Raw genomic sequence first — 72,089 nt, 5'->3', positions numbered from 1 at the left:
AAAGTTTATTTGTAGAAGTTTACATTTTCCATGAATAATGAAAATTCGCATACTAACTTTAAATTTATAAGTAGGTATTCAATATTTTGGTTATGACAGGAAATAAAAATGTGATAATTATACCGAAAAATATAAGCAAAACCACGGGCCAAAACTAGTAGTATATTGATTATAATTTGACTACTTCCTTATAGAGGTAAATTAACACTTTAATAAAATCATAAGTGGAGCACAATGATAGTTATCCCATTCCGATAAAATGAAGTAAAAGAAACTGGATAGGAAATAACTTTTTATGGTGACCAAAGTCGTGACCGAAATAAAAGAATAAACTTCTAATTGGTTAACACATAAAGAATAAAGGTAATATTGATTCGCGAACAAATTGTGGATATTTTTTGTCTAATCACTATATTGGTTAATTGCTCGCGTTTAGATTCGACTTGATTAAATTTTATGATGTGTCTAAATAATATTTAGATAGATTATATTGCTTACTTATTTATGTTCTGTAATAGTTTAAGGTGTTTCAGATTTTTTATTGCAATTTGTAACCGCAAATAAATCACTACTTACATATCCATTAAGATGTTTTGTTTATTTATTTCTGGTTAATACAACAAACAATATAAAATAAGCTAGTTTTCTTGTAATGTAGGGCTTTACTTCGTCTTGTTTCCAGGCCACGCTCTGGGAGCAGGCCGCTACCAACCGGCCATTGTGGAAAACATTCGAGGAGGCCTATGTTCGGCAGTGGACGTCCTATGGCTGAAATGATGGATGATGATGGTGAACTTGTATTAGTGTTACAACGAGATAAGACGCTGTGTTTCGCTACATATTGCTGTCGTCCGTACATTTAGTAGGTAGGTACAGTGAGGTTTTTGGCCAGAGACAAAACAAAGTGCAATTAAAATTTAAAAACAAAATACTTGCAAACGAAACACACATATTTTTTACCGAACCAAATTACAGATCGTATTCAAAGTTCAAATGTTAAAAGCTGCACACAATGGCCGAAACCAGTCGATGGTCGTTCGAATTAATGGATTTGTCATCGCAATTAATTTTATAGGAATTAATACGCGAGCGGCGGACCAAAGACGAGGTTTTGGGGTTCCGTGTGTAGATGAGACAAACTTTAGAAATCAGATGCACATTGAACTGACTAAGGCTGAGTCGCACCATCTTACTTCAACTTTAACAAATGTCAAAAATCTGTCAAATAAATTCCATACAAAAAGCACTGGTTATTATTATAGTACATAGTTAGTAAGTTTTTGCAACTCGGCACTTTTACTGTGCTAAAATTCCAGGGTCTGTTTCCAGAAACCATCAGCGTTAAGACAATATGCAATAAGGTATAACGTTATGGTTTCGAAACCCTCGTGTATGTCCTTATATGAAACACCATGCAGTCTGAACTTTGGAGCGCTATGTTTGAATAACATTCCATCCACCATCAACTAAACAAGCCGTAACTATGTATTTTAATCACAAAATCGCCAAAAAACACATTTTTGTAAAGTTTAAACGCGTCTGAGTCGCACTTGACCAATTATTTTTTAGTCAAATTGACATCTAATGGAGCTCAGACGATCTATGGCGCGGTGACGGCAAATTGATTGACAAATTGCGTGACGAATCCGAAATAGGTGGATTTCTTTTGAGTGTATCTGTTGTAAAGTCGCAGTTACGTGTGGGGCCAGGAGGGCGAAGCATCCTCGGATTTAAATATTTTGAATTGGAGACAGCATCTTACGCAAGTATGACATCATCAAGAAGTAAAAAAGTATAGAAAAACACTTTTTTGCGTATCTACGGATAACCGAATGTATGGTTAAGTTTGAATTTCATTATGATTTAACTTTACACTATTTCAACTTACGGTTGTATTGTGCAGTCTATGTATGGAATCACAGTCATTTGTCTAGGTCCCTTGGTACATTAAGCTTTGCTTAGTTTGGGACTAGAGGCGCGGTGTATAATGTCCAAGGATATCTATTGATTTGTCATCATGAAGCTAAAATGCACAAATTGAACCGGACAAGTGAAGTTTGCAACTTTGCATCTAACTAATAGTAACGACCAAAACCAGATGTAAAACTCCAGACCTTGCAACAAGTGCAATTTTCGGGTCAAACCGCACCTCTTATGCGTTCGCTTATTCCCCGGCCACACCATAGAGTTGTAAAAGTCGCCGTTAACGGACCCGAGTTCTCACGACAGATCGTTCCGATTACCGAGTCGTGTTCATTATTAGTCAATCTGTTTTATAGAAATCCAAAAGCTCGCTTTGATCTCGCCGTGTCGTTTTCACTTCATCGATACATCGATAGTACGGCACTGTTTGACTAATTAACCGAGTTTCACTGATATTTTTAATTGCTGTGACTTTTGTAATTTAATTAAATGCGGCATTTTATGGTGATGATTGAAATGGAATGATTTTATTGCGTTGGAACTCTCCCGGTATGATTATAATTTTGGATTTGCTTATACAATGGTCGAGGTGTGTGATGGCATAAATCTTTTTTACAACTTATAACTACTGCCCTAAGGCATGTTTTATAGGCAGTAAGAAAAATTGAGAATTATTAATGTCCCTAACCCTTTTACGCCGAATGGCATGCATGTTCAATCTACCGGACTAATTGACAACAGGTATTATGGTCGTCATAATTTCAGCTCAGCTCTATGAATCCAAGTCCCAAACTCAACGGCTCTGAAGTCAGTACACAATACAGAATAATCATTGAAAAGTAGTCCTGAAATATCTATTTCAAAGTGGAGATACCTGCATTATAAAAAAAAGTTGAGAATTATTTGATAATGCATTTGAAAAGCCTTAAGTTTATATGTAGTTAAAACCCACATAGGTATGTAAGTACTTAATATTATGTACCACCTACATACGCTGTTGTGGAATCACTTCTTTTAATACTCTTTAATTTTCACATTCAGAATGACAAATTAGGGTTTTCTGAAAGGAAAATAAATCTTAATTCTTATAACATAAAATTCACAAGACATACATGTTATTTTCCTAAATGTCTTTATTTTTTGGTTGACCTGGCTCTACCAACCTACTTCGCATTGGCCTGTATAATAATAATAATGCGTCCCAACTAATAACAAGATCATTGTCCTCTACAGAGGGTAGCCAAAACTTTTATTTAGTGTAAGGAAGATCGTCCGTCCACTAAGCCCGCGTCAGCCCGGCTCTCTTTTAATTGCGGCCCAATGAAGCGCCACTAATTCCCCTCCGACTGCCAACTTTTGGTCCCGCCGATAACGCACTTACTGGCCAACTAAGTTAGCTGCCACAGAGATGCGAATTGTCGAAGCAAGAATACAGTGCGGAAAAATAATAAGTTTATTTTTACCTAATTAATAATTATATGATCACAAAACTAACGATTGGAGACCAGAAAATAGACATAAAATTGTAAAAACACCAAAGAATATTAATGATTCGTTATTAAACAAAAAGAGCAGTTAAAGGCTATTTCTTAAATGAACTTGAAATTAAACTAAATATCTTATTAGAGAGTAAACTTACGCACTAGAACGAAATTTTATATACAGACTACATTGAGTCAAAATCAACTACGAATAAGCTTCATCATCATCATTTCAGACAAGACGTCCACCGCTGAACATAAGCCCATCCCCAATGATTTCCCAATTAGCCGGTTGGCGGCCTGCATTCAGCGCCTTCCTGCTACCTTCATGACGTCGTCTGTCCACCTTGTAGGTTGACGTCCTACGTGACCTCAATTCCAGAAACTTGCTGCCCCATCGGCCGTCATTGACAATAAATCTCATATAATTGTCGTAACTCTGTGGCGCCTTATCTCCAGCGCAAAATAAAGAGGGCGCAATCAATAAAGGACAAAAGCTGGGCAAGTCCAAACGATGTTTGGTACGTGAGTTTGTTGTTCGCCATTGTCTTGCTAACTTTATTGTTGTTCATACATTCCATATCGATCAAATTAAGCAGTTAATACTGGTCAGAATCATTCAGAAACATAATCTTGAGAAAACTTTGATAGTTCATAAACAGTTGTGTTGCTGACCTAATTAGGTACCCTAATTAGTTAGGATTCCATTATGAACACTGGTGATGACGTAATCGTAGGTACTGATAAATGTAGGTCTATTTACATTTACCATTTATACAGTGGACATGTATATTCCCTTGGATGACGTAAAAGGCAACTAAAGACCAAATATGCGAACATTATGCCTCCCCAACACAGGTCAGAGACCGATCTCTATTACATCATCATCATTTCAGCCATAGGACGTCCACTGCTGAGCATAGGCCTCCCCCAATGCTTTCCATGTTGATCGATTGGTAGCGGCCTGCGTCCAGCGCTTCCCTGCTACCTTTACGATGTCGTCGGTCCACCTTGTAGGTGGACGTCCCACGCTGCGTTTTCCGGTACGCGGCCTCCATTCCAGAACCTTTCTGCCCCATCGGCCGTCAGTTCTGCGTACTATGTGCCCTGCCCATTGCCACTTCTTACCACAACTTCAGCTTGCTAATCCGTCGGGCTATGTCAGCGACTTTGGTTCGTTCTAGATCTCTATTTGGCTCTGATAAAGTAAAGAGGGTCATACTCGTGCAGTGTGGTCCTGATGATGATGATGATGATGATACAGTTGATAGTTTTGATAGTACAGAAAGTTTTGAGCTTTAATTAGTCAAAGCAATCGTCCAGCAAACGAGGGGTTATAAAGTCTCATCAGCAGCAATTGATTTTTCTTTATTATTTCAAGTGTATTACCTACTAGCAAATTATACAAACACTGTGATAAGTGATAGTTAAATTGAATTTTTTTCTTAAGTAATCCTAGTAAATACTAGGTAGACAAAATAGTAGTCAACGGAAAATATTTTAACAAAGTAAAGTAAGTGTACCTTACCATTCAGTATTCCTGTACAAACTAAAGCCACAATATCTGAGCCAGCAAGGTCCTAATAACGTATTCAAACAACATAATCCAGCCGCCGTAATGATAGCAATCTGCCTGCAATAAATTGTTAATGGACTATCGCTTGTCCACCGCGCTTGTGGGTGATGCTGAACGGGGGTGTATTCTGAGGTACGAGGTTGAAACGATGTAAGAGATCTTAGGAGGTTTTGACTTTTGCTCTTTACTATCTTGAGATTGTCCACCGCGCTTGTGGGTGATACTGAACGGGGGTGTATTCTGAGAAACAGGATTGAAACGATGAAAGAGATCTTACAAAGTTTTGGCATCAGCTCTTTACTATTTTAGAATATTCGACTGTGTATTTTTGTAAAGATCAGCGTGAAATTGGTAACCAGTGTTTATCCAAGACGTAAGAATTGGAATTCAAATTGTTTATTTCGAACTTCTTCCTCGTGCACGTCCATCTGAAGTCAATAAGTACTTAATAATTTATTGTTAAGCGTCACAGTTTTTTTAATGGCATTTTATGAAGATCAGTTACCAGCACATCTGAAGTAGGTACTGATTTGTACAAAATGACAACAACGTAAGATGGCATAGAGACTAGCTTGATTTTTCAACGTCCATAGTCCACTCCATAAATCAATTTAACAAAGTCAAGCTCTGCTATGCATAACTTCATGAAGTTTTAAGAAATTATACCGTCTCGTTGAAGTCAGATCTCGCTTTAATATCGTCATAATCTCGTCCGCTTCTATACACCCAGTGGCGTAGGACGTCGCCTCAAGGCGCAAGCGCCTATGCGAGTGAACTTTCACCGTGTGTCTGCGGCTTTAGATACACACAGATTTATTCTGCAACTCGCCTTACAGTTTAAAGGGCTCGCGATAAACACCTTGGTTTGGGATGCGAAGAAAGTGCTATCAATATTGGCAGTTTGTAGGGGTGTAGGCTTCGTCTGTTTTCGCGAGGACTGTTGTGTATGGGAGATGTACAATGTAACGTACAGTCGTTGGCACACCTGGCTATTATTTTTATGCAGTAAAGCCTATTACAACTATTAAGTAGATATCAATCAATCCAAGGGTGATTAAAGAATACTAAAGTGTCGCCTATGGGTACACAGGTGGTTTCGCCCAGGTGATCAATGGGAGAGTAGACCTTATTTAGTAGACTAATCACCAGTGTATTTTTTTTTAATCTGGCGTAATTTCTAGTTATAATATTTTCCAATGCTTTGCTGAGGGAAAATAAGATTTAGTAAAGCTTGATCATTAACGTTTACCTACCTCAAATAAAACTCCATGGTTAAGCCCCTGTTAAATAAACAGTAAATATCCTTAAACAGTTCCTAATCCCTCTCAAAATATACTAACAAATATGAATAATATGACTTATCATTCCGCATCTCAAGCAAATACTTCAATCTATGCCCAGAAACGTAAACCTGTGAACGTTGCATTCACCGATGCAATCCAGCAACGTTAGGTAGGTAATTGTGGGTTCATACACAATAAATAATAACAGCGAGTGCGCTAGAGGAGCTGGTATCAGTGATCAGCGCGCGAACAATCGCCTTTGTGCGCGCTGCCGGCGGCGGCTGTCACTGGCGCGCGCTGAGTTATGCCGCGGTCCCGCTGTGCGACCAAATTGATTCAGTGGGGCTTTTGGAATTTTCAGCAATCATTTACTACTTTTTGGGAAGTTCAAACTTTAGGTTATTGAAGAAATCTAGGCTCATTTTGATTAATTGCGTGCGATAAAAAATCCTTCAGTAGCTTTAAAAAGCTGACTGAGCTAGTTAGCAGTGAAGTAAATGAAATACGAGTATTATCGGGTTTTGATATGATTTCATCAATCAAAGAGGCCACTGAATAATTTATAGCTGAAAATTCCAAAAGCCCCACTGAATCAATTTGGTCGCACAGCGCGGGACCGCGACATAACTCAGCGCGCGCCAGTGACAGCCGCCGCCGGCAGCGCGCACAAAGGCGATTGTTCGCGCGCTGATCACTGATACCAGCTCCTCTAGCGCACTCGCTGTTATTATTTATTGTGTATGAACCCACAATTACCTACGTAACGTTGCTGGATTGCATCGGTAAATGCAACGTCCTCAGGTTTACGTTTGTGGGTATTAGAGATGGAGTTCTATTTAAGACACTTTTGTAGCAGAGTTTTGGGCTGATTTGAGGTTTGTTGTCGATACGACAAGAAGATTTGAGACATAAAGCAAAAAATGGTTTCTTCAAATTAAGATTGATACCTCTTAAAACCCGTTATTGAAACAAGTGCTTGATGATGACAAATACTTATGAGATTAAAGACCCTAACTCTAATAGGGGAATTTTTGTGACGAAATCTCCAAAAACTGAAAGAATTACGATACCAAATATTAAAATATTGAATTTTTTAATACGATATAATAGGTACTATCTTTTTCCTCAAAACAAACTTCAGCAACGACTTTTCTCACGCTACACCACAGTATCAAAGAGTATTTGTTTACAGTGGATTTGTTCTAAGAAAATCGCCTTACAAAACCAATATCTTGGAACTTAAGAAGATAATACTTTCAATAATATGAAGGCATTACAAACAACCACTTCAATCAAAACGGGAAAACCTGCAGACGAAACCAATTTTTTACCAGCATTTGTCCGTCTTATACGGGTAGCATAATTACATACAATTTGTTGTCAATCGAATGTACGATCTTTGACATTGAATCGGAAACTAAAAAACAAAATAATTTGACAAAAAAATCTCGTCACGATGAAAAACTATTCGTTGTTCAGTGATTACCTCTGATTACTGCTCTTCGATAATAGTGTCTGATAACCGGTGTATCTAGACCTTCCCCGCTCCCCTTAGTCCAAACTAACTTGGACATCTGAGGGGTATTGTGTGTTTGAGACGAAGTCAAGTTATTCAAATATGAAAAGGTTACGGCCAAACACATGTCTGACAAAATGACGACGGCACAAAAGGCTACCTTGTGTGTCAGAAGCGTCACGAAGCGCGTTGATTGTGTATAATTAGAGGCGCAAATTAAATAAATTAAATGATTTTTGGTAGCGTGCGCAGCGGAATGTCAATGCCGATGGTACTAGCAGTATCATGTCACGACTGTGCGTGAATGGACGGAGTTTGGTGGTCACTTGTTGAAGATGCTTTATGGGCGATGTTGTAACGCATGCTATTAGTTCTAACAATGGAGACGATGATGATGGCATGATGTTTGTAACATCTTATTGAATATTGCAATGTCGATATCAGATCGGCGTTGCCATTTTGTTTTACTATTGACCGGTCAACTAGAAAAGGTTTCATGATCATATGCTTTAGATAATAAGTTATTGTAGATTGTTAATTTTCTATCCTGAGTAAATTCTGCAATGGAAACCTATCACCGAATATATTGTTAGTTTTACCATATTATTATTCTGTGTTTTTACCCTGTTTTAAGAGAGATCCACATAACGTTAACTTAGGCAGTAAAGTACCTCAAACATTCAATTAATTATCATAAACCCTTAATATTCGCGAAATTTTACTTCCTTCTTACTAAAATATGGTCATTTAATCATCATGATGTAATCTAATTGGAAAACTAATTGGAAAAAAATGTTAATCGGTTTTAAGTTGAATTAAAAATTGCTACCTAGTAAGAAAATAGGAAGCATTCTTACTTTTAGAAGGCCATCTTATACTGATAAATTTTACTCCAACATCAATCAAGTCCGTCCTTGCAATATTGGAATGCTAGCATCATTCCCACCTCACGGGATCTGGAATGAATGAAACTCTTGGAATTTCATTCCAAGTTATCGGACGGGTGTCCCAACGTGTCTGGAATGCATTCCTGTCACATCCCGTCCCATATCCTGGAGACTATGGCCGAACGCGCAAAACCAATTTGTTAATTAATAATGTAAGAAGGTTAGGCTGAGTTGCACCAACTTATTTTAACCGTAACTATAACAATAACCGGTGTTTTTTTATGAAGTTTTACAGATTTTTGACGTTTGATAAAGTTAAAAATCTGTGAAAATCCCTCACTCACTCCTCCAACTTGGTCGGCCGTTTGGTGTAGTGGTTCCCAACGGACCACTATGCCGAGAGGTCCCGGGTTCGATTCCCGGCCGGGCAGAAATTAAAATGATGAATTTTAATTTGTGTGATGGGTCTGGGTGTTCCTGTGTTATGTATGTATTTACAAAAAAAAGAAAAGTATTTAAGTATGTTTATATCCGTTGTCTAGTACCCATAGTACAAGCTTTGCTTAGTTTTTTGGGACTAGAGGCGCAGTGTAATATGTCCAAGGATATTTATATTTATTTATTATAGTAAGATGGTGCAACTCGGCCTTAGTAGTGAAGAATTAATTTTCGGAGAGATTTAAATCAATGCTTTGTACCCTTCCCAGTTTGACTGCCGATAAAACAAACAATAGAAAACGTTCTCTTAAATATTTTTAAGATCACTAGTAGGCCTGTGGCATTTATCCCACCAAGAACTATTCAAATAAATAGATGGTTGAATTGAAATAATTGGGTATTTTTCAGCTTTACCTACCCTTTTAGTAGTCTCATGAGTGTTGCAGTAAGTATATCGTATTAGCAGGTAGGTACATGGACTAATAAATCTATAGCAACAAACCAGTTTACTACGAGTATCAAGATTGTTTTTAATTGTACACACTTTATGTCCGAAATCAGTGCAAAAGAACAGCCATCTTCATAAATTGCTAACATCATTCACGTACAAAATCTTTGCACCAATTCGCCAGAGACTTGAGATATTTCCAAGCAATTGCCTCCGACTTGTCCTCAAGACACCGCGTTTGTTGTCAAAGGGAGTGAATCGAGACAGGTACGAAAACACGCTCCCTCAAGTTAGGGAGAGGGTATGGAAGAAAAGAAAGCGGTTCGGAAAATGCAGTTCTCTTTCCAAAATTATTTTTAAGTTTACAAAATATGTTTTTCTCAATAAGTAAACTAGATTTTAAAAGCAGTGACCATAGCTGCAGCGTAACAGCTGAAATGTCAAGCCGTGAGTACATAATGTAACTCATTTATAAATGTCGCATTGGTGCCCATGTCTCTCTATTTTTAATTATTAAAGTTTTCAAGTTTATTAGAAAATATTTATTTGGAAGTTACTTGGGAGGATTGATGCTTCACATGTGACTATTTCTTGTTTTTTTTCATAAAAATATTAGTCATTAGTGTCTATTATAACAAAATATCTGTCTTAAATATCACTGACCGCATTCTATAAATTCTAACATTCGTTTTTCATAACTATTGGAGTCATCTCATAAAATCAATTGAAATAGCCCTCGCATCTCTTCACCATGCCCTCACCATTCCCCAAAAGAAATGCGAGAAGCATTTCTCCAGCTAAGTGATGGGGCAGAGGACAGTGCCGTATTAAGGTCGACATATTGCCCACAAACCGCGCTATATCATCGCTATATTGCCGCTATATCTCCGCTACGTGACCTCATGTAGGAGCAGCGACTCAGGTGGAGCCATTTGTAAGGTTAAAAGGTCGTTTTGGGGTAAGATTTTTCATGTTTTACTGCAATCTTGTTTGGAGAAAAAATATGGAAAATTTTGTGCCACCTGATTTTTTATTGAATGAAAAAATTTAACCTACTCAATAAAGTCACTGAGTATGGTATAAAGTTTAGTTATTCTCATTACTGTCTTATCTCAAAGCAATGGTAGAGAAATTTTTATGAAGTTATGATGGGTCATGTAAGTAACTAGCGGTCCTCCGCGACTTCGTACGCGTGGATCCCGTTTTACCCCCTTCATCTATCTTACGCGGCTTAGATTTTTTCATACAAATGTTTTTTCCCGCTAACTCCTGTTCTCGTGGGAATTTTGCAATATCCTGTTGTAACTAAGCTTTAAGTTTACTAAGGTACCTGTATGCCAAATTTCAAGCGTCTAACTTAAGCGGTTTAGATTTTTCATACAAAAGGATTTTCCCGCTAATTCCCGTTCCCGTCGGAATTTCGGGAATTCCTTTCTTAGTGCACCTTTACGGCACCGAAGCCACGTCCCCTCCAAATTTCAAGTGCCTACGTTTAGCCGTTTAGGCTGAGCGTTGATATGTCAGTCAGTCAGTCAGTTTCTCCTTTTATATATTTAGAAGATACCACAATAAGATGAACCCTAAATAGCCTGTGTTCAGTAGCGGACCGAGTCGGGTGGTACTAAACAATTTTTCTTCATTAATTTTAAACTGTATAGTTAAATCCTGCTTAAGTAGAAATATTATAAACAAATAAGTGATAATTCTTCAACACAATTTTATTATTTAATTGAAATTAACTAGAAAACTATCGAACAATTATACATTTTTCTCATAACCCAAAACCAGCGACTACTACAACATACTCGTACATCACATGAGACTAAACATTTTTGTTGGAAAACCGCATCTATTGCAGTGGCATAAGATGCCAGCATCAAGTGATGTCGTATATGAAAGACTGCACATCAAGCCAAGCACAGTGACCTCTTCTCCCTTCGTAATACAGGCTATTTCACAATAACCTGATGTGCACAAGTGCCCAACCAATCATTTCCTCGGCTTGCTTTTGACATTTCCTCAAAAGGCCGAGTCACTCCGAATCACTTTCCCGCCAAATGCCATTAATCATGGTCGCCAGGGACATATGGCGTGACAATGGCGATTCGCCATAATTATAGTGACAGACGAAAACACAAAAGTAAGCATTAGTACGGATTTGTGGGATTTTCTTTCTCGGCAGAAGGAGCAAGTAAACCTAGCTATTAATTTTTATTAAGTTTTTCTTTCCTTTTATTTAAATTATAAGCTTGACCTGTTATGTAGGCGACTGTTTTTTAGAAATCAGACAGTATACCAATACAAGTACTTTCTTATTTTCTTTTAAAAAAAGTATACCTTTTGTACCATAAAGTAATAACTTAGTGGTGCATGGTGCACAAACATGGTGCATTAAAAGCAGTGACTGAAGTAGGACAACTCATGATGATGATGAGGTACAAAGGTTTCATAACAAGCAACAAATTATACATATAGGCACTAGTGTAACCAAGTACTTAGTTAAAACTATCCTAACTTTACGTTGGGTTGAGTCAGGCCTGGCTCACTCCGCGCGGTACATCCGATAATTACCTACAGCGAAGCGCCCCGCCGGCGGGTATTATATCAGTCGAGTGTCACGCGCGCGCCCGTCAGGACGCTGGCGTGCGTTGTAGTACCTAATTCTATGATCGAAGTATTATTTAAAAATGGACATAGAGAAAGAAAATAATATTGTGCGGCGTTCGGGTGTTTAAATTCAAAAAGAAATCTACCGGATTTATCTTTTTTTTCGCTTCCCAAAGATGCTGAAAGGTATGTTGGCCATGTAGGTAATCAATAATTCTTAGGATAGTATAGGAACCTAACCTACCATGACTATTGCTCAGAATGCGTTCGTTCGTTTCAGCCAAATGACGTCCACTGCTGGACAAAGGCCTCTCCCAAGGTTTTCCATAATGAATGCGTACTTACATACATACGTGTCATGAGGTACGTACCTCATGACATGTAAGTAGATTAATTATTTTTTTCACTAGTCAGCAACCCTAACAGCGTAGGAAGAGTTCAGAGGCACGCGATAGAAAGAGACAAAACTTGTAGGTGAATAAAATTGTAGGTACGTAGTGCTGTGCGAGCTGAATTCCACTGTATCGCGTCGCAGCAAGACTCGCATTTATTTAAATCGTCTTGCGGAGTAATCCTTCTGTACCTGTACTATTACTTATTCTGTGGTTGAGTACAAATATTGATCATAAGTATTTGTGTACTATTTTGATAACAACACTTTATTATTAAGAGAATAGTCCTTACTTCATAAATCAATTAATGTCTTTCTAAATGCACCAGTCGTTACAATTACAATTCACCCGCAAAATAATCGTTAAAACTGTCATGGCTAAAATATCGATACCTCTGGGCTCAAAGGTCGTAAAGGACAAAGTACGACTTTTCAGGAGAAGCAAAAAACGTATTTTTATTTTTTTATTCGATAGTAACTTTTTTGTTTTTAGAGCTATTAAAATATGACCTAGGAAGAAAGTGCTTAGAATTCACAGCATTTTCCGAGGAGGTATTGAAAAACTGGACTAGAGCTGTATTTACTGAGATAAATTTCCTTTACGCCCTCAAAAGTACAATAAAAAGACCTTTACGCCCCTCAAATATTCGTCCTAGGCAAGTTACTCAGGACGTAAGTCTATTTTTATTTCACAAAACTACAAAACCAAGGTAGTAAATGACAATTTACATAGTTTTATAGGTTTTCATAGGTCGTAACAGAACACCCAGGTAAGGTATTATGCAAGGGTAAATTGATAATTTAGCTTAAATATTTAATGTGTTATGGTATTTGATATGTAATATACCATTTCTTCACATATTTTAAATGAATTATGGTCTTTTAAATGAAATAAAATGATTTTTCGTCGCTTCATAATTTAATGCACACAATTTATGAAACTAATTTAAGCAGAAGTTTTAATATCTTCGAACTAGAAGATACCATTTCCGAAATAAGAGCGAATTTAGAAAATAAATATGACGCTTTTAAATAAAACTTCATAAATGTCTACTTTATACGAAAAGCCGACACCAATTTGATTTTATTTATTTATTTATTCATTATTATTGTTTCGAAAAACTACAAATGGCGGACTTAATTTCATAGAGCAGTCTGTAAACCAGTTGATCTTATGATAATGTAGATAGGATAGAATTATTAAGGACAAACGAAAACTAAACTATAATTATTCTAAATTCTAAATAGATTAAACATTATTATTCATAGTAGCTTGAAATTATGTCATTACCTACTTGGTACAAAAGTAGAAAGGTTAGGTAAGTAAGATTACAAGAAAAAAGTTTTTCATTCCAGTAAAGTACATCCACTTACTTTACTCCTACATAATACCGTTTTTAAAAGCCAATTATTATTTTTAATATAAAAATATAACTTTGAAAAAAGTGCATTCACGCTTTTTAGTAGATTATGTCTCAACTGACACTATATTTTCCCATGTTGGTTTCAAAAGTTTTTCCTACTAGTTATATTTTATTAGCTGATCCAAATAACTTTACAAACTACACTTATTTATTATAATTATTACAGTCAAAACTCAAAAGTGGTTTTGACCAAGAGCGTTAGTCAAAATTACTAGGAAATCATTAAAAACAATTGTAAAGTGTAGCATTTGTGTGATTTGTGCATACAAAATAATGACACCTTAAGGTACATACAGTAAGGTGATTTTTTTTTCATAACAACTCTAACTTTTTCATTTTTAATACGTTATTTATTTTATAGCATGTTTTCATTTTCTTAAATCATTTTTTAAAATTATCTTTTACCTGACAAATACCTAGTTTCTTCAAATATGAGAAATAATAAAAAGCAACATTACTTTACCCGATGTGGGTAGATGTCATCATACATATACAAATCACATAAATGTTACACTCTAAAATAGTTTTATTACATATTTTTGATGACTTTTTTAGTTCTTTCGTTTGTTCCAAACGCACATACTTAAATACAATAAGAAACGTCTATAAATTTTACCTTTTCAGTTATTTTAATGTAGATTTTTAAAATATTTGTTGAGATAATCTAAGGGCGTAAAGGACAAATTATTTAGACTTTGGTATGAAAATGTTAGGTCGTATAGGACAATAGATATACTACATGTATATTATACGCCCAGAAATTTGTGTTTACTTGTTCTTTACTACCATGGTAACCGTACTAAAAAATCAAATGGTATTTACATCCCAATTTTCACGATGAATTCTGTTTAGCTTATCAAAAATGATGGGTCGTAAAGGCACTTTTTTTGGGAAATTCGACAAACTAAATATACAGATCGATAGAGAATTTAATTCTGAGTAAAACTGTATAAATAACTCATTTTCGGTATTTTGTCCTTTACGACCTTTGAGCCCAGAGGTATCGATATATTTTTCTATATCCGTACCAAGTCCGTACCACTTAGAGACACTTGGCGCGACATCGGGAATCCGCCACGGGTCGGACGGTAATTACAGCACTTGTGATGGACAGACCGACCCTTTCTTTATATAGATAGATGTACACCTGCACTTTGAGTAGATTTTCGCAAGACAAACATGAGTACAGTAAATTACTAAGAGAAAAATGTATCGCAAAGAAGACAGAACACCAAAATCTAGAAGAAATCTCAATTACCATGCACATCACAGTATTTACACATTTTGTTGAATAATACCTGAAACCACCTCAGACAGTTTCATTAATATTTTTAGAACACTTTGATGTAAAATTAATTAGTATTTAAGCTATTCAGAATTAATAGGTTTAAATGACATAGGATTAGGATCGCATATTGTGTGTTTCTACAATTTGAAAATTAATAACTCGTAAACAATACAGAGTAAGTACACATTTATAAGGATTTTTTATTAAGAATCGCAAAATATCTCTCTGATTTACTTAAAAAAATTACTACCCAAATACGGTCTTCTTTACTCAGTGGTAATAGAGTCGTCACGAGGCATCCTTACTTAAAATACAAAATAAACACTCAAATACTTGAGTCGACTTTAAAACATTCCCAGCTTTTGCCCTACTTTAACTATCACAAAGTGCGATTTGTTTATGCTTTATAGTTTATACCTTTTGACCTATCGCATCGTCACGAAAAACAACCCTGACTGACCTCGAAGGACTACGTTTAGTTCGTTTCGTAACATCCTGAGAGAGATCTTGCGATTACCAACACATTATTAGAGGTGGGCGTGTTTATATTGTTATTTAAAAGCTGCTAAGCTATTAAGTTGTTGTATCGACGGCAAATCGTCACGACAATCGACGGATAAGCAATGTTGTGTCAACTCATAAATCGTGGATTTATAGCTGCAATAATATTTATCTGGATTTTAGGATCTATTAGGTTAGAAATGTCGCGCTGAATTATTGGACTTCAAAATTTGGGTTTTTCTGAAAATTTGCTTTTGTTTAGTTCCTGGTAGTTTAAATGAAAGAATAAAATCACTTAATAAACAAAGTACAAGTAATCAAAAGCTCTTCAAAGTACTAACCATTCGACTCCTGTATAGACGGGATATGCCATCTTTTTTTCAGTGGTCAGTCATTAATGTAATGATTTTTTGTCTAGAGATCTATTTAGATTTCTCTTTATATTTTCACAAAGTGTTTCACAAACTTAGGCTACTTAGAATTATTTACAGGTATTATGTGTATCTACATCTATCTACAGGTATACAAATCTAATTCTGATGTTTACTTAGGTCTTTAACGCATGAAAATTTGTGAATTCAAAAACGTAAATTTTCAAGTTGACCCAATGCCGCTCAAAGGCGTCCAAATATAAATGTTAACGTCTATAACGTGCGCTATTGTTTGTCCGTCCGTCCCGGCGGCTTTTAATACGTATTGTTACTTATTTCAGCGTTTCTAACATCGCATTGTTTTAATACTTGCGAAATGTTTGAGTGGTAGCCGTTATCTCGGCGCATCGCGATCGGCAGAACTTTTAACGCTCAGGGACGCCATCCATCTTGTTTATGTAATAAGTCACAGTTAAAGTCAGATTTTGAGGACCTGATGAGGTATTAAGTAGTAATAAGTTTAGTGTTTCGAAAAAGTATACTATCTAGATCAGGTAGAGTTTGGGTTCTAAGAAATACTAAAAAATCATTAAGTTACGAGTATGTTTTGATCAAGTGAATGTAAAATTTTACAAGTTGCATACGTTTTATATTTTTTTAATCAATATTGCAAAATCAAATGAAAAAGTAAACGAACTCGGACCACGGTCCTGAACTTTATTACAATGTCTAGTATTTCAATAAAGCCTTCATTAGTTTTCTCTGAACAATTTCGTAGCAGAAATTCAGTGGTTTTCAATTTAAACAATACCTACTAATGATAGATGACAACTAAAAAGCATAAAGTGCAACACTTTTCAGGACTCATAGCAACATCATTATCATTCATTACATACTATAAAACAAAGTCGCTTTCCTGTCTGTCTGTCCCTATGTATGCTTAGATCCTTAAAACTACGCTACGGATTTAGATGCGTTTTTTTAAAGGATAGAGTGATTCAAGAGAAAGGTATATGTATAAAACATGCATATTAAAGAAAAGAAAAGCCGAGAAAATCCATTGTCTCGAATATAGGTAGGTACAACATTGTATTCACTGGATAAACACTAGGATTAATGTCTATAAGTGTGGATATAGAATGATAGTTTCATAAACAATTTAAAATATTCACTTCAACTGAGCTTCGCCTCCGTTACTACCTAAAGAGTCATTCAATCTATTCCAATTTCCCTCAGCGCTGCTTTCTAGTTAGTATTTTAGTCTGTTCCAGTTGCGTACCTCTTTAATTACCTACGGCTATCCACTAAAAGGGCTTTTCAAAACGCTGCAGTGTTGGCAGTGCAGAATGGAGGCCCCGGGCTGCGCGCCCACGACTGAATGGGCTTATACGTCTCCTGTCTACCCGAGTAGGTACTAAGCTGTGTGCATCCTAGTTGAGGCTTCAATTTAATATTAATGGAATCAGCCGTCATAATTTTGTTTTAACTAAATATAAAAAAAAACCTATTCAAGTAGTAAAAATACCTACAAATCGTCACAATTTGTTTATTTTACTTTTACGCTTAAACTTGACCTTCATTGGTTGGGTTTTTGTGGCGGTCAAGCTGTAGATCCTGGCAACACAGGAGTGTAGTGGTGGGAACGAGAGGTGGGAATAGTCCCGTTTTACTCTTAGGCTGACTTGCACCACCTAACTTTGACCGTAACTTTTACGATAACCGGTATTTTTTGTATGAAGTTTGACAGATTTTTGACGTTTGTCAAAGTTAAAGTAAGATGGTGCAACCCAGCCTTAATCTTTTTGCCCTACCAGAGCACTTCGAGACCAACATTAGGCAAGAAGAAGCGCCGCCGCAACAAACTCAATCACCATCGTCTGTCAGTCACGACCTATTTATATAAAAGCTGGTACACTTTTGTTTATTCGAGTTTATTTAATTTTGATTGAAGCAAGTGATATCAAATGTAGGTATTTGCATACAAATTCTATACAGAAACAGAGTTTACAGCTCATAAAATTGTTGGTACCAATTTTGACCAAATTATGCGTTCAGCGTTTTCACACATTTCCTGTGAGAGACAGTAATGCAGACTCGTAAGAGAATTTATGTCAGTACCGTTTTATAAAAACTTAAATCCTAAAACAAATCAAGTTAAACTGCCTATTTTGTTATCTAATTTAGTTTACTATTATTCTAGTACTAAAGCCTGGTCCGTGAGCACGTAGAATTTTGTCCAATGACCCCAAGCTACCCATCCTTATCGCTCGCGCGTAATTATGTTGCTATCGCGCTCGCACACTCACTGCGGGCGCCCGTCGCACAGTCGCGACAGCAATATAATTACGCGCGAGCGATAAGGATGGGTAGCTTGGGGTCATTGGACAAAATTCTACGTGCTCACGGAGCAGGCTTTAGGAACATAATTGTTACTATTGAGAGCAGCAAAGCCAACCTAAGTAAACACCTAATTCAACAAAGGTCTAACATCTACAAAAGCTGCGACATATTGCTTAAAAACAAGCGTTTATGGTAACGCTATAGCTTTAAGCAAAATGAAGCTAAATAATGACATTTCAGCACCCAGTATGGAGACAGCCTTAGGGCTGCCACAAACCGCCCTTACACGGATGCGGCGAACCTAATAATTTCTTAATGCCATGCGCTCCGAACGGAATTATTGTTTTGTAGAATAATGGCGTAGTTAGATTCTTAAGTATAGATTAGCTAAGGCTATCCCTCGCTGACATATTGGTCGCCTTGTGGCGAATTGGGTTACAGTCAAATGTCAAAGACAAATACAATATTTTAACAGTAATACCGTAATTATTTAGACGGGATGGTAGCAAATGGTATCCATTAGGTTTGCGATGCGAACGAATTAAGAATGGACGTGATAGAGCAATCGGATGATTGAATAAAAGAGCTAGTTATTTTGATTTGTATTTATTTTGTATCTTTCAGTGTTTCTGTGCAGTTTTCAATTAGGAATCATTAGTTATGTTTGGCATAGAATTATAAATTTGATTTGATTTGATAAATTAATAATACTGAATTATTTGGAAAATATTAGAGTTTTATAATAGCAATATTTTTGAGTGTAATTATTAAAATAAAAAATTAAAGTCTGTTTGTAGTTATTATGTAATTAATACCTACTGGGATGTGTAACGGAGCTTTTTAAAAGCCTACTTGCATAAATAAATTAGTTTTTATGAATTTTAATTTTGTTTCGTACTGATTTCTCTTAAATAAATTAATATGAAAGTAACAAACTTCAATATTATTTCCAGAGTTTCCCAGTATTCATTTAGTTTATTCTCAGTAATAATTTTATATGAAACTAACTGTACCCAACGTGGGCTAGATTCCAATCCCTGCAAGCACGTACTGAATCGAGCGTAGCACATTATTTAGCCAAAGTACAGTACATTATGATATTTAACAATATTCTAAATGCTGGCATTGTCTTCAGAATTAGACACGGGTTGTGAAGTTAAGGCCCTAAGCTTTGAACGATGCGTAGGTGGGTCAAAGAATAAAACTAAAATAGAACTCTAAATCCATACTTTTTACCTAAGAAAATAAAATAGTACCTAGAAATTATCTATTGTGGTCCTAGCGCATGAAAAATGCAAGTCTCACATTAACATGCAAAGCGGTGCTCATTGGGAAATCAATTTATTCCATTTTAAGATAGTAATTAAATTAATATAATTTACACGATATAATAAAATTACAAGAGAATTAATTTATGAGAAGATGAAAAGAAAATGCGTCATTGATTCCCACATACAGCACTGTATCTAGTGTCACTGAGTGAAGTTTATTATAATAAAGCACGTGAATTTATATACTGCGGAAACTTTTGCAGTTGTTTTTTACAACAATAATAAAGAATATGATTACGTATCTATTTATTAATATTTTTATTTTCTTTATTACTGTAGTTTTTTCAATATTAGGCATAATATATTTTAACGTATCTGCAAGTATTTACTCTCTGAACATGTTAGTCACAGAGTAGAGGGAACTACGCCCCAGGCAGGTCAAAATGGTCTCCAAGAAAGATCACTTTGTAGATAGCACGGGATTAATTAACTATGTCTGAAGGTAATAAGCACAACGGAGTGATAATAATGTAAGTTATTGTTCAAGTATGTTAAATCTTTAGCCATGTAACAATTTAATAGTTTATTGAGCATTTACTGTTGCATTTTATATGGTGTGGGTCTTCTGCCAAATTATCTTTTTTCTTTCTTTATTATTAGATCGTATAGACTTTTCGCTTAAAAGGAGATTGCGGCAGCTGAGCTTTCAATTACCTTTTTTTAATCCAATCACAATACCTATTTTTTAAGGAATATACTCGTACATAATTATTAAAAGCACATTAACACCGATTTGGCCGACCGATTTTGAAAATTAATTAGTTCCATTGGCAGAACGATGATTTTTATTTTTTCGCAATGCATGACCAATATTGACGACACCAATTTCTCACTGGCTTTAGCAACACTCAATGCCCAAACACACCAATTTACCACCTCATCAGGAATCACTTCAGTCCAAACTTTGGCCATCAAAATTCGCATCACAGAGCCAATACTGGGTCCCTACTGCTAATAAAATTACTTCTAGGACAACTAATGAAACGGCCGCGACCACTCAACTTGAGGGCTGCTTCGTATTCTTCTCGCTAAGGGCACAAAGGGAAAAGGGCAAACACTTGAGGACCAAATAGAGAACGTATTGAGTCGCGAAATAAAATAAGGGTGGAAAGAGTGCAGGTGGGATGTGTGTGGAGTTGTTACTACCCCAAATTCCAATTTTTAATGGTCTTCACCTATGGCAATCCAGGTTTTCATGATAATGTATTCTACAAAAGTGGACTTGTGTGTTTACACGGCAGAATCTCGTTTTTGGCATTACGGATTTGTGTTTACGGAAATAAGTACTTCTCGTTATTTTCAGTCATATGAAAAAATTACAATACAATCATTAAATTTTGAGATTTGCTACATTATATTATAACGTCAAAAACTAAATAAAAATGATAGCTTCTAAAGGAGAAGGGATAGCAGCCCCTCCAGCGATTCGAGTTATAAGTAATAATTTCTATTTTCAAGTTACACTTGCAGCTTCTGACATAATAAATAACCACTGAGCTCTTTAGTTATTATTAAGTTTCCTGATACTTCGCTTGTGTCAAAAGAGCTATCATTTTGATGGGGGTATTATCGTCTCTATGAAGGTGTCAACCCAAAGTGGACAACATAAGGACGACCGCAGGTGGCCACGGCTCGCCAACTCTCAAACATTTGCTCTGGCTATCCCGTAGATATCCTGCCGATAACCGCACATTTATTTAACCGAAGATCAAGTATGCTTTGACACAACAAAAAGGAAAAACCGGCGGGAAATTTGGGAATCTTTGAAATATTTGAGGGATAAAATGTGTTTGGTTTCGAATTCATAGGGTTGTTTCGACTTTTGCATTTGCTATTTGGTATTGTTTTTGTTTCATAGACTGTTCTGGATTCTTTTAACCCTTCTAAATTTTGTGTGCTTTTAAAGTATTATACTTGAGACCTTTACTCTACACATCAAAGGCCTTGTCGGTAGCTTTATTTCAAAAGGATCATGTCGACGACTTATACTTTCTACGACTTTTGACAACATGTCAAAAGTCAACGACTCATGTTGGCGGGTTTGGTGTGTAAATTGAAAATTAAGCTCTATTATGTCATAGCATATTGGATCGTATAATAACTGTAATTATACCAATTTCCTCTCAAGATCACTTACTATATAAAATAAATTCATTGATATTTTAAATCATGCAGATGATATGCAGTGCTTAATTTATGTGCGTGCGGATTGTCAACGACAACCATTTTAATTTATTACTGCTGGTTCTCGAATTATCGATGAATAGTTTATACTACAATTATTGAGGAACATGTTTTAGCCTTTTTGTTCTTGCTGGCGATTTTAATATTATATCAAAAGGTAATTCGCAAGTAGCTTTAATTGCAGGGTTTTCCTGGGGCAACGCCTAAGTTAATTTTTTTTCAGCAGAATATTTATTAGAAGCAAAGCATGGGGATATTGAAGAGTTACTAGATATAGCTCTGCACTGGAAAATCTTTTTGAAAAACAACTCATAAAAAGCTTCCACTACGAAGTTTAAAAGCTTCGTTTTTTAATAAGAACCTGAGATTTGCATTAAATGTTTATGTTATTTGTTTATTTTTCTCAAACAACTCAAGTAATTCCTCACCAATCTTACAAAAACATTACAATACATATAAAATCACGTATATTTCCTCCAAACAGCACGAGCACTCGATTTTTTGCGTTTTTTGCTCGCAAACATAGCAATTGTAGAATAATTTGTTCGCATTAGAACAAATCGATTTCCTATAGTGACGCACAAAAAGACATGACAATTAGCACACAGATAAAGCACTTGATGTAATAACCGTGGGAGAACATTTTTGCAACGCGCCGCAAGTTGTAAAAGTATAGCGATTATCAAATTATTTAATTATTTTCTAACGATTATCAAATTATTATTTTAGATTGTTAAATATCATAAATCTTTTATCTCTTTTGCCTATGAGAGTGACTTATGTAATTGACTTTGATAAGATGTCTAAGAGGTAAAATAAGTGATTATCATTTAAGTGACTATTATCTGCTTACTTTCAATCATAAAACAGCCGAGTTTTATATGAAAACCTACGACAAAATGTTATCATAGGGTCAAAATAATTATATTCATGTGTAGTGAATACATGAACATAAACTTAGAAAAATAAGGTATTTTACAAAGGCACTTTAAAAACGTGACAAATTGGATTGTAATATAGGTTTTATTAAATAACTTGTATGTGTGACTTTATGAAAAGATATTATGGCTCTGCACAATTTTATCGGTGAGAAAATCCTCGGAGGAGGCTTTTGTCCACCAGTGGACATCATTTAGCCGAAAAGAACGAACAAACCATTTTACTATGGGTAAAACCGCTCGTAACTTGCACCGTTGGAATTGCATCTAGCAGTCTATAATAACACGTTAATCGTCCGCGCGTTCGTGTCAATCCTAAATATTAATGTCGGCAACAACCGCTGGAGGCCGCCGCCGAATTCCCACCGGCGCGCCCACCGGCGCCATTACAAATTTGTCACATTCGCCACAGAGGACATGGACACAGAGCTAATAGAACCGCCAAATCATAATGATTGAGGTAGGATAGTAATTTTTAAGAGAGCAGCTGCTAAGAATGCTAAAATTCCCACAGACTCGCCCACCGACCGACATTACAAATTTGTCACATTCACCAGAGAGGACATGGACATAGAGCTAATATAAATAAATAAATAAATAAATAAAAAGTAGGTACGCCGCAAAAATTCTCACCGGTACGCACTATTACGAATTTGTCACATTCACCACAGAGGATATGGACATGAACACAGAGCCAAATCGTAATGATTGAGGTAGGAAGAGCATAGTAATCTTTAAGGATAGTAATTTTTAAAAGAGCAGCTGCTAAAAAATACTAAAATTCCCACCGACGCGCCCACCGGCGCCATTACGAATTTGTCACATTCACCTGTCAGAGACACAGAACTAATAGAACCGCCAAGACATAGAGAGGGGATTAAAATACCGGTATGCTAAGTGTTACACAAAAATTCCCACCGGCGCCATTACGAATTTGTCACATTCACCACAGAGGACATGGACATGGACATGGACACTGAGCAAATAGAACCGCCAAATCATGATGATTGAGGTAGGAAAACTACAGTAATCTTTAAGGATAGTAATTTTTAAGAGAGCATGCTGCTAAAAAATGCTAAAATTCTCACAGACTAATAGAACCACCAAATCATAGAATGGACGCCTACTTGATTAGCAATGAGATAAAAAAGTATTCGTTAAGTACGACGCAAATCACAGACTCACTATTACGGGTTTGTCATATTCACCAGATAGAGAACATGGACATGGACACAGAGCTAATAGAAACGCCAAGACATCATAGCTGCTAGAAAACATAAAAGGTCATTATTCGTTGAGTTATTGAATAACGGCACTTCATTTGGTCATTAAATCTCCATTGCACGACACTTTTACTACCAGAAGCAAATAGAGGATTTAGCCTACACTGGCAGGACAGGTTAAGTAGGGATGTCTTATAGTCGCCATATACGACATCCACGGGAAGAGTGAGAGTGGTTCAATTATTGTACTCTGCTTTAACCACCATGACTATTTATTCATAGATAATGTATTTTTATATTTTAGTATACTTTTTCTTTTAATATAAGTATTTTATATTATTATTAAAAATAAAAATAAAGTAACTAATTGAACCAAAATGGCATCCCAAAATCCAGATCATGCTAACATTCTGTGAATCTTGATACTTTCAACATCTCGCTCCTGTCACTGCAACTTGACCTAATCGCCGCGTGTAGGCACCTGCGATGACAGCAAAGGCCAGTTCCCACAGACACGCCCACTGTATGCTATTTAGGATTTCACAATCATCAGTCTTAAGGACAGTTACAGGGACTTACGTAGCCTTTACTTGTTTGGTTAAATAATGACTAAGCTTTAAATCCCGCTTACACGGGAGTGAACGAAAAGTGAGAATAAACGAAAGTTGAGAATTGTCCAATTATAGACAAACATACTTCAGAAATCCAAATTATGACTGAAATATCCGTCCACTCACAAGGATCGACAACCTCATAAAGGTAGCAAGAAGACGCTGAATGCAGGTCACTACCGGCCGGGCAATATGAAAATCATTTGGGAAGGCCTATGTTCAGACGTCCTGTGGCTGAAATGATGATGATAACTGAAAAATGAAAAAATCGATAACTGAATGAATTATTAACAAATTGTCGGTAAAGTGCGACCAAACAGATTTGCCGCGAGATAAAATCACAATAAACGATCATTAACGATGATAGCCTCACGACATTACTGGGGTCTATTCTAAAACAATAACATGCCATCAATACTCTACAATACTATTCCGCATCTCTCTCACCTGTGCATAAAAGAGAGAGACGAAACCCGATGGTATCGGTACAACTTAACAGAGAAGGACCTTTTAACCGGTTATGGCAACAAAGATACAACACTTGACAACCGTTAATTTAAGCAAACCATAGGGTAGAAAGACGAAAATTTTAAAAATTGCAATCTGAATATCAAACTGAGGTGTTGAACTGCCTAAGTTAGTCTGTGATTGTACACAACTTGATTGTATAAATTTCCATTTGGGTACCAATTAAAATTAGGGTAGTAAATGTTTCAACATTTATAGGTATATAATTTATCCCTAACACAAGATGCTAATTGCTTCTCATGCAAATTTTTGTCCCCATTTTTTTTATTTCACTATTTATTTCGCTGAAAGTTAGCTGTTTATAAAAATATCTCTATACTACTATATTTCATTCTTGTTACTATAGTAATGACACTTGACATTTATTTATAGAAATAATCTTTATAACAAGCTCATTATTTTAACCATTCTCTCAGTTGAGTCATAGGAAATAAGATTTCTGTTAAGATACCCTAATGCCAATAATTTACATTAGTACAACCTAAATGAATATTATTAAGGCAGTTACAAGTGCATTAAAATAGATTAATAGTGACACGGGTTTGGACAAGCAATCATTTATTATTAAGTCATAATCTTATGCACGAACTGAAGCTCAGGATATTTTAATACTAATAATATAATTGTATAATTTTATTACGTACCGGAAGAGTGTAGGCAGGCCCACTCAGTGACTGACCTGGTGAAGGTTGCGGAAGGCACCTGGATGCGGGCAATGCAGACCAATAATTGTGAAAATCCTTGTTCAACAATGGACGTCTTCAGGCTGAAAAAAAGAAAATTTTCAGTGGTGTCAAATCCCACATGAGGCAATCGCTTATTTTAAGTTTTATGGAGAAGTTTTAGGGGTTAAACGTGTCACATTCATATTTTCACGTAAAATAAAGATAACCTTAAAGCAATTATACTAAGTATTTAAGTATAATAATAATGTTTAATCATATTATGGAAATCATTGCGGGAAGCAGCATGCAGCTATGTGCAGCAGTGGACGTCCTATGGCTGAAATGATGATGATGATGATAATGAATCAAACTAAGTACTGGCCACTTAAGTTTTAAACTTTATTGCCAATTCCACATCTAATTTTTAAAACGAAATGTCAATAACAGCTTTTTAATGACTACCGAAAATTGGCAAAAACGTATTTCCTTATTCCTTACGAATGCACACATTAGGTCAGTGCATGCGCAATTATATAAAGTATATATATAAAATGTAGTAGGTACCTATATCCTTATGCGACTCACGATTTCCTACTAATGATATGCAATTATTTTCTAAGTTTAAGCTTTAGTCACACGGAACGTATTGGTTAAAATATGTTATTACCATATTGAGATATGATTTACACGCCATTATCTGATTATCTTGGCACTTAAGCTAAAAATAATTTATGATCCTGAGCTTAGGAAGGCACGTTAAGTCGTCGGTCTGATTGAGCTAGTCCAAGTCCATCGCATCATTATGTCCTCCTGACACCAGTGTATTGCCTAAGTTTTAATTTAAAGCAATGATAGACGAACACTTATCTTACTTTTTGATACTTTTGTAACTATTACTTCAACATCAGATAGAAAAAACTTTTGGAAATCAGAAAAATTTTCAAACTAAAATCGTTCGAATAACTACTAATTATTACTTACAATAAATAACGTTGTTTTTTTCCATCTTCTTTATAATATTGCCTGATCAACTGGTAGTCTTTGGAGGGTACTTTTAGCTATGCCCAACTAGCAACTTTCCTTTTTATAACCTTCTTAGATACATGAAGAACCAAGATTCTTATTCATGCATCATTTCAAACTTAATAATTATTCTCATAAAAATAAAATATTTCTTATAACTGAATCATCATCAGCATCATCATTTCAGCCACAGGACGTCCACTGCTGAACATAGGCCTCCCCCAATGACTTCCACATCGCACGGTTGGTAACTTATAACTGAATAATAATAATTTAATAATTAATTTGTCTTAATGGACATGCTGCAAATACATTATGTCCATACTTTTGATCTTTTACTAAGTGATAATTATGTATAAATTGACAAAGGTGCCCAATAGTTATAATGGCCAGTCCTTGCTTCAAATGATCAGTTACAAGGCTTCCTGGGTCTCGGCTAACAAAGGCCCATGCGCATGTTACGGCCCAATGGCGTGACTGCAACTTATTTGGCGATCTGTCATAGTTCAAGGCTTTAGGCTCGACGCAAGCGAAAGTCTTTTACGCCCTTTTTAGAAAAAAAAATGAATTGTCTAGCCCTCCTGAACTGCTAAATATATTATTACTAGCTTTCCACCCGCGTCGAATTTTGTCTGTCACAGAAAAACTATCGCGCGCGTCCCTGTTTCAAAAACCGGGATAAAACTATCCTATGTCCTTTCCCGGGACTCAAACTATCTCTATGCCAAATTTCATCAAAATCGCTTCAGTGGTTTAGGCGTGAAAGCAAGACAGAGACAGAGTTACTTTCGCATTTATAATATTAGTATAGAATAGATAGTATAGATTATGTCTAAGACTTCCACTTCTTTGTATCATACCTCTCATTAATACTTGGTACTACTTACAGGTAGTGCAAGCTACTTTTCAGGAACATTTTCGAATCTTTAGACAAAATACTTAGCTTGTAAGGAATACAGTCGATAGAATACCAGACTAAGGCTAAGTTGCACCACCTAACTTTAACGGTAACTATAACGATAACCGGTATTTTTTGTATGGAGTTTGTCAGATTTTTGATGTTTGTCACAGTTAAAGTAAGAATGTGCAACCCAGCCTAACATTTACAAATGTTTATTGCAAGCGCACACTTTTTATTACAACTTACGATATTGAAGTGCTTATCTGTGGCTGCACCTCATAATAAACGAAATTCCGCCACTGTTTGACATTTACCTGTCATATAGAACTGACATACGGGGCATTTCACGCGAAGCGGACAGCGAAAATCAAGTCAGGTTTTGGATTTTGTTCATATTTGGATTAAATGTACTGCTATATGACCTGAATGGATGTGCATCATTATAATTTTTTTATGAAGCTTAATTTATTTTTTATGAGCGTTCAAAAAATTGGTAAAATTTTAGGAACTGATTTTTCAGAAGCTATTGCTGCTATTATTACATTTGATTAAAAATAAACTAACTATTGGACTTTTGGGAATAAATAACGTTGTTTCTTACTATTTACTACAAATTTAAAATATCTTTTTTGTTCACATAGAAAACCGGAAGTAAAGTTTTAAAATAGAATTTTACAAAACTTCGGGATTTTTAAAAATTTAAAATTTTATTTTAAAATATATCTAGTAGTCTATAAATAACGTGTGTAAAGTTGTAGAATGGAGTCTGTATTGGTTTTTGATTTAGACGCAGTACAGTGCGAGCGCGCCGCAATGAGCGTCATACTGGCTGTCGACATTTGGCTACTGTATAAAAATTATTTGTTCGAAAACAACTGAAACGTTAATATTGTTGCATGCATATTCTTAAACAATTATAATTTTGACTCGGCGAACTTAGTACCGCCTAAAAACAATGATTGTTGGCATTGAGATGGTATTACGTCGCAGACTACCCACAACTTATTGGATAATACTCTTAAAACATTATCCTTCTTTTTGGGTGGTCGGGATATGTTAGTCCAGGGTGCCAGCTATCTCCATGCCAAATTTCATTAAAATCTGTTCAGCCGTTCTTTGTTTTATACATAAAACAAAGTCGTGTTAGTTACACGATTTATAAGTCAAGAACGGCTGGGCAGATTTTGATGAAATTTGATATGGAGGTAGCTAGCCAACTACCTAAAAAAGAAGAATAATAATAATAATAAATATCCTTGGACATTTTACACTGCGCTTCTAGTCCCAAACTAAGCAAAGCTTGTACTATGGGTACTAGAGAACGGATATAAACATACTTAAATACTTTTTTTTTTGTAAATACATACTTACCTATTATACATAGAAAACACCCAGTCCAATACAAACAAATATGTTCATGCACACAAATGTTTGTACTGTGCGGGAATCGAACCCGCAACCTCCGGAATAGTAGTCCGTTTCGAACCACTACACCAAACGGCCGAATAATGTTTTAGTGTATTATTTTATAAGATGTGGGTAGCCCGCGACGTAAAATATACGTACTATCTCAATGCCAACAATTATTGTCTGTAAGATGGTAGGTACGAAGTTCGCCGAGTCAAAATTATAATTATTTAAGAGTATGCATGCAACAATATTAACGTTTCAGTTATTTTCGAACAAATAATTTTTATACAGTAGCCGAATGTCGATAGCCAGTATGACGCTCATTGCGGCGCGCTCGCACTGTACTGCGTCTAAATCAAAAACCAATACAGACTCCATTCTACAACTTTACACACGTTATTTGTATACTACTAGGTATATTTTAAAATAAAATTTTAAATTTTTAAAAATCCCGAAGTTTTGTAAAATTCGATTTTAAAACTTTACTTCCGGTTTTCTATGTGAACAAAAAAGATATTTCAAATTTGTAGTAAATAATAAGAAACACTGTTATTTATTCTCAAAAGTCCAATAGTTAGTTTATTTTTAATCAAATGTAATAATAGCAGCAATAGCTTCTGAAAAATCAGTTCCTAAAATTTTACCAATTTTTTGAACGCTCATAAAAAATAAACTAAGCTTCATAAAAAAATTATAATGATATACATCCATTCAGGTCATATAGCAGTACATTTAATCCAAATATGAACAAAATCCAAAACCTGACTTGATTTTCGCTGTCCGCTTCGCGTGAAATGCCCCATCTTCAATTAAACAAATTGCTAATTACTTACTTCAAACAGTTTAATATCACTGTGTTGATTTTGTTGCAAAAAATACATCGTGTATTTACTCTCGTAATATGATAGGGTAAAGGTTATACAATTCATATATCCTGCTATTACATAAACCGTTATGTAACATAATCGAAACATCGTGTTTTTCATTTGTTTATTTTTATTGTTAGATTTGTTTTTTGTTGTAAAAATGTTATCACAGTTATTAAAAGTAAACGAAATTGGTAAATTGGCTCAATATTTTAATGGATGAGCAAAAAACACTGTAGCGAATGATATAGTCTAGTCATTTTAACAAATTAGTTAATTGAGCTAAGCGAAAAAATATGCTTTACATTTAAATATTTCCTTTAGCAAGCAGCTAGAGTCGGATATTCACTGCCAGTTGGTAATATTACTTGAACAATAATAATTATTATAATAATCTTTATAAAGCAAAAGTAAAATCACACAAATATCTACTAGGTACTCAAGATTATAGATCTACACAGGCCCGGTCTGGCCAGGGCGGCTGGTCGGCGATCGCCGAGGGCCTCCGGCTCAAGGGGGCCTCCAAAAGCCAAAAAATTCAAGTATACAAAAGTTTTTTCATTATAAAAAATTATTTTGTTTTACTGTTCCACAGCGACGTAATACAGCAAAAACAATTTTAAATAAACAGTAACCTACTTTTTATTAAATTACAGCTAAGGTTAACCTAGGTATATTAAAAAAGTAATAGTAAGTCGCTCGGTGCTCGAAGTACTCGGTCACCCCCCCGCGCGCACCTGCATGTCGCGTCGTAGCTGTTTGCTGTCAGTTGAATTGACCTGCTGTCGGTGAGTTGATGTGCGTTGTGAGTTTGTTTGAAATTTAAAGGTGAATTTTTCAGTTTATAAAATGAAACGTGTGCACCCAAGTGGTGCAAGTAAAAGAAAAAAGAAGGAGAGGAAATCTTTCGAAATAAAACAAAGTTCACAAAGTTTGAATTTATGGTTAGCTGGTTCCAGTTCCAATCCTGAAAACATTGAAAAAACGCAAACAGGTAGGCGGAAATATCAGAAGATTTTTATGAGCATATAAGCCCTTAACTTAAAATACTTTTGATTGTTTGTATTTGTTGCTAAAGTAAATTTTTGGAGTAAAATGTGTGATAAACAGTAAATGTGATTCATACATAGATGTATTCAAAATATAAAAAAATCGGACGTTCTTTTTTACTGGGTATGGCAAAAACTCCCTTAAATCATTAACTATTGTTGTTGTATAAAAACTAGGTACTATTGGTCATATTTTTTAAATTTAAGACTTAAAGCAATTTTAAGAATAGGCCTTTACATATTATTGCAGCTATAAGTTAAATACAAATTAAAACTTATTGATACCTTAGTGTAGAATCATAAATACTATAAAAAAATTTAAATTGATGGTAATTTTCATAAATATACTTTGCAACAGATCCATAATCAGGTGAATGACCTTCCGTTTAGTTGACAGGATGTTTACGCATCGCCACCGACGCGGACGCCATCGCATCTTATCAGTGAATTTCGGACTCGGATTGTTCCCAGTTCTACCCACCCCTCTACCCCTCACCCCTCTCAACTTTACCCAAATGCACTCTGAAATAGTTTCCTCCAGTTTTTGCCGTTGTTAGTGCTCTCTTTCATTCATTTAAGCCTGAAGATGTGTTCATTTATTTGATATTTACCCGACGTCATTTTCAGCTCTATAAGAGAGCCAATCCTACTACTATTATAAAGGCGAAAGTTTGTAAGTATGGATGTATGGATGTTTGTTACTCTTTCACGCAAAAACTACTGAACCGATTTCAATGAAATTTGGCACATAGGTAGATTATTACCGGGACTAACACATAGGATACTTTTTATTCAGGAAAAATTATATGTTCCTGAAGGAGTCCGATATAACCGAAATCCACCCGGGCGAAGCTAGGGGCAGAAGCTAGTCTTATTATAATGCTTAACTTTCCGAATTTCCATGACCGTTATTAAAGTTTATTATGAATAATTTTAATTAGTTTTCTATATTGTTTTGGGGACATTTGCCACGCCTACGATTGTAAGATTAAGTTATTTTAAAAGGCTAATGTAAACAGAATAATTGTTTAAGATGTTTTGTATAAGACTACTGTATTTCGTATTATTTTGCACCCACGATGTTATTACTTATTTTCAGGAAACGAAGATCAAATTGAGCCTCCTTCAATCCAAGCAGAGGCTACTGTAGCTACATCGTCTGGTGGGAGTGAAAATAAGAGGGAAGAAACTACTACTAGCAATCAAAAATTTCTAGACCTAAATCTAGACCACCCCAAACCGTCGTTGACGCATTTCGACAGGGATTTGTCAATAAGCTCTGACTCTGATTCAGAAATCAGCGATGAAGAATCTAAACAAGACACGCTTGATGCTTCTAAGAAAAACCTTGGTTGTTTCATATGTCCAAATGAAAGTGATCACATTGGAATAAAAAAAGCTTTTATGGAAAAACATCCAATCCAAGTTCATGAGGGAAAAGGAGTTAAACTTCCGTTTGATCCATCCAAACTCTACTATCGTCTTTTGCCGAATGGAGAAAAAATACACAGAAAATGGTTATCTTATTCCATTGAGCTCAACAAAGTATATTGTTCTTGTTGTATGGCTTTCGGAGGCAAGGATAACAGAGATTCCACATTTATTACTGGACATGATGTTACACCAAAACACATTTATAAATCGCTGGAAACTCATGAAAACTCCCATTATCATGAACTTGCGGCCAAGACAGCTTTTCAATGCCTAAAAGGTCGTGATATTGAGAGTCTTCTAGCGGGACACCAATCTAAACAACGGGAAAGAGAAGTTCACACAAGAAGATTAGTTGTTCATCGTTTGATTGACATAGTTTTATTTCTGGGTAGACAAGGCATTGCTTACAGAGGGGACAAAGCAGAAGGGGCCTACTCACTTGACTCTGTAGAAAATCATGGTAATTTTCTCGAACTTGTCATGATGGTTGCAAACTATGACGTCATTTTACAAAACCATGTGAAACAGTGCATTGAGGAGAGTAAGAAACATAAACAAAAAACAATTGAGAAAAGAAAACTTGTCGGAAAGTCAACCAAAAGACAGTACGGGCGAGGCTCTTTGATCACATTTTTGTCCAAATCGTTTATAAACAAGTTAATTAAAACGATTGCTACAATTGGACGTAATATCATATTGAAAGACCTCAAAGATAGTATTATTTACAGCGTGATGGTAGACTCTACCCAAGATGTGGCAGTGATGGACCAATTAGCTATATGCGTACGCTACGTTGTCCAAGGAAAGGTTTATGAAAGGCTACTAGAGATGACTGTTATTGATGACTCTAGTGGACAAGCATTGTACGAGCGAATAACATCGGAATTAGCAAAGTACGGAATTCAAGCATCAAATATAGTTGCGTGTTCATTCGACGGGGCAAGTAATATGAAAGGGTGTTACAATGGCTTACAGGCTCACTTCAAAAAGGCAAATGAAAATATGATTTATACTCACTGTATGGCTCACGTCTTAAACTTAGTAGTAGCTGACTCGACAGTAAAGTTTCTTCAAGCAGAAAACGTATTTGGATTGGTAGAGGAATCTGCAGTTTTTCTGAGTACATCTTACAAACGAATGGCAGTGTGGGAGAAAGAAACAAAAAAACAACATACCGCCCACGACAAACTTTATAGACTGCAAAAAATAGGAGCCACTAGGTGGTGGAGTAAACATAAGGCTCTGTCATCGATAATTGATGAAAGTGTTTTAAGGAGCGGGGAAATTGCCACGGACAAATTAACTAACGTCATTACCGTATTCAAAGAAATATCTGATGGTAATTTTGATTGCAAATCCAGATATATGGCCAGAAATTTGGCAAGTCAATGGGCGAAATTTGAAAACCTATTTATTTCATTCGTTTTACTAGATATGTTTCTTGTTATAACGCCTGTTTCGAAATATTTGCAAACTAAAACATTGGACTACGCTATTGCTTGGGATTTGGTTCAAACACTACTTAAACAGATCAATGAAAAAAGAAATGACAAACATTTTGAATTTTTGTACACGAAAACAAAAGAGTATGCGACTGCTGTTAACAGTAAATTGGAAGATAGCAATATTGATTTGGAATTACAATTGGACTTTACGGAAAGAAGAATTTCAAAGAAAAAACGAATGCCTGGGGAACAATCCAGTGATGATGCTCCTGTGGGCTAATTCAAATGCATTTGTCGAGAGTAGAAATCGTCTGTCAAATAATTTTCTAGTAATCAATTTTGAACTGATTGTCAAGGTAATACAGTTGAAAATTGAATATCAAAGCCAGACTACGCCTAATGTCAGATCAGCCGATGGTAGATGCCAAATTTCCAATATCGCGTACGAAGACGGAGAACTTTGTCAATATAGTGGTACATAAGGGTCATAATTAGTGGATGCCGACGATTTTCGCGCTGTCATCTCAACGACTGCCCACCCTTGTCGTTAGAGCAGTCGACTGGATAGAAAGCATGGAATTAACATGGTGATTGCTTAGATTAATAAAACCTAGATGGATAGTCTTCATACAAACGCTTCGTCAAGAGTGAGGCAAAAATCTTATGTCATTAGTGTCAATTTTGTTGGGGAGTGTAGACAGTGAAGGCGATTTTCCCGAAAGTAGGGAAAATATATACGTTTTTAATTATTTTATAATTAACCAAAACAAAACGCATCATGTACTTACTTATTTATTGAATTCAAAGTACCTACCTAATAACAATAAGATAAATCGACTTAAAAGTCTCGATTTCATAAAAAAGGAAGTGTATTTGTACGGCGAACACTTGGGAAATAAATTTTCTTGTTACTGGTATCATTCCCGTATTTAATTTTTGAAAGCCAAATTCAAGCAAAATACGCGTCGAATTGTAGTACTTACTTATGAAATGTAACACTGGTCACTTTCTTTCGTTTTTCTGATGTATTTTAGACACCCTTTCACAGTACAAACCGTTTTAATTAATTAAAATTCGTCGGACGTGTTTACCAATTTTTCACTTTGACAGTTCATGTGACGTTTACGGGTGAGCCGTGCCGGCTCCCTAAAAACTGCCTCACCTTTCGTGCACTGACTATCTATCTAGGTTTTATTAATCTAAGGGTGATTGATAAACTAGGTGCAAATAAGCATAGGTATTTTATAACCACAGAATGCTTTTTGCTTAAATTTGAAAATAAAGGATATTGTTCTGCGTCCATACATCGTTCGCCCCAAGACCCCCAAGCAATGAAATAATGATTTTTATATGTGAAATTACTTAACGATTGTCACCTTATACTCCACTAGCTTTTCGCTCGCGGCTTCGCGCGCGTGGCCTACATTAGGTAGGTACCTACATATTGTACGGAACCCTATTATTTTCCAAAATAAAATTTAGCCTGTTACTCGTGGATAATGTAGCTTTCGAATGGTGAAAGAATTTAATAAAAACGGTCCAATAGTTTTTGAGTCTATTCATTACAACCAAACAAACAAAGTTTTCCTCTTTATAATATTAGTGTAGATACTTAAAGCACGGATAAGCGGGAGATTCGTTACAATAGGAAAAATGCTTCAGATTTTGAGGTTATTAGCATAACAGAAGTACATTTCCATCTTCTATAGGTACTTATAATAAATCTGTAGAGAGGTCAACTCTGTACATGAAATATATTTTCAAAATAACTATCAGGGGGTGATACTGATGCCAAAAATGCAATCAGTAAAATTTTTGTCTGTCTGTCTGTCTGTATGTTCCTTATAGAAACAAAAACTACTCGACGGATTTTAACGAAACTTGGTACAATTATTCTTCATACTCCTGGGCAGGTTATAGTATACTTAGGAATTCCCACGGGAACAGGAATTAGCGGGAAAATCCTTTTGTATGAAAAATCTAAACCGCTTAAGTTAGACGCTTTAAATTTCGCACGTAGGTACTTTAGTAAACTAATTCCCACGGGAACTGGAATTCGTGGGAAAATCCCTTTGTATGAAAAATCTAAACCGCTTTAGTTAGACGCTTGAAATTTGACATGTAGGTATCTTAATAAACTTAAAGCTTAGTTACAACAGGATATTGCAAAATTCCCACGTGAACGGGAAAAAACATTTGAACGAAAAAATCTAAACCGCGTAAGATAGATGAAGGGGGTAAAACGGGATCCACGCGTACGAAGTCGCGGGCGGCCGCTAGTTGCTAATAAAACTATTTATTGTCAACAATTATATGTATAATAATGCGAATTCCCGTTCCCGTGGGAATTAGTTTACTAAAGTACCTACGTGCGAAATTTAAAGCGTCTAACTTAAGCGGTTTAGATTTTTCATACAAAAGGATTTTCCCGCTAATTCCTGTTCCCGTGAGAATTCCTAAGTATACTATAACCTGCCCAGGAGTATGAAGAATAATTGTACCAAGTTTCGTTAAAATCCGTCGAGTAGTTTTTGTTTCTATAAGGAACATACAGACGGACAGACAGACAGACAAAAATTTTACTGATTGCATTTTTGGCATCAGTATCACCCCCTGATAGTTATTTTGAAAATTATATTTCATGTACAGAATTGACCTCTCTACAGATTTATTATAAGTAGGTATAGATATGTAGGAGAGACGTCTTAATTACACTTTAAATCGTAGATCGATAAAGAACCCCTTTGTCAAACCGTATGAATAGCAGCAAATAGAACTTTGCGTATTGGAAAAATAGGAATGCCTACGGAAAAGCCAAACATTTTTTAAAAAGAAGTTAATATATTTTACTTACATTTAAATCCAAAAATATCTTTATTCCGACCCAAGGGTAAGTAGGCAGTTATGTAGGTATAAATGAAAATACGTATGTAGGTACTTATTATTTATTAATGGTCATGTTCTACATTTTCTATTAAATATGGGCCCAATACATCAATGATGTCGCCATCACAACAAAGTACCATAAATGGTTTAACGAGATTCCGATATTTGTATAGGGAATAAGTTTTTTTTTTGGTATGCATAATTGCTACTTTTTTGCACATAAATGTATGTATGTACCATCCATGATGACAATAGCCTTTCTTTGTGGTAAATCGTTTCCTGGCTTCCCGAAAAGAGACTGGAACATAAAGGTTTCTTTGGGCTACTTCCTCTCTACTAATATGTTGTAACCCTAAATGTGCTGGTACGAAATGTTCCTCCATCATACTGCGTGCTTTCATTACATATTTTGTAAGAGTACTCCTTGAAATGCCAAGTAATGTAGCTATTCTGTCATCTGAATCACCGGTCCTCAGCTTCATTAAATAAGCACCAACTGTAGTAATTCGTGCTCTCTGATAGTATCTATGGCAAAGAAGATCTGAACGACGAATCTGAAAATAAAATAAAACATCAGATTCACAGTTCAACAATAAGAAGAGCAATATTTATATAGGATTAACGACTTTTGTGTGTAACGGAATAGTAAGATGAGTGATGAAAGATAATTTATGATTTGAACGCTGAATGATGAGGAATGATTGGTCTATGGAGGAAACGAAAGGGATGAATGAGGAACGAGGATTGAGAGTGAGAATAGTGGTAGTTTAACCCATTAACGCCCGCCGTACAATAAATAGTACACAACTTTAAGTTACGATAAATCTGGTTTAATGAGTATTTTTACCCTGGAAATAATTACAATAGGTAAACAAAGGTCTATGCATTATATCCTGAGATGAAACATACCATAATTATACAATCTTAAGGGGGTATTTTGCGATTCCGTTTCAGTGATTTTTTCATGTCTTCTAGTGGGTACTTGATAATTTTTTATGCAAGGTTTAAGTTACACAAAATACCAAATAAGTTGTTTGTGTATTAGCTAACAACATATCCTAATAAAAAATACTTAGAAAAGTTCATTTCATGGAAAGTTTTTCATGCTATAACTCCCAAAGTGATGCTGTACAAACTTTAGTACAATGGGCGCTTGACACGTTACGTAAAATAGTACAGTAACGACATTATTATTAGAGTGTTTACTTATTTCTGCATAGTTTTTATATATAATCTTTGTTTTCTTTTTCCAATAACATGGCTCTTTATTTATGGAGTTACAGACAACAAAAAGAAACATTTTGTTTTCCCAATTACGACCTATTTGTCGACCTAAAGAGACTTAGTTACATAGTTTTTGGAACCACACGTGAAAACAGAACCAAAAGGTATCCTTTGATTACTTACAAAGATTTTCACAAAAAGCCTAGAGACAAATTCGACAAGGCAAACGTCATTTTATTAGCATTGATTGAAAGATAATAATGTGGGTACCATTGAAACAAATGTTGACGCTTTAGAACCATTGGGAAAGGTCATTATATGGGGTCTCTTGATAAAAAAAAAGTAGAGTTAGGCACCACAGGGTGTCCAGCTCTAGTATAATAAGAAGATCAGTGGGTTACATTAGATGACTAGTTTATAGAACTTTACCAAATTGAGGAAAAAGGAAAAAAAGCGGTGGATGGGTCTTGTTAGCTTATATGGTGGACATGACAATTTCAAATGCATGCAGACTGCACTGCATAGTAAACCCATATAGTCGCTTAGATCAGCTAGCATTCCGCAAATATATAATACGCACATATTTGACCTATAAAAGATAAATAAAAGTAGGTATTCTTGCTCTAGTTGATGGAGAAGAAATATGAAATAATGGTTATAATCAAAATAAACCAGCAAACAAGCTGATTTGATAGCTTAAAATTACTGTGTGTTTCGATAGAGTCAAATCAGCTTACGGCAAGTGCCTGAAAACACTGTGCCAGGATGAAGAAGGCTTTGCTCAATATGACTCATGAGCGCCCATTGTACTAAACTTAGTACACCCCTGAAAACCTAACTTCTGATTTTGATTTTGGTTTTCTTTGTGTTTAGTATTATTTCTGAAGTATTTTCATAAAGAAAATAAACATTGGCTTTGGGAAATTGACCGTAGTTTTCATTTGGGCGTTAATGGGTTAAAAGAGTAGTCTGTTGTTATGCAGGAAGTATAAATAAAACTTTACTGAGTTTATTTGGCTCAGGGAATTTTTAACTGGCTTTATAATAGTAAAAATTATGTTTAATATTATGTAAGTAATAATATTGCAATATTTTAATAATATAAGTCTATTTGTATTATACAGGGTGGAAACGATAAGTGATCTATAACACTTTTAATATTGTGTGGCTGGCATACATTTAGTATGGAGGCTGAAAACATTGAATTTTCGGATAGATCCAGTTAATTCTGTAACTATTTACTGATACCGTTAGAAAGAGCTCGTGAAGCACTTTCAGGATGAGTAACCAGTTTTTCGATATCTTGTGTAGTTTAGAAATAATCGAGTGAGATCACTTATCGTTTCCACCCTGTATAACCTGTATGGATGAGAGTAGTGGCAGATTGAAAGCAATGGAAGGAGTTGAAGGATGGGAAGGCTGATTCGGAAAAAACCTTTTTTATTATTATAATAAACCGGCATAATTATTTTTATGTATTATAAAACTGGCAGGGCTCTTACCTCTCTGGGTTGAATCCAATTTCGAACAATGTTTAATATATCTTGATTATTCTCTGTATCCAAACAATGACTTCAAGTTCGCAATAATGAACAACCACATCCAACACAAACTTGTTGGTGACCTACCGGGGCACCGGTTGGCATATCTGGAGAGTCTTGTGAAGTAGGTGTGGTATCTCTTTGCAATAATGAGTGACAAGCCCCACAGATGTAGTCATTTGCAGTAACCTGTTTAAAAATAATAATAATTAGAAATAAGTTTTAAAAAATTATCAGTTTTTTAATGTCCCGCACTTAAATTATTTTATTTTAGTATTAATTTACAGAAACCAATAACTTTACAAGAATTAGACTGATTGTATAGCCAATAACATTTTATTAAATAAGGACTTTAGCGTGCATTACCTCTAATGGAGTTAGTCGTTCCACAATTATGTTCCTGATGTTAATATGATGTTGAGTGTTAGTTCTCAGGGACATGAGCTGATGTGAACGTGTTCTAGGCTCTAGTGTTCTACTGCAAAGCACACATTTTCTGCTAAGATTTGAAGTAGATGCATTTGTGTTGTATCTTGGGCTTGGGTCCAACATGTTGTGCATATAAGATCATGAGCTGTAACCTGTAAAAATAAATAGATTCATTGCATGCCATGCCACACATACTCCTGTGCGTTGAATAAATTGAGCCGCAAACCATAAAAAAAATGATAATTCAATATTATGTGCTGTTAGTAGAATTTTGGGTCAGAGGGTAGGGTTAAACAGCTTTAGTAAATAAGCATTGTTGTTATAATAATTAATTATGACGTGTTACAAACTTAGTTACAAAAAATAATAATCTAGTAGTCTTAGTTCCAAAAAACAAAACAAAACAAGCTTTCATTGAGAGCAGGGAGATAGTGTCAAAGTAAATAATTCCTTAGATTTACACCAAAACCAGCTGGATTGTCAACATAATTGTTGTTTCGCTCATGCCTCCATTGCGCTGTACCATCGACTAGTTTCTTACAATCGAATCGGGCCTGGCTGTCCACACTGTCCAGGGTTGAACCACAGATAATAGCGGAACATTCATTTCAAGACAACCCGCCATGAGAATGGCAATTCAGAAGTTTGGCAAGGCTAGTACTTATTCATAAGATTGCAGAGCAAAATGTAGGTACTTACCGATCGAGGTGCTGCCCATTGTTGTGTATAATTATGTTGCTCATTTTCTAACACCATAGAACCACCAGCCGAGCCTTGGCCGAGCCACACAAAAACAGTAAATCCCAGGCTGAGTATGTCGTTATTGCAATCAATCAGAGTCCGTTTGAATAGCCAAGTTTGTAGTTAATAAAGTTCCGAAAATAAAAGCTAAAACACAAACGAATCACAAAGAAGGATCAAGCAAGACAGCAACACAGCAAGAGTGAGTGAGAGAGAAAAGGTGATGCGAGTGAATGACAATTTGACTAACAAATAGGGATGTCCATTTAGAATAGACATAATCGATTAAATTGATCGTTTTTGAAAAATTTTATTTTTAAACATTGTGTTGCTATAAATATTTATTTTATTTATTTAATAGGACAACCAACAAGACATACACTGGAAGACAATCAATATTTACAACGTATTTAACTTAATCTAAGTGCTGCCTTAATTATAGGTTGCCACGGCATGCAATAGTGGACTTATACATAAACAGTGTCTACACTTAAAGAAAAGAGTAAATATGTAAATGTAGGTAAATAAATGTGATTAAATATACATAAAATGCAATAATCCACTGAAGCGCTGCGGGCGCGGCGGATCTGCGCCCGTCTAAAGGTCTAATGATTAGACTCTAGTCTAATCGATCATACCATTATTTACTTAAATCGAATTAAAAAAGCGCATCTCTGTCTCTGCTCTGTCAATATGTCGGTGACTTTGATTTCGTTTAAATACTTTTAAAATATTTTTTCAAACTGCAACTTGTCCGATAGGTTTGGACACTTGCAAGTAAATAAATAAAATATACATAAAATTATGGTACATTACTAAGTCTTTGAAAATCTTAGGGCGATTTTTATCAATGTCCTTTGTCTGCTCGATTGCATTGATGGTAAGGAGCAATGGTATTATCTATAATATCATTGGTAAGGAGGGACTGTTCTAAATACATATTATGATAGTTGAGATGGTTGAGAATATTTCCGGGTCGATCGCTTCCACCTTCGGCCTAGATAGTACCTACCTACCTACTTATACGCCAAACTATCTTATGATTGTTAAGCATTGTTAAGTAGGGTTATAATACCTAATTATGATTGTTATGCATTGTAAGTAGGGTTATAAATAATTATAATTTACATAAGCAGCAGGTCGGTTATTTTTATTTAGGCAAATGTAATATTTTAAAAGACAATACGTACGATCAGATATTAAGATCAAAGATAAAGATTTCTGCTGTGAAAAAAAATATAAAACAGCTAACTTCTATATCAAGTTCCAACGTCGCTATACGTACCTACCTACTTAATGCTACTGGATTATACGTTCATAGCTCAGAAGTTTAGTCCTTTTTCAGCAGTGTTTAGTAAGATTATTACAAATGGGCTTTTAGGGATTTTGTTCACATGGAATAAACGACAAAGTTCTTAGTTACTTATCCAATAGGTAGTAGTAACATATATGTAGAAAACAGGAACTTAGATGCCAACGAAAGAAAATAGGCTATCAAATGTTGTTTTGGGGACTTACCTTTATAAAAATATCACATTTAAAAATTCATACCATTTGTTGTTATTTAAAAAACAATGTCAATTTTGACGATTAACTGAAAGTCAGTGTTGCCAGTCGGGTCTTGTCAGAAGTCACCAGAAAATATAAAAAATGTAACCTTTTTTAATAAAAAGTAACCTTCATACGGGGGGGGGGGGGGGGGGGTGCGGAGCGATTGTGTAAGGTTGTTCATGGATGGAAAATGAATACAATTGATCATCAATCGTTTACCTAAATTCGAAATTTTGACCATTCCATGAAGACCGAAAAGTGACCGGTCGTATAAAAACGTTTCATGGATTTGCGTTTCACTATCGAAAAACATTCGCTAAAACTATTTTTTTTTAACAAATAATAAATCAAATTCATGCTTAAATGCAGTTTATGACATAATTTTTAAATTGTTAGTATTAATCTTTTTTACTGAATTACCTGTAAAAGTTAATTTTACAATTTCTGAAAAATCACCTAAAAGTAACCTTTTCATTAGTGTAACCTAAAAGTAACCAATGCAGTTCAAAAGTAACCTAAAAGGTTACAAAAGTAACCTTCTGGCAACACTGCTGAAAGTCTATTATCTATGAATATAGTAGCGATATATGGTATCCAGCGGCAATGGCAGTGCAAAATTTTGACAATGACTGTAGTTATCATACTTCGAGTTTGTCCATGGAGACGGCAAAAGTCCTTTAGTTGGCCATAAAGTAAACTTAACGGAAAATGTTACTTAATTGATACCGAGGCGCAACCTGGAAGCATTGCTAAGTGTGCTCCTCGTCACTGGTTCATCGTTCGTCATCGTCATTGTTCGTAAAAACCGGGTCGCGGCAGGCAAATAATAAAATTAGTCTTATGTCTTCTCCCTTATTAACTTCGATGGATAAATAGCTAAACCTCCTTGCGCGTAACTGACGTTTGTTGGAAAACCGATTTTTTCAGGCCATCGGATTTTAATTTCAAAAGTCATTGACCAATCCCAGTTCATATAATAACTATTATGACGTTTTCTATTGGCCAAAAGATTTAACTCTCTAAAAATCCGCGTGCAACCATATCCTGCTTAAATATTGTGCACTTTATTCAGCACAGATTAAACAAGCTAAATGACAAATAGAATAGATTGAAATGACAGATTGCACTTGAATTACCCTACTGAAATATCAGCAGCTCAACATTTCAAGCATGTATTTTTCAATATGTTAGACTGTGCTAGAATAAGCATAGAAGAAAGATTTTGCCCCAACAGAGAAATTTTAGAGGACCTTTCTTGGTTAAATCCAAGAAAATTTAATGACATAATGACGACAAAAGACTTTCCGGCTGGAGTCCTCTCTTGTATCTCAAAACTTTGCAATGTTGAAAGAAGTATATTATTAATAGAACTTAAACAATTTGCAGATCAGTACAAAAGTTTCATAAAAGTTGTAAAAACTCAAGATGAACAGATCCCAGACGAAGAATCAAACAAAGCAGAAGAAATTTTAAAAGACCGTGAACTCGATTCGGAACCTGAATCAGAAGAAGACAATTTTCGTGGTTTCTGCAATGACAGTAAAAAATGTTTCAAGTGTTTGTCATGCGCCTTCTCAGTTATTTTTGAACTCTCTGGATCAGGATTGTTCACTAACTTATATGTAGTTTATAAATTTATCCTAACGATACCCTGTACACAGGTTACATGTGAACGGGTTTTTTCGAAGTTAAAAATAATTAAGAATCGTCTTAGGGCTAGTTTAGGCCAAGACCTTATGTCTAGCCTTATTTTTATGAACATAGAGAGAGACTTGTTTTCTGACATCGACAGAGAAGAAATCATTAATGTCGTGGCCAGTAGTAGTGACGAACTTAAAAGAAAACTGATGGGATAGGCTAGGCAATCGTTAATAAGGCTACTATCACTATGGTAGGAATTTTTGTCGTCTTTCTACGGTTAACACAATTTTTTTTTAACTTCTTTATGTAATAATTATTTATGTTATGGGGGGGGGGGCCTCAAATCACCATCTAGCCGAGGGCCTCCAATGGAGCCAGACCGGGCCTGGATCTACACTGAACATTGTGACCAAAACAGTATAAAATATTTTATAAAGGTTAAATATTGCAATTAATAGTTAACTTGGTACGAACCAACATACCTACAAAATATTATCGCCAAAATACGACAGTGCTCCGATATCGTGTACAGTCGGCCTTATGTTAGTTACAATTTTCATCAATTATAAAGTAGTCATAATGTGTATGGATAGCTCTTTAAAGCTTAAGCACAGACTAAACGACATCTCTATGGCCGCTACTACCAAAACTACCAAAAAGATAACATTGCGAAAGTTGCATTCAGTAAGTGCACAGTCGACCTTATTAGTTCGTTGCGATGTTAATACCGTCCGCAGGCTGGACCGAGATTGAGACAATTACGCGTGATTGTGCCCCTTGGTCACAGGTTGTCGTGAGTGTGGCCTTTTTGTCTCCAGTTGACATGGCCCAAAAATTACAGCCAGTTTCAATGATTCAACAAAGTTCTTTACTCTCCAGAATGCCAGCAGAAGAAAATAACAAAAACAAAATCTTGTATGAAATTAAATACAAATCCAACCACGCAGAATTTGCTTTTTAGATTCTGATCTATTGCGATTGCATGTGGGTCTCATGTTACGGTATACAAACTGATTGATGATGGTTTCATCATCATCGCATGGAACCAAACATCGTAATTATCTCCGTCCAATCTAGACCCTGGAATCGTAGGATCTTATGATCAATACAAGATTTCGAATCCAAATTTTTATACTACATTATGTAAAATACCCAGTAGAGTACAGTCAGCATCAAATAGTTCGTAACACCTAAAGTGGCCAAAAAGTTGATAACAAACCTTAATCTAATTTTACTGTAACAAAAACGTGTTGTGAACTTTTTGGCTACTTTGGGTGTCACAAACTATTTGACGCTGACTCTACTGCTGTGGCTAATTTAAGTTTGACATCGATGAACAGTTTGACGTTAAAGCAAATGAGTAGGCCGTTCTCACCAGGCTGTGGTTGTGATTTATGCCCAAATTGCAGCGGTCATTTCGCGTGATGTACTCGTATTTGGGCCATTGTGAAATGACATCTTTAACATTTTTTGTTCAAGTTGATGATGGTGCATTTTTTATGAAACTGAGAGTAGGTACATCATTTTGAACTGTTGGTAGGCAGGCATATCAATAAAATATGTTACAAAAGTACTTATTGATCCCGATCCTAGTAGGGTTATATACAGGGTGATTGTTGCATTTGAGCAGTAAAATCCTTTTGTTTCATCCGTACTTAAACCAACACCGAATAGTAGGATAAGATTAATAGGATGAATGTTCTTTGAAACAATTTATCTTTGACTGTAAACTTACCTAGGAGAAGGACTAAGCTTCAGCAGCTATGACACTAGACCTTCGTGGGAGATAAGTCTAGGTATCAATTTCGCAGCGCTGAGTCAACGGGCAGCGTGGGCTCGTGTCGAAACGCACTTGACTCGATCTCGCCCACGCGTGGGACATCCACGACCGTAGCGCACCATCCTGAGGACAAAAAATTAAGGATTGTAGTTAGGTATAATTAAGTTAGTTGTAATTAAGTAATTAGTTATCGCTAAGCGATTGTGATGTAATACAAACTGTGATATTTGCAGAAAATCTTTGTGGGCACTTAATGCACATCGATATTGAGACGCAAACTTTTAATACCAGGACCTAGAGTTTCATTCAGTTGGATGGGGAAACATTCAAACTGGCAAGTTAGGATTCTTGATTTTTTTTATTTCCATTCCAACCTTAAGAGAGCACATTAAAACATCCTAAATAGTAAGTGAAATTAGTACCTGTAGAGTTCTTGAACTCAAACTCAACTCAACTCAAATAAAAACACGAGTATGATTATGAGTACAAACTATCACTCATAAGGACGACATTTCCAAGCAATTCATTAAATTAAGATCACCTGATTAAGAAATTCATAAAACTTGCTGGTTAGCATTTCATTTAATGGATGCTGCGTTATGTAGCGTTTAGCTAATCCTGACTTATCACAAACCTCATTACAATGATAAAATGAGTGGCTGTCTCCATTTATGGGTCCATCGATGCAGATTTACAATTAATGCAAGATTTATTTAGACAAAATTAATGCAACACGTCCGACCTAATCTTATAACGATGACTCAGTCTAGTGATGTAGCACTTTGGTGTCGGCCGTTTGGTGTAGTGGTTCGAAACGGACTACTATTCCGGAGGTTGCGGGTTCGATTCCCGCACAGTACAAACATTTGTGTGCATGAATTTTTTTTATTTCCAATATTCCATATTTGTTTGTATTGGACTGGGTATTTTCTATGTATTTACAAGAAAAAAGTATTAAAGTATGTTTATATCCGTTGTCTAGTACCCGTAGTACAAGCTTTGCTTAGTTTGGGACTAGTAGTGCAGTGTAAAATGTCCAAGGATATTTATTTATTTTACTAATATGTAGATAAAACTAAAACATATTATTCACTATTGAAAATTACCAATCACAAAAAGATAGCTTTAGAAACTACACAAATAAACAATCACAAAATCAAAAATCAAAATCAAAAAATATTTATTCAGTTTAGACCACAAGTGGCACTTATGAACGTCAATAGAAAATAATAAAAAAAGAAAAGGTAGCCCTTATGGGGCACTTTACATGTCTCCTTATCTTTTGGGCCCTACCAGCGCTTCGAGACAAACATATGGCAAGTGCTGAGAAGAAACGCCGGAACAAACTCAGTCACCACTTATTGCCAGGAATTATCTAACGGTAAGAATAGTCAAATTTAAGTACATCAAATATGTGCAGACTGAACTGACCACGCATCCTTGTCATCAATATAGTCTCGAACCTTGTAGTACCCTTTGGACATAAGGGTATTTTTTATATGTATCTTAAATTTGTTTATTGGCAATTCGACAAGGTTGTGTGGTATTTTGTTAAATATGGTAATACATTTCCCCAAGAATGAATTACCTATCTTATGCAACCTAAATGATGGAACAGCAAGTTTATTCTTATGTCTCGTGTTAAATGAGTGGACGTCACTTTTCTTAGTAAATAAATGTATATGTTTACGGACATACATAATGTTATCAAATATGTATTGCGAAGCCACAGTCAATATATTGATTTCTTTAAAAACTTCTCTAAGCGAGTCACGTGGTTTAAGACCGTATATTGCCCGAACAGCTCTTTTCTGTAAAATGAAAATTGATTCTATGTCTGCTGCTGAGATTTATTTAGAAAAAATAATAATATCAAAATCAAAATCAAAATCAAAATCAAAAATATTTATTCAGTTTAGACCACAAGTGGCACTTATGAACGTCAATAGAAAATAATAAAAAAAGAAAAGGTAGCCCTTATGGGGCACTTTACATGTCTCCTTATCTTTTGGGCCCTACCAGCGCTTCGAGACAAACATATGGCAAGTGCTGAGAAGAAACGCCGGAACAAACTCAGTCACCACTTATTGCCAGGAATTATCTAACGGTAAGAATAGTCAAATTTAAGTACACTAAATATGTGCAGACTGAACTGACCACGCATCCTTGTCATCAATATAGTCTCGAACCTTGTAGTACCCTTTGGACATAAGGGTATTTTTTATATGTATCTTAAATTTGTTTATTGGCAATTCGACAAGGTTGTGTGGTATTTTGTTAAATATGGTAATACATTTCCCCAAGAATGAATTACCTATCTTATGCAACCTAAATGATGGAACAGCAAGTTTATTCTTATGTCTCGTGTTAAATGAGTGGACGTCACTTTTCTTAGTAAATAAATGTATATGTTTACGGACATACATAATGTTATCAAATATGTATTGCGAAGCCACAGTCAATATATTGATTTCTTTAAAAACTTCTCTAAGCGAGTCACGTGGTTTAAGACCGTATATTGCCCGGACAGCTCTTTTCTGTAAAATGAAAATTGATTCTATGTCTGCTGCTGAGCCCCACAGTAAAAGACCATAAGACATAATACTATGAAAATAACTAAAATATACAAGCCTTGCTGTTTCAACATCAGTCAAGTTTCTGATCTTTCTCACCGCAAAGGCAGCTGAACTAAGTCTTCCCGCCAAGGCAGCAATATGGGGGCCCCATTGTAATTTACAGTCTAGGGTAATACCTAGAAAGACAGTAGAGTTTATCAGTTCAATGCGTTCATTATTTACTGTAATATTAGTATTAACTTGTTTGACATTAGGCATAGTGAATTTTAAACATTTAGTTTTTTTTGCGTTTAATAGCAAATTATTAGTTGTAAACCAGTCTAATACTTTGGAAAGAGCATTATTCACGTCGTCAAATATTTCCTGACGCCTGTCAGTTTTAAAAATTAAAGAAGTGTCATCAGCAAATAATACTATCTCACAAAGGTCCTTTGAATAAAAAGGTAGATCATTTATATAAATCAGAAAGAGCAATGGTCCCAGTATTGAGCCTTGGGGCACTCCCATTTTTAGGGGGGCGCCCGAAGAGTTAGTTCCGTGAATATTTACTTTTTGTAATCTGTCTGAGAGGTAAGAGTGTAATAGGCTTAAGGCCTTGCCTGATACGCCATAATGTTCTAGCTTAAATAACAGAGTTTGATGATCAAAAATGATAAGTAGCTAATATAATACTGTTTAATTCTGCTGATTTTCATCTCAGTTGAATACGCCTTTGTTATGTTTCAGAAATCGCAAACATAGGCACGTTAAGCTAATCATTATAGCATGTTATTGACGATATAATATTATGTGCTATTATTATCATTATTTAGTAACAAAAATATTTTATTTATTTAAGAATTTATTCCATAAACTTAAATTGGCTTACATGGGGAACTTTTACCTTCAATTTAATGTATAACGGGTGTGAAAATCCTCTTGAAGTTGTTACTCCATGGAGGAAGTGGTCGTCTCAATTGTTATTGTTTTTAGAGCACTATAAACAGTACGAAGTACAAACTAAGACCAATATCGATATCGACATGAAAACAGCACTAGCCATGTCGCAAGTGACAGCGCCACTCATATCGACGACGTTTGAATAGATACACTTGTCAACGTACAAGTTCGCTTGCGTGTCGGAGACCTTTCGATAAAGTCGTTCGTGAGAGGCAAGGATAAGGGCTGGCACAGACGACAAAATTGCCGCAGTTTTATTGTATTACACAAGGTGAATACTGAACTGTAAAAGCTGTCAAAAAGCTCATTGATAAAAAAATGTCTGAACTTTAAGAGGTGTCAAAAAGCTCATTTGTAAAAAAAAATCGGCGAAAGAAATGACGTCACTTGGGTTGCCAATTTAATTCACTTTATATTATTTATTGATTTAATATGTGACAAGATGTTAATTGCTAAATTATTTGGGATTTTCTGACTTAATATTTTTCCTAAGGTTGTTTCTTGGAGTTATTGTTTACTTTAAACAAACGCACGACTTATGCACAACGATCCTTACAAATTCTTTTAGTGACAGTTAGTTGATTTTTTTTATTTACTTTAGGCAATGTTAGGGTCCTAACGAATATTAGTAAAAATGAAAATAGCGGACTGTATTAAAATAGGTTGCTGTAATTCTCGCCAGCCTAATTTACAATTGATTATCTAGGATACGCGGTAATCGTGCGACGACGGTGGTGTCCCAAAGGCGAGTGTGTGAGCCGAGCGCAGCCGATGATGACGCTGTCGGCCCGAGGTGACGTTAGTCATTGTACGCCGCCCGCACGTCTCCTCCCGCGCGTTGTTGGGTTCCCAACAGCAATGAATACAAAACGGTTTATTTATTCTTATGTTTTTAATCAGCTATTGCAAGTCATTTCAAATCTTAAACACATAATGCCATAAAACTCTCTCATAACGATGACGACGACTCCAAAACATTTCACCAATCACATTACTATTCAAAACTATCGACTGATTAATTTTAATTTCCGCGACCTATAGTTGACGTGATCACGATCTGTGACCGAATGTTTGATCAATCGTTGATTGACGAGCCGATAACAGCCGATAATTGTCAGCAATCGTAAAATAAATCATTTCGAAAACGGTGCTTTTTAATTAATTCCAGTTTACTGGGAGGAAGTGAGATTGGCACAGAAATGGCAATCTTAAAGTGAGAATATGGGCAGATTTTGGCTCTTCATATCGTGCATTAAGTGGGTCCTATCGGCTTAATAGGTACCTATGTACTCCAGAGTAAGAGTAAGGCTGGGTTGCACCATCTTACTTTAACTTTGACAAACGTCAAAAATCTGTCAAACCCCATACAAAAAACACCGGTTATCGTGAAAGTTACGGTCAAAATTAGGTAGTGCAACTCAGCTTAAGTATTCACAATATGTCGTGCGTTATTTGAATGAGACATGAGCACTACATCCCCGTCTCTTCACCACTCTCGGTCGTAAGAAGCAATGACACGTCAAGCTGTAATTTTAATACTAAAGTGCGGATTTACTATTAAATCATATATTTTGGATCTGCTGTATAAACAAGGCACGAAAAAACCTCCGAACCAACATACACAATTTTCGGAGCTAACTGAGCTTACATACTGTGTACCTTTCTAAACTCCATTACTAGACTTCGAATAGAATACTCGGAATAGGTGTGAAATAGATGAATAGATTAAGCACCTACAAATGTTGTATTAAAACACTTTGTCCGATTATGAATTGCTACATCAAAACAACAATGTATTATTAGGTCGCAATAATCAAATATCTGCGTCACGGCTTGGAATTCGCTTTCTTATAACAAAACGACTTGTTATGACGATATGCCAATTTTCTCAGACAATGTAAATAAAAGGTGAAACAGACTGCTATTTGACTGTATCTTGGAAGAATCATCACGACAATAGTATTCGCAAATAATAGGGCTTATAGTTTAGTCGAGATATTTTAATGTTATTCAACCTCACTTTGTCGTGATATTGGAGTAATATTGGATCACTTATTACTACTATTTATATTTAAAGTTTGGCTATACCTACTCGTGAATAATTTTCTCAAAATTGCGGCTGAGGTTTTTCTTAATTCAGCAAATTCCAGTCTTTCCTTATCCGTGTAAATGGATCCGAAGCACCTTTTTTATTTCCTCTTCGACAATTTCCTAGTCCTAACCGAACTGACTTTTGGATTATCATCTCAGAAACCAGAAAGACGAATAAAATTAGTCTGGCATAGTAAAAACAGTGCCTCCTGAATCTTTCTGGTCAGCGTGACGAATGTGGGCTAAATCCTCCATTTGCATCTGGTATATTACAGAAGATCGCGGTTCTGCAATGAAGACGAAATGACCTGATGAAGATGATGATAAATGGAAAAAGTGGGATGTTTTTCAAGAGTGTTAAAAAAAATTAAATCATCTCCTAAAAACAGACTAACAATAATTATGAAGTCTTTAAGTTCCTAGACATATTCTTCTAAATTCACTGCTTAAGCAGCATAACAAATTACTAGCTCTATTTCACAGATGGCCTTCCCTAATATATATTAAGGCAGCGCTTAGCGGCTAACTGCTGCAGACGCGACCTTTGCCGGTGAGAGTCCCAAGGCCACGTTAAGGCTGCTCCACACTTCACCGAAATATATTTCCTAGAATGTAATAATAGAAATATTGTGTGTCCGTTTGTCACTTTCTTCATCAAATAAAAACTGAGATGAGAGGAAACTACAGATGAGTTTTGAATAATCACGCCCGTATTCACAAACGATTCTTGCTTAAGCGAAGCAGCAAATCGAACGCACGGCGTTGACTATTTAACGCCGTGCTCTCTCTGATTGATGATGATCTCAAAGCTCTGTGATTGGTTCGTGTGTCACCCTGTACGCGCACTGTGAGACCGCATAGTAATGTTTGCAAATACGGGCGTTAGCCTATTCGAAGTTCGAACTGCAGTGGGTCACATTATTTAACTAATAAATATTTATTTGCCCTTAAACATTAAAGAGGTAGAACCGTGATCGTAAACTAGGCTTTGAAGTACTAATAATATTTTCATTAATTCATATAATTGGGAAGTCATGAACATGCTAAAGCAGTGAAGTCATCTTCACCGTTTTATTAAAAGCATTTGTTGAATTATTACTGTATTATGTGTAGATAGCGATCTGCAGGTGAATTAAAGTGAGTTATTACTATTATTTAGCGTCTTAGTTAATGGAATAGGATGAATAGGTACCTACTTTAATAATTTATTTTTCAGTGTCAAAGACGTGGTGTCAGTGTCCAAACATGGAGGGCCCCTTGCCCTAGACAGTAATGAATAAAAAGTTTAAATATTAAAATTGTCTTATTAATAATTTAAAAATGGTAAAACCATAAGTATAAGAGTGAAAATAAGATAAAAAGTTTTCGCCAATAATTCCAACTTTTACCTTATAGTTTAGTTCGATAATATTTCCTTATACTTTTAAAGATCACATAGTTGACAAAATCTCGAACTGTTTATTAAACGAATTAGTCCCGATGACAAAAAAAAAGTGGTAAAACCACAAAAAGTCAGCACAACAAGGAAATTTTATTCGCAGTCTCGCCAAAACCTAATTCCACAGATTACATATCATCACGACAAATACCACTTCAATGAAGACATCTAGCAATTTCTGTTGCAACCGCCACGGTATATTAAGCCCAATGTAACATCACCTTAAGTAAAAAGAAACAATGGTCTTACGAAATCTCTTGATCGATGACGACTATTTAAGATACATATTTCTGCGGCGTTATTTCAAAATGTGGTCCCCATTAGCGAGCGTTTCCAAACTTGCATGATTCATGGCGTTCATTGTCTCTAGGTTTGTTTGTACGGTTTTTTGGGGGCCCGCAAAAGAAAGGTGATGACGTAAAACCACTCGATCAAATCTGCGTATTAATCGAAAGCTCAAGGATTGAATAGTTTTTGATAGACATATCTTTTGAAGAGAGTAAGACTCGACTCTGATGTCCTAGATTCGACTTCTTGAAGGAAGTAAAGTCATTGTGATGGATAGCAGTTAAATCACTTTGAAGCAGTCAGTCACAGTTTGGAGCTTTTGCTTCTATGTAGGTAATAATTTTTAAGACTATAATAAAGACGATTAGATTAATCCAGCACGTTATCTGTCTTAAATTGGCCATAGTGCAATCTCTTAAATCTCCCGTTTGACAATAGAGGATACCAATTTTGTTCTGGGTTTTAAGATCCTGGGATCATTTAAGCTTCAATAAAAATCGTTCCAGAGTTGAAACAAATATGATACTTACTTTTGCTTTGTGCAATCAATGCAAACCAATAACTACATAGTTATATTCCGAACCCCTGTCGCCCTCCCGCGGTTCACACTGGCCCACAATTTTCGTAACTTTCATGGCGAGTTAGCTCTTCTGTTAATGCACAGGTGTTGATTGGCGAATTGGGCCGGCGCATAAAACACAACCACAGCACATAAGACTACACACCTTTGTTGCAAAATAACCCCTATTACAATCCCATAAGATGCCACAGTATTGAGCTTGATGGGCTATCGTCCGTTGATGCTGTGTGAATCGACCCCATTTTTATTTGCTCGCTAACTGATACAGTATTTTCGATTTTCTTCGCCGACTGTTTGTGTTAAACGTGAGATGTTTTGTAACCAGTTTTTCTTGCAACACTCCATTTGTTTGGTTACCTGAAATAATAACAAAGTTGCTGAGTCAGTTATGAGTCAAAATAGAGGTTAATCGTCGGCGGCTAAAAGAGGAGTTCTATTCCCGATTGGGTTATATAATTTATAACCCAATCGGGAATAGAACCCAACCTAAACTTTTCCATTACGATTAAGAAATTGTAAAAGTTCGAAAACAGTGTGTATGGCACTATACTCGTAATATTTACTTGTACTAAGTACAAGTTATTTGTGGAAATCCTGGGGGGAGGCCTTTTTCCAGCAGTGGACGTTTTTCGGCTAAAGCTGAAACGAACGAAGTACAAACGTGTCACTTGTAATAATTAAGGTTAGGTAATACGTTTGATGTCAGACTTTGTAATGATTATGCCACTGACAACAATGGCATCTGACATAACTTCGAACCCTCTGATGTAGATATCCTAATTTTGTGAAAATCGGGTTAATCCGAGCCCGTGTACATAGTTTCAACAAACAAGAAAGAATCATAATAATATATTTTTATGTGCATCACCTGGAAATCAAATTCAGGACGAAACTAAAGAGAGTCCATCTGTCAAACTACTAAATCACGCACCCAATCAATATAAACTTACTACGCTAGTTGTTCATCAATATTGTGTACCCATCTTCTTACCCAATTGACACTAAACTTGCATTTCAAAAGATTTTTGAACTCTTCTTACCTAATCAGCTGGTCTAGGTCAAAACTGCCCAGTTTGTGCTCTCACGGGACTTACTCGTATGTTGCGTCATTTTGACAAAGTGTGTCATTTGATTAACTAGCCTTTAATTACATCCGAATCCACAAGATTTATGTCTAGATTAGACTGTCTCGAAATTGTCGTTGGATAAAGTGCCCACGCGAACCTCGAGCACGTATTTAGTTGTGCATTTAGTATCGTAATTTTCACAAGATTCAACTCATCATAGAACTAAGTTAATATTCTTGATAAAATTATTAAATGCACGGATTTTCCTTTTAGCGACAACGTGGGATTAATAAAACATTATAATTCTTGGACGCTGTGATTTTTCTTTTTGAAATACATATTTTTATTTTACTAAAGTGACAACCTCGCTTTTCCTTATAAATAATAGCCTGTTTTGTTATTCCATCGGCATTAAAATTATTGCTTAGATGCTGCATCAAAAGAAGAACATTTTCGCTGTACAAAAATAAAAATAATTGAAATAGAAAAACCTTACTGACACGGTAATATTACATTAAAACAGTATTGATAAGGAAAAAAATATTGATAAGTGATACCAATACTCATTAATACTATGGTAATACTGTGCCAGTGCCACCTGGCCCGCTCAGCATTTATCGTGACATTTTCACAAGGGGCATGTCAAGACGCTGGTCTTCTGCGGACACCCGTTGGGTCTAGGTTAAACAGCTAGGTAGGAATAATTATTATTTTATTGAATACCAAGACAATTTGACATCATTTAGTCACTGTAGTCGCAATGCCAAGTCCGATCGTCACCGCAACCGCTAATGCGACCACCGGCAATGTCGCAGACAAATCGACTCCCGCGCAACCCGTGAAGGTCGCGTGACGTCATACGTTGTCATTACCCCTTTAAGTTGTAGGGTTGTTCATTACTTTTCATTCATTCATGTTGCTTGAATAAATAAATTATTATTATTATTACCAGTTTATTTATACCAAATAAAACATATTTTTTCCTCATGAATTTAGCAGTCATTTTATAGAAGTGAAAGCCTCAATTTGTGTTGAAGAAATTAAACCTGCTGGGATAGAATGAGCACTATAATAAATAAAATATTATCAGTGATTAGAATTGAATGATTTAGAATGTATGGGCTTATCATACAAAATAGAGAAAATGCCTCGAAAAAAGCTTTATCGTGTCGCGCATCCTAGGCCTTACTGGTCTTCGTTGACCAGTCGCAGATTGATGTTCACAATTGACATCAGTCTGTCGTTTAATAATCCTAGGTAAGAAATCCTCATATTTAAAAAAATCTTTCTTATGACGTATTCTGACTAGTCAATAAGGACAAAGCAATAGTCAATAGACGAATGACATCATCAATTAATTCTATGACTATAACCTAGATGTCATCTTGCCTGGTCATATCACGACGGAAAACGAATCCGTAGAATCCAATGACTCGTTGGTAAACGCATGAGAACTTCCCGATAAGCCATTTAATTTTATGAATATTTTAATACTGATTCGGATTAACAAGAAACGAAAAATCTGCAGAATTTATATTGTACCACTTTTACCTTATAAGAGCATCTTTGGAATAGAAGGTAAGTGTCTTAAAAACAACCTTGGATAGTTAAAGGTTAGAAAATACGTAGATTTTCCATAGCTAAGTTATGCGTTCGACTAATAATGTTATAAACTAAAAATTACTAAAAGAACTACGGCAGCTTTAAAGAAGTTTTTAGAGACTCACAATACAAAACTCGAGAAGGAAAAATCCTTTTCTCTCATATTAAACTTATTCAGCCTTAAAATCAAGAGTAGCGGCAACTGGGTGGAAAGGAAATATTAATTTCTGAATGTCCAAAATTTTATTATTTATAGTAACATCATCATCAAACCATTTATTATCCACTGCAGTTCTCTTTCTAATCAGAGGCAATTTGAGGATTTGGCCTACGCTTCCCCCTACGCTGGCCAGTGAAGCCTGACGTTTGCATATTTCCCTTAGTCACCTTAAAGTCCTAACTACATATGTAGTAACATTGTGACTTGATGGGATATTTTCCCAACGAGTAACAGTGTGACTTGCTGGGATTTTTTACGATATACACGGGAAGAGTAGGGGGTCCTATTCTACTCTCCCGGCGCCCGGAACCATATGGCTAATGATCAAGCCATGAAAGCATATTTCAACAAATAGTTAACAATTTATAAGACAACTAGCGGCCGCCCGCGACTTAGTAGGTACGCGTGGATCCCGTTTTACCACCTTAGGGGTGGAGTTTCGTAAAATCCTTTCTTAGCGGATGCCTAATTGCCTACGTCATAACATCTACCTGCATGCCAAATTTCAGCCCGATCCGTCCAGTGGTTTAGACTGTGCATTGATAGATGTCAGGCAGTCAGTCAGTCAGTTAGATAGATAACATTATTAGATCCATGCTTTTAACGAAAAACGAGACAATTCTCTTGACTGAGAATTATCTCGTTGATCCACTCTTGCGCAACCAAACAGGAGCAAAGTCGTGTCGCGGTGGCCACACATTGACAAATGCTTCTTGATGTCATTAGGGTTTAACGTCATTAGTCACAGCGTTGTTATGGTGGATTTAGACGTTTAATGACAATTTAACGAAGGTAGTAGCTATAATATCGTAGCTTATTGAACCACTTATTAGAAAAATAATTGACAGTGGTGCTGCAATATCCTGATAACAGAGAAAATAATTGTAGGTTATAATCGAATCCAAGGAAATTTATTTTAGAATCTCTAAGTGAAGTCTAAGTTTCTAGCCGCTGTGTGTTATTTTCGACGATCTGGTGAAGGTCGCGGGAGGTGCCTGGATGCGGGCGACGCAGGACCGATCTTTGTGGGAATCCTTGGGGGCGGCCTTTGTCCAGCTGTGGACGTCATTCAGCTGAAACGAACGAACAAACGATGTGTTATTTTATTGAGAAAACAATTTACACAGCTCAATTTCGAGACGTTAGTTTTTGTGTAGCATTAGGTTTCGTGGGAAAGGAATAAATCGTCACCAATCTAGTCTTTACTATGCTTCCTCTCGTGACTAGGGCAGTCGAGTCACGTCCTACGCTTTTACACATAGCGATTTTGCTTAGTAATTGCTATTTAATTGACATCTACGATTGATTCTGGCAGATATGATTTTGGCAGAAGAACCTCCATAGAAGAAGAAGGTAATGGTGAACATTTTGCACGCCCATTAATATTTAATAAATAAACACTGTTAAAAATAAATGATAGTGGAAAGACAGATAATTCATGCACATAATGATAAATCAGCTCTTAGACTTAACACTACAGAATCCTAAATCATTATTAAAATTGCATCAAAACATTGGCTGCTCTTTTAGGTCCATAACACTAATGTGTAAACATAATTTCGTAGCAAAAATTATGCAGCGCAGGTGCACTGTCACATCCTTTTTTTGGTTTTGCCCTGCATTGTGTTTTGAGGTGAACAAAGTGTTTTACCGACAGATAATATGTCCAGCGTGTGTAAATTCCCTATGTCCCGATACGCGCATTTTCTATGCAAATCTCGATTATTTTAATTCGATTGGCCTTTACGTGTTTATGTCCTCATGTCCATAGCTGCCGAGAAAAAACCAATTTTGCACGGGACCACGTACGAGTGTATGTCCAGTGCAATTATGTATTATGCAAAGCCATTAAGAACTTTGACTTGGGACTTAATTGCGAAATTATGAAGATCTAGTATTGATAAACATGTGAGTTTGTTTGTATTATTTTGGGACATCAATCATGAGGGAGGAGTTAAAACTTGTGACGGACAGTGAGCTGAATCATTAAGGTACTAGGTTCGATTCTTTATTGAACCATTTTAGTAAATAATTAATCTATCATCTCCCTACGCATATTTTCTCTAGAAAGCTTGATCATCAATCAGGCAATCTAGTCTCCACTGAATTAGCAAGAGTACTCTTAGTTACCAAAAGAAAATGGAGGATTTGGCCCACATTGAAAAGATTGGCTATTATCCCGCTGAAACCACACGGATTTCGTAAACTGGCTATAAAGAGAAAAATAAGGAAAGAAAAGGCTAGTCCTATTCCTAGTGAAGTCCAAATATAATTCCGAGAAGAAGTAGCAGAAGAAACTCAGTCATTTGATATCGGCAACGATTAATTTTGTACAGTTTTCCAAGAGAACTATTGAACCACTTTACATTGAAGTTTAAAACAGCTAGTTTATTTATTTTTTGTGGTAAAAAAAAGATAAATGAATGAAATAACTCTCTCCCTCTATCTTCAATCTAATATCTCAACTCACAGTCGTAGTGAACTTTTAATTACGATCGTAAAACCACTAATTAGCCGAGGACAGTTATGAGATTTATATCCTTCCCTCCACATCAATCTGGTGGACGCCATTGCGTACGTTTCGATGTAATTAAATTATTTCGGATTCGTCACGCTGGTACAGTCGAGCTCATAAATATATCAACGCTTCGAACTTACACTAATTCATGCTAAATATCAATGATTCGAGATTCGTATTCTAAGGCCTGGTTTCCTCAAAGCGGAGAGGAGAGGAGACAAGAGGAAACGTGTTTTGAACAACCAATCAGATTTTGTTATTGCAAAAAATATCCCATTTCAACCATTAGTCGTTTTAACCTAAAGTCAATTTATACTATCAGCATCAGCAATATGCATATTGTGAATGAATGCACAGCAAACTTGGGATATCCCAACCTATATTTATGAAATCTAATAATAGGTACATGTATCTGACTGTACTTTTACAACATCACACGAATCTAAGTATGACAATTTTATGTAAAACATTTTTATATTGCACTTAATTGCCGACAGGTGGGCTTTGCATACTATCATACGGTATGATTCATACCTAATTTAATAATCGAATAAATTGTTTATCGATTTCCAAATGTGAAACTATTTATTTCGATTCTGCACAAACATTTTAATGTTACGTAACAAGAACGTTAATTTGTTGTAATTTTAGCCTTGTTCACGACCACCTTTTTTATAAGCCTTTTACATACTTTTTTGTACCATAGATTTACCATAGATTTAACCTATTAAGAAAAAATAAACCAGTGTCAAACTAGCTTCTGTTTGTTTCACTCAACATAATTTGGTGTCAGAAGAAAAGGAAAAATATTAATATTGTAATATGCCCATAACACGATCCAAAGGTAAAGCCGCAGGCGTGGCAGTGGCCCCTGCTACTATCCCTGCTACAACGGAAGCGGAGATCTCGGAAGACGGAGCCTCCAGCGTCGTCCCGGAGACGGCGGGCCCGTCTACGACACCATCTCCCGCTAGTATTACATCAGTTCCTAAGAGTGCGCGCTCTAATCGCTCTACTAGTACTATGAAGGCTCGCATTTTAACTGCAAAAGCGGAGCACGCTCGACGCCTAGCACAGCTCGACGCAGAGCGAGAGCGTGCTCAGCTTGAGCGCGAGCGTGCCCAGCTTGAGCGCGAGCGCGCCCAGCTTGAGCGCGAGCGAGAACGCGAGTGTGATATTGCTAACTTGGAATTACAGGCCGAGCTGGCCGCCATAGCAGCCAGCTCCTCTCAAAGGTCTCTTAGTAATTCTAGGTCGAGCGTAGAACGTTGGCTGGCACAGTCAACAATACGTGACACTGATTATAACGCTAATGCATTACTCGACAGGGAACCGTTTCCTAACGTTAAGCCGCAGCCACCGCCGCGGCCGGCGCCACCCGCCACAGCAGATGGAGCCGCCTAAACTGCGTTACCGGTCCCTGCGGAGCCGCAGCCACCGCCACGGCCGGCGCCATCCGCCACTGCGGGTGGAGTCTACACAGCGCTACCGATGGCTACATGTTCGCAATCAGCGTTAGTTGTGCCAGCTGAGCCAACCACACAACACATAGATTTAGGCACACGTAAAGAACATCATTGTAATTGCTACCAAAATAAAAAGACTGATCATGAGGGTACACAGATTTATCAGCTGGCTAACGCAATTGCGGACCTCAAGCGGCCTACACAGGTTTGTGAACTCCTTAAATTTGACGGGCGCGTCGCGGACTGGTTCATTTTCAAGAAGGCGTACGACCAGTCGAAGGCACACTTCACCCCAAGTGAAAATGTCGCCAGACTTAGCGCTGCACTGTGTGGAGCTGCTAAGGAGGCCGTCGCAGTGCGCTTGGTTGCTGCTGATGATCCGGACCAGATAATGAAGGCTCTTGAGGTTAGATTTGCACAGCCTGAAGTCATCATTCTTCACCAGCTTGCCATGGTAAGAGCCCTTCCTAAACTCGGTCTTTATGACAACTCTCGCGAATTGAATACTTTTGCCTGTCGTGTTCGCAATTGTATTGATCTAGTTCGCCTACTCAATCAAAGTGAATATCTCGCCTCGCCAGAGTTATCCAACTCCATCATTACTAAATTGACCCCGCTTGTCAGGTCTAGATGGGCTGACTTTGCGGCGGCAAGAGTTGGCTCTGGCAAATTTAAATTAGAAATTTTGTCGGAATTTTTGGAAAACGAAGCATATTTACAAACGAAATTTGGCATTGTCATGTCAGAGCCGACGTTTGTCAAAAGTCAAAGTCAGCCTGTCAAGACCAAAGACAAAATTTATCAGAATGTAGTTTTGTCTAGTTCGCCTAGTCAACCAAAAAGTTCCGAATCATTGTGTAAATATTGCGCAACCGGTACGCACGAGGTAAGCGAATGTATAGGATTCAAATCGCTTGGTGTAGATGATCGGTGGCAGTGGGTCATGGATAATAAGGTTTGCCGCAAATGTTTAAGGAAGGGCTCTCATCTGTATAAAAACTGTAAAAAGCAATGTGAAGTTGATGGCTGCGTGGCGAATCGTAGACATCATACGTTACTTCACAAGCTTAGGTCCGACCTGTCGGCTTCCACGACTCAACCGGAAGAGCAAGCTGCCATCGTAGCGCATAACGCTGCACCGATCGTTAGTAAGCGACAACCGCTACTCAAGATTATTCCCGTGACGCTTTCAGGTAAAAAGGGTAGTGTCGATACCTTTGCGCTATTGGATGACGGTAGTTCCGCGACGTTGTTAGATAGATCAGTTGCTAATGCACTAGAGGATGAGGGACCGAGAGAACCTCTGAGAATTCATTGCATCGGGGGTCTCACTAAATTGTCGGACGTCTCTTTTGTTAATATTAAAGTGAGAGGCCGGTACAGCTCAGACACTTTCGAGATTCGCGCTCGTTCTATCCCCAATCTCAGTCTCAGCGCGCAAACTGCCAGCTTTGATGATGTCCAGCGATTCAGTCACCTTACAGATTTAGCCGACGTCTTAGCTTATGGGGACGCTCAACCAACATGCCTTATAGGAACGGACAACTGGCATCTTCTCTTGACCCAAAGCGTACGTCGTGGTACAAAATCTGAGCCTGCCGCTGCCCTTACCCCTTTGGGCTGGGTACTTTTTGGTTTTATGGGCAACACGGCCAGTTCGGTAGAATTTGTCAATCATGTAAATCAAGTTGAAGATGACCAGTTGGACAATAATTTAGAACATCTGGTTAAGAACTACTACAAATTAGACTCCATTGGCATAGAAAAGAAACTTCATAGTAGTCCTAGCGATAAACGTGCTATAGAAATTCTAGATGAGACTACGGTGAGGTTAACCTCTGGTCGCTTCCAAACTGGTCTTCTATGGCGGGACAACATTAAAATCATCCCCAACAATAAGCGCTTAGCACTGTCCCGATTTCAAAGTCTCGAATCTAAAATGGCTAAAGACAAAACTTACGCGACTTCCTATAAACAGAACATTCAGGGTATGATTGACAAAGGATACGCGGAGCTTTGCTCTGGACCACCAACTGGTAACATCACGTGGTACCTCCCGCATTTTGGGGTCGTACACCCACACAAAAAGAAGTTACGTGTGGTGCACGATGCGGCAGCGAAATGTAACGGGGTGAGCCTGAACTCTATGCTATTATCAGGTCCAGACTTGCTGCAACCCCTGCTTGCTATTGTCATGAGATTCAGAGAAGGTAAGATCGCTATTACGGGGGATATAAGGGAGATGTTCCCACAAGTAAAAATTAGACCTGAGGACCGCGACGCTCAGCGCTTTTTGTGGAGGGATGACCCTCAGTCCCCTCTCTTAGAATATAGGATGTCTTCTATGATTTTTGGAGCAACGTCTAGCCCGTGTACAGCACTCTACTTGAAAAACAAAAATGCTCTTGAATTTCAGAATTCTTATCCGAAAGCTGCTCAGTCCATTATAGAAAATCATTACATGGACGATTATCTTGAAAGCTTTGATAGTGTAGAAGAGGCAGCTAGCTTAGCTTCGGAAATAGTCACCGTCCATAAGGCTGCAGGATTTGAAATGCGATCTTGGGTCTCCAATCATGCTGAGGCTCTTACCTTATTACCTTTAGACCTCTGCGCCACTGAAGCTTCTGAGGTAGGGTTAGGTCCATCTTCTCCATCGCGCATTAGAGTTTTGGGATTGACTTGGCTTGTTGGCGATGACTCCTTGTCCTTTCTTAAGTCCATCCCGAAATTTCCCCCAACGCTTACGAAACGTTCTGCCTTGTCTTTGCTTATGTCGGTGTACGATCCGTTAGGGTTGATAACGCCTCTTATTATAAAGGGTCGAATTCTTTTCCAAAAGACATGGAAGTTAGGTTTGGATTGGGATCAAAAATTATCTGAGGGGTTAGTTCTAAAATACCAGTCGTGGTTCCGGGAACTTGAGATCGTATCAGGGAGCGCTATTCCCAGATGTTATTCGGAGGGAAAGCAAGTTATAGAAAGTCAGCTTCACGTCTTATGCGACGCTAGCGAGCTAGCTTACGCTTGCGTTGCCTACTGGCGATTTGTTTTATCGGATGGTTCAGTCAAATTGGCGCTTATAGGAGGCAAAGCTAGGCTCGCGCCACTAAAACCAGCGACTATTCCGAGAATGGAACTTCAGGCGGCGTTGATAGGCGCGCGTTTTGCTGCTTACATTATTGAGGCTCACAAAAATAACCCCTTTAAAACGTTTCTGTGGTCTGATTCGATTACAGTGCTGAAATGGTTACGTAGCGACGCCTGCACATTTAAGCCATTCGTGTCCTTTCGTGTAGCCGAGATCTCGGATCTTACTGATGTACAGTCTTGGAGATATGTCCCTAGTGGCTTAAATGTTGCTGACGACGCCACGCGCGATACAGCGGAGTTCTCTCTACATTCACGTTGGTTCACTGGCCCGACTTATCTTCTTTCACCGGAAGCTACGTGGCCTCGCGAACCGCTTCACGCTGATTCTTCAACCACAAGTGAAATAAAAATGGTTGAATGCTTGGTCGTACCTTCTACAGAATCCCCGGCTCTTTCGCCTGTGGTCGCAGACCATCGGAGATTCAGCCGATGGATTCGCCTGCTCAGAGCCACAGCTCGAGCACACCAGTCGGCAAAAATTTTTAGGACCTTATTACCTCTAAATTCTAAATTGTTTCTAAATTCACCTCGTTGCGATCGAAAATTACCTCTTTTATCAGCCGACGACTTAAACTCGGCAGAGCATCATTTACTCATGTCTGTACAACGCGATTCATTGTCCGAAGAGCTTGATTGTGTTAACGCAGGACGCCCCGTTTCTAGATTAAGTAAACTTAAGAACGTGTCCTTGCTCGTCTGTAACGGTCTTCTACGGTTATCCGGTCGCACATCCGCTTCAGATGCCATTGAGTCCCGCCCAATTGTCCTTGATGGAAAGCATCAGATAACAAGACTGTTGATTCATGACTACCATATACGATACGCTCACGCAAACAATGAACTCGTCGTCAACGAAATGCGCCAGAAGTTCTACATCATCGGCCTGAGATCTGCCGTCAAACAAGTTGCTTCAAGATGTCAGCGTTGCAGAGTATGGAAGGCTAGACCTGTGCCGCCGCCCATTGGCGACTTACCAGACGTGCGGATGGCCATCTATGAGCGCCCATTCTCCTACGTCGGTTTGGACTATTTTGGCCCTCTCAATGTCACGATCAGCCGGAAGCATGCGAAAAGATGGGTCGCGCTCTTTACCTGTATGACTGTCCGAGCAGTTCACCTGGAAATCGTCGATAACCTGTCAGCGGACTCTGCGATAATGGCCCTACGCCGCTTCATATCTCGTCGAGGCTGCCCGATTTGCATCTATTCTGACAATGGGACGGCTTTCGTTGGGGCCTCTAAGATGTTAGCGGAAGTCTATGAGTTCGCGACCACCAAGCGGATACAGTGGAAATTTATCCCGCCGTCGGCTCCTTTCATGGGTGGATGCTGGGAGAGATTGGTACGGAACGTCAAGTCTGCGCTATCCGCAACCTTGAAAGAACAGTCACCCAGAGAAGAGACACTCCACACCCTACTCCTTGAAGCAGAGGCTATAGTTAACTCTAGGCCGCTGACTCACGTGTCAACGGAACCCGATGCAGAGGAGGCGCTTACGCCGTTTACGTTCCTTATCGGCACCCCTTCGTACGATCTACAAACACGGCCGTTCGACGACACCGATCTTTCCAGCCGGGCACAGTGGCGGAAGGCACAGCGTCTGGCCGACCATTTTTGGCAGCGCTTCACCAAAGAATACCTGCCCAGCCTAGTCCCTCGCCGCTCTTCACCGACGGCTTCTACGAGCTTCATCATTGGCGATCTGGTGGTCATAGTGGACGGGACTCTACCCAGGCGTTGCTGGCCACGTGGCCGCATCGTTGCTACCTACCCCGGCAAGGACCGGATAGTTAGGGTAGTGGATGTTCAAACTAAAGGGGGTGTCCTGCGTCGGCCCGTAAAAAAATTGGCCAAGCTGGTCGTTTCACCCTAAACCTGGTGCTTACACCGCCGGGGGCCATGTTCACGACCACCTTTTTTATAAGCCTTTTACATACTTTTTTGTACCATAGATTTACCATAGATTTAACCTATTAAGAAAAAATAAACCAGTGTCAAACTAGCTTCTGTTTGTTTCACTCAACAAGCCTTTTAAATAAATTTTCCTTGAGCATTCACCTACGTTATTATTAGTAAAAGTCACACTATTTATCAATCTATTAAACAAACATTCATATTAAATTATAAATATGTAACTTGAAAAAATCGAACTGCCTAAGGCGGGAATCGAAACCACGGCCTTTCGCTTGGCGACTACTCTTCCATCTGAGCTATACTGGACACATGTTAAAATTTATGTGTGTCAGATATTTAGATTATCTAAATATCTATGAATACAAAATAAATAAGTAATCTTTTTGCCGTTTCTTCCATATCTAAATGGCCAGACAGTTTTTTTTAAATAATAATATAATTTCCATTCAAATGTTTCGCAATGAATAGAAACGCAGTTAAACAAACTTTTCTTGAATCTGTGTACCCATACTTAATGGCTACTTTTTATCAAAACCTGCGAATAAAATCGCAAGTAAAAGTTGGCATAAAAAAATGCGTACAGGCAATCGAATGCTTCGTTTATTAAACTGTCTGTTGGTGACCTCAGACAGCCACGTTATTCGCCATTATATTATAACAACATAACGTTAGCACCCAATCAATAAAGTAATTCTGAAAGCCATTTCAAATAACAAACATTCTCAATTTGGTGCCTCAACGCGGCGTGTCCAATCTCTCCAAAGTTTGTCACGAGTAAGAAATAAATTAACAAAAAACTCGTTTGCGGCGACATGTCTGAAGTCGATGTGCGACACACCGGCTACTGTGGGAACTGGGTCGCTCGTCTTGATTTTGTTGTGACACGGTGCGCAGGCGCCGGCTGGGGTCCACCCGTGTGGTGCAAGTTATGAGCGGTGCCGGATTAGCAAATTAAGCAGTTGCTTAGAGGTGCCCCTTAAGAAAGAGAGCACCAAAAAAAGGCACAAACAAAGGTAATGAGAGAGTAAGGCGCACTCATTAGTTGTTTAAAGACACAGTGATGCGACTTATGCGGCAGACGTGCTTCAGGTCCGGTTGAGTTGAGATTTTTTGAGCATGATGATCACCTCTACTTAAGCACGAACTTCAAATAATAAGTTCATATTTGAGTAGCAAATGAGCACGCTCAAGCTCAACGCTCAAATCTCAATTCATAAAACAGGCGAGAATGCGTCTGATTAGTCGAGCAACAGCGACGCAACATTGATGCGGCAAGCGTGCTTTAAAGGCACGGGGAACTGGGAGCAAATATACAAATTAATTTCAGATTGATCCAGAAGCCTGATTAGAGAGATCCTGAATCAAGATGCTTATAAAAGTTTAAAACCGCTAAAGTTTGTGACTCAAACTCCCGCGCAATGTTTGACATATCCCCAGTAATTAGAAAGAGGCTCCAAAACGAATTAAATACGTGATTCGATCTCGACTCGGAATGACGGTGACTCGATACTTCTTATCCGACTGACGGAGACAATTGATTTGAGATTCTGTATCTTGGTACGGGGGCAAGTCAAGCTAACACTGTCTGTAGCATCTTATGTAGAAGTAACAAGTGCTATTTTGCATTAAAATTGTTTAGTAAGATGACGAACATGGCTGTAGTTGTATTAAACAAAACGATGTCATGATTGTTAATCTAGCGTGCGTTTAGTACAATTGTTTTTTTAACGTTTGAGACAATTTTGTAGAGATACTAAAACGTGATGATGCGTTTTTGGGAATTGAATTTAGTAAGTAATTCAAACCATCCAATGTGACTCTACATAGTTACATGACTATAAAATGAAAAAAACATAATATGATAAGGAAATCAATGATTTCTCTACATTTATGACGTTTGTAACAGGTGCTATTGTACTAACAAATCTGATGTTTTTTTTTATAGGACAGGAGGCAAATGTGCTGGGGAAAACCAAAATAACATTAAATAAATTGAGAGTTGTAATCCTGATACACCTTAGCCAACGTCGTGTGATTTTCAGGCTTCATAGTTCAACATTTCGCTTTACAATAAGAAGAAATAAATAGACTTTATTGAACAAAGTAAGCACAAATTATAAGACGTAAGTACCTACACGTACTCTATGATTAATCAAAAAATTATTAAATGTCATCTCTAGCAAGGTGTACTCAAGTAAATAGGCTCTTCCAATCTCAAGCCGATACAAGATAAGTCTAATTTGACAAACCCCGGCGGTCACTCCGTATTCAATCATGGACGATAAAAATCAAATTATCCGTCGAAGACAATTCTCACTTTAGGCCAGCAGTAAAAAGTCCCAGTTCGTATCGTTGATCAATCTAACGTGGTGGGCCAGCGGGAGGTTATATTAAATTCTACGTCCAAACGCTCGGCCACTTGTATACAGCGTGTGCACTTGTATACGAGCCTTAACTGAATAGTGTCCGTAAGTATTGTGAACAAAACTCGCTTGCTAAAGATTCATAAAATATACATAATATTGTACTTTTTGTCATGTTGTTGTGGTACATTTTGTCGAGAAAATAAGTATTTTAAAAAGACAAATTGCTTAATTCATATTCACTGAAAAAAATGTTTCGTTACTGCTTACACAAATGAGTGACTTGCGAACTGAGTGTTAACCTACTATAACCAAACCAATTTTGTTCCTTATAACCATAGTACCTACGTACCTAGTTAGTAGTAACCTCCAGTTCGCAAGTCACTCATTTGTGTAAGCAGTACCTAAACTATTTTTATCAGTGTTGCTAAAATTATTTTCTGAGGTCTTGATACACGCTGTATATAAGAATTACTGCAGCACACTGTCTTCGGTTGTTGATTTTGAGCAACAGGTCGTGATGTAGGTTGAAATTAGAGTTGGTAACACATTAATACTTCTATACGCAGGTCTCTAACTTGCATAATATACAGTCTTAATAAGATTAGTGGAGGTATTTGTTTGTAGCCAATCTTATTATTACATCATTATTCAACGAATTGATGTGCATTAGTTTCAAGCTGATACTTACATCATTTACAGCGACATGAGGAAAGTTTCTCACTTCAGGTTTTCCACTGGAAATAACAAACAAAGTTTTAACAGTCTTCTTCTATCGAATGTGTTTTAAAAGACAGGTGTAAGAAGCATTCATCATGGTTTAAAATGACTGACGGCTTTATTTCAGTAACCTTTCGAAGTTAAGAATAATGCAAATTATCTCATTGAAACCAATGCTTTAGCTGAGAATGGGAGCCCTTTCAGATGCATCTACCTCTGAGAATCTTACCCAGCACCTCCAGATAGAAAAAGCATATTTTCTTATCGTTGATACGCTAAGTAGCGTTGGTCTTTGATGAGATCGTAGAGTTTCATACAATATCGCATGCTAACCGCGGCACTTGTACTACCAATGTTAATGTACAGACAAAAACACATCAAGCTAATCACAGTGGTGTCTTATCTGGTCGTAATACAGGCTATTTTGCAACAAAAATGTGCTGTCGCTGTACCTTAATACGTCTGAAAATTCCGTCCAAAACACGTAAAAACTATCAATCTGCTCGTCACCTGTTGATAACGAGTTCGAATCCAATATCCAACGGCCAATATCATTAACGGCACCGTCATTTGTCATACCAACTTCAATTTTGACGAATTTCTCACGCCCTAAAGAGCTGACCAAAAAACTAACACGGATACAACGAGGCATGCTCGATGTAAGGCCACTTACACAGTATAAAGTCGATGGAAAATCGATATTGTACGAATGGATTGAGCGAACAGCATACCTACTATGTAGATGGTACGGGGCCCGTAGAATTTGAGACATATGTAGAGTCATTAAAATCACAATAATTTGTCTAACTTTAGAAAAGTCAAAGTCATAAGTAAAAGCTTTTATTCAGTACTTTTGCCCTTTTCAGAGCGCTTAAACACGTCCCAAATATACCTAGCTTGCCCTACCACCACTTTGGGTTTTAATTAGTCCTATGATGATGCTATAAGTGATTATATGTATTAGGTTACAGTAGAACTAATAGCGCTTACCTTAAATAATTATTTTCCCGTTTCAGGATTTTTAAAATCTGTTCTGATTAGGCACTAAAAGACCTGCTACTACTGTATTGTCAGGATTTTTTCATTCTTGCCAAAAAACTTTAATAAAAAATTTCATAGGCCTTCCCAAAAGATTTCATTTTCAATTTCATCCATTTAAATCTTTTTCCAATTAGAGACTTGTTGAATAGGTAGAAAAATATGTTTTCTACTGCAGTACGGAACCCTAACACAACCAGCCCGCAGCCTCACAAAAAACAATAGTGAACACTCACGACATCTCTCGTTTTTGTTTGGCGATCGTTTGTTTCGACATAGTGACAGCGAGCAGTATTCATTTCACTTTGCATTAGTGTTGTGGCGGCTTGATGGTGCCAGCTATGGTGTATGATGAACCTACTTATTTCTATCCGTGACTTTGGCTTTGCCCGAGTGGACTTCGGTCCATCATGTCTCAGGCACGTACTGCGAGAGATTATTCTTTATTTCTACCTTTTATGACTGTTTATCTTTCCCCGGGGACAAACTTGACCTTCACTGATTGGGTTTTTATTGACGGTCAAACTGAGATCCTGGCTACACGAGAGTTGCAGAGTGGTGGTAACGAGAGGTGGGAATAGATAGTCCAATGACTGCAAAAGCCCAAAATCGCAGCGATGAATTTCTGTAAAAAATATTAAATGCTTTGAATATTATTAAAAAAAGAAGAGACTTCAGTCAAATCTAAGCATCTAAATATTGACTTGACCAAAATTTGGCCATATTTAATTAACTGCTGACATTGATAGAATTCTGAATAGATCACCTAAGACGTGTGCATATTTTATCAGGAGACTGTGATAGCTTTTAGATTCAACATAAAAAATACACTTTCAAACTTCATAAACGCTGCATTTACTGCTATAAACAAGAATAAGCTCTATATCTTTGGATAAAGTATCAATATTAGTTGGTCCTCAAAATTTGTGTTAGTCATTTGTCTATCTCAGGTCACAGGGCGCGATGCGTCCCATGTTAATCAGTGTACAGACAGATAAGATGATCAATTATATTATGTAAATGGCTGGCAAGAGTAGTTTTTCATTGGACGTGTCTTTTAAGGCAGGCTGCACCGTTAGCCGTCAAACAAGCGAGCTTACGAAATTCAATCTATCTAATATAATGAAAGGTGGACCTCTCTATGTAACGTTATAATGTTAGAAAGGGGTGAAGTAGCGGAAAGTTATTTTGCCAAAAAAGACATTGGAATTATGAGGAAATGTTTATTTATTTCAATCATCATCGTCATCTTTATTTCAGCCACTATTGAACATAGGCCTCCTTCAAATATTTCCAGATTGGGCGGTTGGAAGCGTCCTGCATCCATTTCCTGAAACATTTAAGGGTCATCAGAAAATTGAAACTTAAATTAAAACGTAAAAATGTAACATATCGTAGAAATTGTTTAAGCTAAACAATGAACCTAATATGCTGATGTGTTTTAAACCTCATGTAACATTATAATATGTAATTAACTAAACGTAGAGAACAATTTGCACATAAGTACTCGTACATAAATTACCTACCATCAGTAAAACAGATGCTTGATATGGCAAGTTAATATTACTTAATATTTATTTTGATACGGGACTATTCTACAACGAAGTGAATCAAAAAAACATAGGATTTCGAAATTAAGTTCGACTCTCCAGTGCAATGCGATAATTGACAAAACAAAGGTTTAACTGACCTTTAAGAATTTATTTATTTTTTGCAAATTAATCTATGTCATATGAACATCCGTGTTGAATGCATGACATTCTCATGCATGAGTCAAAGTTACAATCGATAAAAAATCACGAAAGCTATCTAAAAATAGTAAAGGTTCGGACAAACCAACGCGATCACACGCGATCAACCGGCGTGCAGCGATGGCGATCAATGCATTTAGGTCTGGTCGCCATCGCTGCACGCCGGCTGATCGCGTTAGTTTGGCCGGACCCTAATGCGTGAATACACGTGCGTTGAGATTTTATTGCGTTGACGCTCGTCATATTTTAGGGATCCGCAGTCACCAGATGTGTGGGATACAGAGATATTTTTCAATATTTTGGTAATCCCTAGTAAGTACGAACCACGTATTCAAAATCATTCAAATATAAGTTTGGGAGCTAAAATATTTACAAAGATACACTCATCAAAGATTGCATAGCATACTTTGATAGACATTCAAGCATAATTATAATACAAAGCGGCACTTTGCTGATCACAATTGCAGAAGAACTGTGGCAGAAATAATAA

The 72,089-nt window shown here is 36.8% G+C and overlaps 2 protein-coding genes and 1 long non-coding RNA gene across 5 annotated transcripts; 2 read left to right on the top strand and 1 right to left on the bottom strand.

The window, feature by feature from the left end:
• Window positions 1-37,013: 37,013 nt before the first annotated feature.
• Window positions 37,014-41,077, bottom strand: LOC135079275 (uncharacterized). Of its 3 annotated transcripts, none has more exons than XR_010258768.1 (4): window positions 40,862-41,077; window positions 40,100-40,314; window positions 39,695-39,922; window positions 37,014-37,522 (listed from the first exon to the last, which is right to left on the bottom strand). It is a non-coding gene; the product is annotated as an uncharacterized LOC135079275 (long non-coding RNA). The 3 variants fall into 3 exon arrangements; XR_010258770.1 differs by lacking the exon at window positions 40,862-41,077 and adding an exon at window positions 40,704-40,718; XR_010258769.1 differs by lacking the exon at window positions 40,862-41,077 and adding an exon at window positions 40,624-40,638.
• An 18,939-nt stretch (window positions 41,078-60,016) lies between these two features.
• Window positions 60,017-60,598, top strand: LOC135079522 (myb/SANT-like DNA-binding domain-containing protein 4). The gene has a single exon (XM_063974176.1). It carries the CDS (start codon window positions 60,017-60,019, stop codon window positions 60,596-60,598), a length of 582 nt encoding a protein of 193 aa, XP_063830246.1.
• Window positions 60,599-60,685: 87 nt separating this feature from the next.
• On the top strand, window positions 60,686-65,686 carry LOC135079519 (uncharacterized). Its single transcript, XM_063974175.1, has one exon. The coding sequence runs from the start codon at window positions 60,686-60,688 to the stop codon at window positions 65,684-65,686; it is 5,001 nt and encodes a 1,666-aa protein (XP_063830245.1).
• Window positions 65,687-72,089: the final 6,403 nt, after the last annotated feature.

The sequence above is a fragment of the Ostrinia nubilalis genome, chromosome 16 (genome assembly GCF_963855985.1).
Source record: "Ostrinia nubilalis chromosome 16, ilOstNubi1.1, whole genome shotgun sequence".
In the NCBI taxonomy this organism is placed as follows: domain Eukaryota; kingdom Metazoa; phylum Arthropoda; class Insecta; order Lepidoptera; family Crambidae; genus Ostrinia; species Ostrinia nubilalis.
The sequence above is the reverse complement of the archived record's forward strand: the minus strand, read 5'-3'. Positions and strand labels throughout refer to the sequence as shown.

Excerpts from the sequence above, each read along its gene's own strand:
- LOC135079519 (XM_063974175.1), top strand. The coding sequence starts at position 60,686 with ATGGCTACATGTTCGCAATCAGCGTTAGTTGTGCCAGCTGAGCCAACC.
- LOC135079522 (XM_063974176.1), top strand. The coding sequence starts at position 60,017 with ATGCCCATAACACGATCCAAAGGTAAAGCCGCAGGCGTGGCAGTGGCC.